The sequence below is a fragment of the Schistocerca gregaria genome, chromosome 3, assembly GCF_023897955.1.
Source record: "Schistocerca gregaria isolate iqSchGreg1 chromosome 3, iqSchGreg1.2, whole genome shotgun sequence".
Taxonomy (NCBI): Eukaryota; Metazoa; Arthropoda; class Insecta; order Orthoptera; family Acrididae; genus Schistocerca; species Schistocerca gregaria.
Window position 1 is genome coordinate 266,902,174 of NC_064922.1, and position 72,089 is coordinate 266,974,262.

Genomic DNA, 72,089 nt, shown 5'->3' on the forward strand with positions numbered 1-72,089 from the left:
TGCACTCAGCAATGCATGGAAGTGCACAGTTGATAAAGAAAGAGCGCAGAGGGAGACTTCTTACATTCCTCGCAGTTCTCCAACTGTTGCGATGGATGGAGCTGCAAGCAATGCTGGATAAAGCGCGCAAACAAAATCTATGCACATAGAGGCCGCCACCTCTGTACCCGCCGTTTTCACAGTGATGTCATCCAGCCAATAAGAAGCCGTCCACTGCTTATAAAAACGAAAGCCTCACTGGTCCACGATCCTTGAACTCATCCGCACACTATACATTGTCCACTGCATTGATCCCCCTCACCCCCTGGTATCTCCCTTCCTCTCTACCCCTAGCCCGTTTGCGCGACTTTTACCGTTGTGTCACACCCTCTCTCCACATTCAGAACCTCCGCCTCCTTTCCCAACGCAACCTCCACCATCTATCCCTCCCGGGCGATGAGCTTCGCCCTGACATCTACCCTTCCTACCAACTCTAACCCCATCTTCCTCCTGCCTCAGGGCTCCCTCTCCTCCCCCTCCCGAGTGGCTTTCCCATCCTACTCCCCCTCCCTTTCTTGTGCTCCCCTTGAGTGTCTCAACACTCCCTCCTGCCCTGTCTTCCCTCTTCATCTCCTGCCCCACCAGTCTCCTCCCTCTTGGTGTACCCACTGATGCCCCTCCTCTTTTCTTCCTGCCCCCTCCCCTACTGCACCTTGCTGTCCCTCATTTTACATCCTCTCCGGCCTCTCCCTCGACCGGTCACACCTGGCAGTTTTTCTTCATCATGTGTGCTCCAATTGGATTTAAAGTGTGCTGTTCTGGAGTGTTTTTAATACCGTGGCCGACTTTTAAACTGTGTGTGTCTTCAGTGTCTTCTTTGTGTTTTAAGAATCACCCACTGTGTTTGTTAACTTTATATCGACTTTTTTAATTGTCCCCCTTGAACGACTCCATGTTAGAGTTTTTTACCTCCATTATCTCCCCTTACTCTGTTTTATGTCCCCCTTTTTGTATTGCCTTATATGTAACATTTTATTTTTGTATTTTTTTTTCTTGTCACCTAGCTGAAGAGCGGAGGATTGTGCCACTGACAGCCCTCCACTCTTCATATGAGGCAGGGGAATGAAATCACAATAAAGGAAAAAAACTGGTCCACGACAGTCAGTTTTACCCCTTCTCTCTCTATCGCAGAAGACTTTGTAGTCACACTAAAGGATGTATGTTCGTCGTAGTCTCACATTGATTTCTGGGGTTATTTCAGGCACTAACACTTCTATGCAAACACCGTGCTTTCCATCGTTAAGTATAGTTCGTCGCCCACTGAATTGTCTGTGGTGGGAGGTAATGGCTGAAATTTGGTATTCTTGGCACACTGTGGACACTGTATATCTCGAAATACAGAATTCCCTAACGATATCCTAAAAAGAATGTCACATGCGTCTATCTCCAACTACCATTCCACGTGCAGAGTGTTAATTCCCGTCGTGCGGCCATAAACACGTCGGAAACTTTTTCACATGAATCACCTAAGTACGAATGGCAGCACCGCAAATGAACTACCCTTTTATACCTTGTTTACGCGATACTACCCATATCGTTGTCCTATGACCTTTTGTCATCCCAGTGTAAGCCACTTCGACAAACGGCCTGGCAGCGAGCGTCTCAGCTGTTCGCATCTGTGAAAAGTGGTTGAAGTGGGATAAGTAGGCCATTAGCTGTTGGACGTCCATAGCTCATCCAAAAACCTGCACAGTTCGTAAAGCAGGATAGGTGGCGATCTGTGGGAGATGTGACAACTAACAACAATGCTGGTGCACGCCAAGCGCTTCGGAGCACACTGTTCGGTGCAGACTATTAAACATTATGATCTTTAGCAGTATCCCTACACCTTCGTATATTGAACCAATGATATTCCAATTACAAGTGCAAACGTCACGAAACCATTGATATTGTGCTGTGGATCAGTGGAGAGGTGTCGTCTGGTCGAATAGACAACGTTTCTTTTTAGACCAGGTGTTCCAATCACCCGTCATCCAGGCGAACAACTACTCTAAACACCCCACCGCGCCACGGATGCAGGCCGGTGACAGCAGTATTATACTATAAGGTGCAACCGTCCAGGATGACAGGGGACCTTCTACATCTACATCTACAGCCATACTCCGCAAGCCACCTGTCGGTGTGTGGCGGAGGGTGCCCTGAGTACCTCTATCGGTTCTCCCTTCTATTCCAGTCTCGCATTGTACGTGAAAAGAAGGATTGTCGGTATGCTTCTGTGTGGGCTCTAATCTCTCTGATTTTATCCTCATGGTCTCTTCGCGAGATATACGTAGGAGGGAGCAATATACTGATTGACTCTTCGGTTAAGGTATGTTCTCGAAACTTTAACAAAAGCCCGTACCGAGCTACTGAGCGTCGCTCCTGCAGAGTCTTCCACTGGAGTTTATCTATCATATCCGTAACGCTTTCGCGATTACTAAATGATTCTGTAACGAAGCGCGCTACTCTCCGTTGGATCTTCTCTATCTCTTCTATCAACCCTATCTGGTGCGGATCCCACACTGCTGAGCAGTATTCAAGCAGTGAGCGAACAAGCGTATTGTAACCTACTTCCTTTGTTGTCGGATTGCATTTCCTTAGTATTCTTCCAATGAATCTCAGTCTGGTATCTGCTTCACCGACGATCAACTTTATATGATCATTCCATTTTAAATCACTCCTAATGCGTACTCCCAGATAATTTATGGAATTAACTGCTTACTTTGATAATAATCGAAGACACTGTGAAAGGTGCAGACCGCATGAACATTTTTGTAGGCGAACTGCATCCGTTCATGTTTGAGATCTCCCCCGACAGCGGCGGCATCTTCCAGCGGCAAAACTGTCCATGTGACAAGCCCAGAATCGGGCTACAATGGTGTGATAGAGAACTGACGTAGGCCTCTTGGCCACCAAATTTCCTGATGTGAGTTCAACGCATGTTGGACGCAGTCTGGTGCCAGTCCAGCGCCTGCAATTACCGCCTCTTAATTTACTCAAAGTGTGTGACGTGTGTAGATACCTTATGCCACATACTCCCAGAAATCTACCAAAGACTTGTCGAATACTTGCCACGCAAAGGAAGACGAACATGCTAACAAGTATGTGTTCATAACGTTTTCGCTTATCAGTGTATACTCCGTGCAATATGATGTAAGATACGTACGTTTAGAGATTATAGTGTGCTCCATTCTTATGGCAAAATGAAATATATACCAGTTTCTGTGTCCTAGCCGGATCAAGTCGTCAACAGCGGCAATTATAACATTCGAAAATAAAACCAATCGACATAAAAAAAACAGTACGTCAACCGCCCACGTAATCAAGAGATGGAACAAGAAGAGATTCTCCTACACACACAAACGTCTAAGAAGGGGAGGCCACGCCTTCAGGATGGCGGTTTTACTTCACTTTTAGTAATTCATTAGGAAAAAATAATGTGCAAGTATTAAGGCGTAATACTTAGGCGATTTCGAGAAAATCGCAAGAGAACTTTCAAGCGTGAATAATGTACCGGTGCACAGCACGAGTTGAAGGCGGTTATGCGGTCGGCGTTAAAGCTCCGTAAGCAATAGATCGTGGATCGAATGCCGCTTACTTTTAAATTTTTTTTTAAAGCTAGTCATATTTTCCTGCACATTACATTTGGCAAGTAGTATCTTGAAAAGGCAAGTATATTTGCGTGAACTGTTATTAAATTTCCGATGTTATTCGCTGTTTACTAATTTTTGTTATTACAACAAATTTTATGCTACTTTTACTTCTATAGGCAAGTTAAATACTTTATAAAGCGCCTTCAAACTTGTTCGTATTATATTAGCAACGAACGAGGAATTGCTTTTCGTAAGATGCTATTAAAATACATTGAACTGTACAGGCCAATTTTTGGCACGGATATTTACAAAACTGTTACGTTACGATTGGTGTGCATCCAAATTGTAGGAAGAAACAAAAAATTTTCAAAACGTCAGCCACCTTCGGTTTTCCTTAGAAACTCTGAACATTCCCTGTGCATACGGGAAAATTGCATTCATTAGATGTAGAAGATGCCGCTTTAATTTCTCTCTTCCGTTCCTGCATGAAAAAAAAAAATCATCCTGCATCTTGTAATATCGAAAGCACATCCGAGGACAGATCGTAAATTCCTTCGTATTCTGATATATTGTAACGCATTGTATTATTGAATAAAGTTATTTACACTTTTATTTATCGTTGTCTGTCTTGGACTTTCCAAGCCCATCTCTCGTCCTTGAAGCTTTTATCTTGTCATCCAGGTGAAAAGTAGTTATCGGTACCTTACCCGATTGCAGATGTAAGGGATTTCGGAAATGACGACAAGCACACATTTTCAGGAAAACTTTATGCGTTTGATTGTTTACTTGTCGAGAGGGATAACGTTCGTTGTGATAATAAAAACAACCAAATAACATTGGAAATTCTATAAAAGTCCATGAAAATACAAGTGTCTTTTCAACAAATTATGTTTCGGACGTAATATATAATAAATATAAATTTAAAAAGAAACATCAGCAGTACTAGATCCAGTTATCACACAGCTTGAACGCTAAGCACATGACCGCCGTCATCTCGTGTTCGGGATTGCAATGCACCGGTACATCACAGACGCGTGAAACTTCTCTTGCAATTTCCTCAAAATCACCTTAATAGTTCATCTTACTACTTGGACGTTAGTTTGTCCTAATGGATTACTAAAACTACAAAAATTTGAACTAAGTCCATGATTAGAACTTGGTGGCCTCCCCTTGTAAGTGACCGAATATCTGCACGTCAAGTTACTAAGGTAGTTAACATGCCCTGTCGTTGGCCGTCGTACCTGGCTGCCAAAATCGTTGATTTCGCGTCCTCCGTAGCCATGGCGTCATCGGCAGGAGTGAATACCAAACCATCCAACTGTATAAGTCACTGTACAACATGTTAGTCACCCATTTGCAAAAGCGTAATGGTCGCTTTGGTGCACTGTGAATGGTGAAGAAATGGCACCACTGATGTAAGTAATGACAGTGAGATAGTTCAAATGGCTCTGAGGACTGTGGGACATCTGAGGTCATCAGTCCCCTAGAACTTAGAACTACTTAAACCTAACTAACCTAAGGACATCACACACATCCGTGCCCGGGGCAGGATTCTAATCTGCGACCGTAGCGGTCGTGCGGTTCCGGACTGAAGCGCCTAGAACCCTCTCGGCCACAACGGCAGCCCCTAACAGTGAGATGGTGTGTGTGTGTGTGTGTGTGTGTGTGTGTGTGTGGTACAACTACTAGCGTGGATTCAGTGCAGTGCAGGTGAGATGTAATCGAAACAGAATACCAGAAAGGAGCTGTCGTGTCTGGACCTGAGCACAACGTGTATGAAGCTTCCAAGCTTGACGGAGTGTAAAGGAAGACTATCCGGCCTGTCTACAAGAAATGGTTAACCACTTCCAGCCATGTAACACGGCACACGAACCGTGGTCGCAAAAACATCATAAGCTACAGAGACCGGAGACAAGTGTCACACTTTGTCAATGTGAAACGGTTGCAAACCCAGCAGAAATTACTTCTATTCTCATCTTGTGTATATATTCCATCGATCATGTTTCATTTTCGTACAACGATTCACTCTATACAAATAGTTTCGGAAAGAAAGCATCCGGGGCAGTAATCAGGGGTCAGACGAGTCCGAAGTAGCTGCCGACGTAGTTATCCAGAAACTTCTGATGGTTATGCTCCATTGCACTGATAGAGCACACTTAATGGAGTTACCGTAGTGATGGTGTGTCCAACATGCCGTTCGTACTAGTGTCGCAACTACTTTAACAAATTTCCCGAATCATCGTCAGTCCCGTTCTTGTCACAGATGTGTAGAAGAAGGAGGAGCTTACGGGTGCTCAACGCCAAGGTTATCAGCGTAAAAGATAACTGCGTGGCGTTAAATCTGCAAATACCAAAATATCACCTTTTATATTGCCAGCAGTTCATTACATAATAACTGTCTCTTAATATGCTAGCCAGCCGGCGCGGCCGAGCTGTTCTAGGCGCCTCAGTCGAACCGCGCGACCGCTACGGTCCCAGGTTCGAATCCTGCCTCGGGCATGGATGTGTATAATGTTCTTAGGTTAGTTAGGTTTAAGCAGTTTTAAGTTCTAGGGGACTGATGACCTCAGATGTTCAGTCCCATAGTGCTCAGAGTCATTTGAACCATCTTAATATGCTGTGTTTCACTACAGCTGCGTGATTAATGGTTTGAAAGTGGCTAGTTATTAGTAACGTTTAGTAACAATTGTGACGTACTGCATTCCAAGTCACATATTTTCATATGGTATACCCTTCTAAGTCCATAGGGTGAATATGCTGTGTGTGTGTGTGTGTGTGTGTGTGTGTGTGTGTGTGTGTGTGTGTGTGTGTGTTTGTGTGTGTGTGTGGTGTGTGAGAGAGAGATTTTCTGTTTGTCCTTGTCTTGCATCGACTACTGTTGTGATCTTCAGTCACATCTTCGCTACTCTGCCCATGAAGCTTTCCGCCACTATAAAACAGCGGCGGACAAAATATATTACCTATAGGGACACTCAGTGGGACAATTAAACTGTGAATTCGCATTCGGTTACTGTTTTGCGGAGGCTCTAAATTGATGAACACAGTCGCCAATGACTGTCTTGTTTAAAGGACGTGATCTGGTTATTGTGAATAAATGTTTTACCTGGTACTTTTCATGGTCTTATTTGAGGACACCCAGTTTCTACTTACAAATAACCCAGTTTTTCGAGCTATTTCTTGCCAATAAAAGGTATAGCATAAAGCATTTTACTGATGACTCCTTGCAGGGTGAACAAGCTAGTTGTAGCAATGGTTATAAGAATCAAACCACCACGTTACGCTACATTTGCAACTATCAGAACTGATATTTGAAGAATTGTAATACAAAGGTGATTTTATGGTACTTCATAGTTCTCAAATAAAAGTTAGAAAATGGAATCGTTAAAGGAAATTTGATACTGCCATTAAAAATCAAAAGATAAACAATTCAATTAAAAAAATTGAATAAGAATCAGGGTTTTCAACTGTTTCTCTGGCTTAATAAAACTATAAAATAAGAAAAGAAAATATCTTTGAAAGAAAATACCCCTCTTTATTAGATATGGATGAGAGTGACATAATCTCAGTATTATTGTGTATGATCTCTGTAATTTTTCTTAATCTTCTATTATATTTATTTTGCGTATGATCGTCGTGTTTTCCAGTATACAGGTTTGCTATCTGGGACGTCATGTACTTTTATACTTACAGCGAAACAAGTACGAAGAAAAACAAAAGGTGCTGTGCGATGCATTCAACGAGCAAGATAGCGCAAATAGCCGGTCTCATGCAACACATTTAAGTTGTTGACAATGAAAATTAATTTTCAGATGCCTTGTTTGACAAAATAGAGATAAACAGTAATCTTCCAGCTTTGTGCGTGTTTGTAAGTCATAAATAGTACAGAGAGAGTGATAATGGAATAAATTACTCACGCACTTCACTATCTGAAGTAGTTTCTTTTCTTTAACAAAACATATTATTGTTTAACTACCCTAACCCTGACAAAGAATGTTGCAACGAAGAGTTTCTTCTTAAATATGCCGATATCAGTCACACATTGTAATTTGTTGAGAAATAGAGCTCATATTATCGTCAGGAGAGTGCTGTGAACATGGCTGATAAGTTCAGAGCAGATAAAAATGTAATATCGTTTAAATACAAAAATGTGTTTATCTCTTATTTAGTTCCGTTTGTGTCTTCTGCTTACGGTGTAACATCTACCTTACGCGAATACCAAAATTCACTGACGCAAGGGACCAAAAAAGAATCAAATCTCACATAGGTTTTCTTTCTCCCAGGAATTTCGCGCCTTTTTCGTACGCAGAGGACTTAGCATAATGTGCTTCTTCCAACTTACCGACTATGACTTCCGTCAGTCGTCAGTAAACAGTTACGCACGACTGTGGTCAATAAATGTAACTAAGCATAGAAATAGCATTTAGTCACCAATTTAAATTTCCGTTTGCCTTATGACATTTTTGTGTTCTTAGTGCCACATTCGAGTGCTACATCTCAGTGTTATGTTTGCATCTCCTAAGATACAAAGTGTTCAGAAGTAATACATCCTAATCTGCAAAGCTATACAAGTTGTTCAGAGTGGTCTCCATTATGAGAGTCACATAACTACTACGTTTTCTGTCCATGTACACAGGTTGCAACGTTTGTTGGTGTATTTCAGCGACATAATTTACAAATTGTGAAATTTATTTCTGCAGTGTGAAAGTGAGTACTGGAAGCAGCATCCTGAAGATTCCCCACAAGAAAATGTCGAGTAACGGCAATCAGGAGACGAAGTGGCAAGAATTCCTTCGAAAACATTTGACCATCACAATACTGATCCAAGAGAGTCATAGTATAGTTGGGTATACGAACAGTAAAACCACGTTTTTACAAACCATTGCATCATCGGTACGTAGCGTCCACTGGTGAGTGTGCAATGAAATACTATGGTGCAGATTCACCTACGCAACTTTGCGCACCAAACAGTTTTGTGGGAAGAAAGGGGACCCGTGCAGCTAATTTCGATTTTCCCGACGCCCAAATGTCTGAGTTCTATGCCGTCACATACCTATCCCTATCGAAGGTAAACGAAGTCTCGTGAAACGAAAGCCATTGATTGATCTTTTCCTCACTAGGCGTTGTAGCTGATGTGAAACGTTGAAAAGAGCTACAACTTTTCCATTGTTTTCAGGTGACAATTGACGAGAAGCAATACGGATGAATATTTGAGCTCTTGTACATTGCCGTTGGGTCACTCCCAGTGGAGAATTCATGTTAATCACATACAGGGAGACAGACTTCGTGGGGCTAAAAAGATATGCAGGTTTCAGGAGTTAATATTTTGGAAAAACCAATTTTGTCCAGTCTCCCGAATACCCTATCTTTTGAAAATTGTTGTATTTCCATTTACTGGTAGATTTGTTTAGTATATGCTTACCATAGTTCTCTGTGGAACCTTGTGTATCTCTGCGTAACTTGCGCATTTCATATGCTGGGATCATACCTGCAACAAAGACGAAATTGTTGTATCAGAATCCATCAGTTTTTAAACACGATGTATGAAATGACCTATTTGATAAAATAATTCTACATATGACGAAATGCATTTAACACATTAAACACTCAACATAGTTTTATCCAATTTAGGCTTCATGATCCTATTGTACACAGGATGGTCCAACGTACAGAGTAATGTAAACAATGACACGCTTAAACCACACATGGTCATTCAGCTGCCCCTACAGTTGGGTTTTATGCACCCCACAACGCTTTCAGACACCATGCACAAAATTTTCATATTCTCTTGCTCACTGTTCGCAAACTATTAATCCTGGAGACAAAAATGAATGGGACCTTTTCGTAGGAAATATATTGTAGTTAAAGATTGTACTGGGATACGTTTTCAATATAGGTCATAGTTTTCTAATTACACAAGAAAAGCGGGTAAAAGAGACCTTCAAACGCGTTTTTCTTGAATAACGCTAAAACCGTGGCCTCTAGCGGAAACGTGTGTGAAGGCACTGCGGATTGCGCAAAACCGATCGGTAGCGGCAGCTAAATCACTTTGCAAAACACAAACACATGTTGACAAGCTACAGCTGACTGGTCGTTCAAAGACACACACCACAGCAAAGTTCATTATATAGAAAGATTTAGCCTATCCCTTGTCTGTCGATCACAGAGACAAATGCCAGCTGAGGTGCAGCCAGCTGCAGGTGGTGGCACATGTCGGCACTAATGACGTGTGTCGCTTTGGATCTGAGGAAATTCTCTCTGTATTCCAGCGGCTATCTGATTTGGTGAAGGCTGCCGGTCTTGCTTACGAAATGAAGGCAGAGCTCACCATCTACAGCAATGTTGACAGAACCGACTGCGGCCATTTGGTGCAGAGCCGGGTGGAGGGTCTGAATCAGAGGCTCAGACGGTTTGGCGACCGTGTTGGCTGCAGATTCCTTGACTTGCGCCATAGGGTGGTGGGGTTTCGGGTTCCACTGAATAGGTCAGGAGTTCACTACACTCAGCTGGCGGCTACACGGGTATCGGAGGCTGTGTGGCGTGGACTGGGCGGTTTTTTTAGGTTAGAAGGCCTCGGGAAAGTGCGGGATGGGCTGCAATGTCAAAGGGTGCTTGGCAATTACAGGACGTGCTTGGATCAAGGAACAGTCGGAATTATAGTTGTAAATTGTTGTAGTTGCGCTGGAAAAGTCCCTGAGCTTCAAGCGCTAATAGAAAGCACAGAAGCTGATATCGTTATAGGTACAGAAAGCTGGCTAAAGCCTGAAATAAGTTCTGCAGAAATTTTTACGAAGTCTCAGACGGTGTTCAGGAAAGATAGATTAGGCAGAATTGGTGGTGGAGTGTTTGTGTCTGTCAGTAGTGGTTTATCTTGTAGTGAAGTCGAAGTAGATACTCCGTGCGAATTGATATGGGTGGAGGTTATACTTAACAGCCGAACTAAGTTAATAATTGGCTCCTTCTACCGACTCCCAGACACTGATGATATAGTTGCTGAACAGCTCAGAGAAAATTTGAGTCTCATTGCAAATAAATACCCCACTCATACGGTTATAGTTGCTGAGGACTTCAACCCTCCCTTGATATGTTGGCAAAATACTTGTTCAAAACCGGTGGTAGGCAGAAAACATCTTCTGAGATTGTCCTAAATGCTTTCTCCGAAAATTATTTCGAGCAGTTAGTCCACGAACCCACGCGAATTGTAAATGGTTGCGAAAACACACTTGACGTCTTAACCACAAACAATCCAGAGCTAATAGAGAGCATCACGACTGATACAGGGATTAGTGATCACAAGGTCGTTGTAGCTAGGCTCAATGCCGTTTCTTCCAAATCCACCAGAAACAAACGCAAAATAATTTTATTTAAAAAAGCGGATAAAGTGTCACTAGAAGCCTTCCTAAGAGACAATCTCCATTCCTTCCGAACTGACTATGCAAATGTAGACGAGATGTGGTTCAAATCCAAAGATATAGTAGCAACAGCAAGCAGATTCATACCTCATAAATTGGTAAGAGATGGAACTGATCCCCCATGGTACACAAAACAGGTCAGAACGCTGTTGCAGAGGCAACGGAAAAAGCATGCGAAGTTCAGAAGAACGCGAAATTCCGATGATTGGTTAAAATTTACAGACGCGCGAAATTTGGCACGAACTTCAATGCGAGATGCCTTTAATAGTTTCCACAACGATACATTGTACCGAAATTTGGTAGAAAATCCGAAGAAATTCTGGTCGTATGTAAAGTACACAAGCGGCAAGACGCAGTCAATACCTTCGCTGCGCAGCGCCGATGGTACTGTTACCGACGACTGTGCCGCTAAAGCGGAGTTATTGAACGCAGTTTTCCGAAATTCCTTCACCAGGGAAGACGAATGGAATATTCCAGAATTTTAAACACGAACAGCTGCTAGCACGAGTTTCTTAGAAGTAGATACCTTAGGGGTTGCGAAGCAACTCAAATCGTTTGATACGGGCAAGTCTTCAGGTCCAGATTGTATACCGATCAAGTTCGTTTCAGAATACGCTGATACAATAGCTCCCTACTTAGCACTCATATACAATCGCTCGCTCACCGATAGATCTGTACCTACAGATTGGAAAATTGCGCAGGTCGCACCAGTGTTTAAGAAGGGTAGTAGGAGTAATCCATCTAACTACAGGCCTATATCGTTGACGTCGGTTTGCAGTAGGATTTTGGAGCATATACTGTATTCAAACTTTATGAATCACCTCGAACGGAACGATCTGTTGATACGTAATCAGCATGCTTTCAGGAAACATCCTTCTTGTGCAACGCAGCTAGCTCTTTATTCGCACGAAGTGACGGCGGCTATCGACAGGGGAACTCAAGTTGATTCCGTATTTCTAGGGATATCGTCTCACTTGTGCTATTGGATTCGTGATTTCCTATCAGGAAGGTCGCAGTTCGTAGTAATAGACGGCAAATCATCGAGTAAAACTGAAGTGATATCAGGTGTTCCCCAGGGAAGCGTCCTGGTACCTCTGCTGTTCCTGATCTATATAAATGACCTGGGTGACAATCTGAGCAATTCTCTTAGGTTGTTCGTAGATGATGCTGTTATTTACCGTCTAGTAAGGTCATCCGAAGACCAGTATCAGTTGCAAAGCAATTTAGAAAAGATTGTTGTATGGTGTGGCAGGTGGCAGTTGACCATAAATAACGAAAAGTGTGAGGTGACCCATATGAGTTCCAAAAGAAATCCGTTGGAATTAGATTACTCGATAAATAGTACAATTCTCAAGGCTGTCAATTCAACTAAGAACCTGGGTGTAAAAATTACGAACAACTTCAGTTGGAAAGACCGCATAGTTAATATTGTGGGGAAGGCGAGGCAAAGGTTGCGTTTCATTGGCAGGGCACTTAGAAGATGCAACAAGTCCACTAAAGAGGCAGTTTACACTACACTCGTTTGGTCCTCTGTTAGAATATTTCTGTGCGGTGTGGGATCCTTACCAGGTGGGATTGACGGAGGACATCGAAAGGGTGCAAAAAAGGGCAGCTAGTTTTGTATTATCATGTAATAGGGGAGAGAGTGTGGCAGATATGATACGCAAATTGGGATGGAAGTCATTACTGCAAAAACGTTTTTCGTCGCGGCGAGATCTTTTTGCGAAATTTCAGTCACCAACTTTCTCTTCCGAATGCGAAAATATTTTGTTGAGCCCAAGGTAGGAATGATAATCAAAATAAAATAAGAGAAATCAGAGCTCGAACAGAAAGGTTTAGGTGTTCGTTTTTCCCGCGCGCTGTTCGGGAGTGGAGTGGAAGGGAGATAGTATGATTGTGGTTCAATGAACCCTCTGTCAAGCACTTCAATGTGAATTGCAGAGTAATCATGTAGATGTAGATGTAGATGTAGAAGGCAACTTAGTGCCACAATTGTCCCAAAACCCCTGGATTCTTTTTCTTTTTATGGCCGTACCTACAAGCAGTCTTGCAGTGCAGCTTTGCTCAATGCACACTAAAGATCCAAAACATTATGACCACCTGCTTATAAGCGTGTTGGATGTACCTCTAGAACGAAATACAGCAGAAATTCTGTGTGGCCTAATCTCGACAAGCCCTTGGTAGATTTCTGAAGGTACGTGGTACAGGTACCTAAGCCAGGTCAGTTAATGAAATTACAGGCTGGTCGTTAATGAGCCCAGTAGTGGAGCTCAATACCGTCCTAGATGCGTTCCATCTGATTCATATCACACGAATTTAATGGTCAAGACATCAGAGTGAGTTCACTATCACGCTACTCAAACCACTGTGGCACGGCTTTGATCTTTTAACGTGGACAGTTATGCAGTTGGATGATAACAATCCATATCGGGAGACATCTGAATGAGAGGATAATGGTGGCCTGAAATAATATTCACATAATTCACAACTTTCATGGTGCTTTCGATAACTACTACAAGACCTACGCGAGCCAAGGTGACTGTCCCCCATAGCGTCATTCTGCTCCCATCCGCTTGCATCTGTGCCACAGTGCATGTTTCGAGCTGTGGTTCGCCTGGGTGATGGCATACCCGGACACGACCATCGACCTGGTATTAAAAGAAATGTCGTTCATCCGACCAGCAACACATTTCCATTGATCAAAAGTCCAATCCCGATGATAACATACCCATTGCAATCGTAATAAATTATGTCGTTAGATCAACATGTGAGCAAATAGGCGTGTCTGTTGCGAGCCCAATGTGCAGCACTGTGCACTGAACGGTGTGCTCCGAAACACCTGTGTCTGCACCAGCATTGTACTCTGTTGTCAGATCTGCCATAGATCAACGCCTATCCTGCTTCATAGAGTGAGCAAGCCTCCGAGCCTCCTGTTCTGTGATGAGGCCCGGGCTTCCAACACGTTGCGTCATTTCATCGTCCTTCAATCACAATCTGCTGAAAAGTGTAGCTCGAGAGCAGCCGAACAGCTCCGTAGTTTCCGAGATGCTTTTTCCCAGACCTTGATAAAGTGATTCTCTGTTCATCTCTGCTCCACTCACACTATGTGATCAAAAGTATCCGGACACCCCCAAAAACACACGTTTTTCATATTAGGTGCACTGTGCTGATACGTACTGTCAGGTACTCCATATCAGCGACCTCAGTAGTCATTATACATCGTTAGACAGCAAAATGGGGCGGTCCGCGGAACTCGCGGACTTAGAACCTGGTCAGGTGATTTGGTTTCTCTTGTGTCATACGTCTGTAAACGAGATTTCCACACTCCTAAACATCCCTAGGACCATTGATTCCGATGTAATAGTGAAGTGGAAACGTGAAGCGACGCGTACAGCACAAAAGCGTACAGGCCGACCTCGTCTGTTGACTGACAGACACCGCCGACAATTGAAGTATAGTAATGTGTAATAGGCAGACATCTATCCAGACCATCACACAGTAATTGCCGGCCGTGGTGGTCTCGCGGTTCTAGGCGCGCAGTCCGGAACCGTGGGACTGCTACGGTCGCAGGTTCGAATCCTGCCTCGGGGATGGATGTGTGTGATGTCCTTAGGTTAGTTAGGTTTAAGTAGTTCTAAGTTCTAGAGGACTAATGCTCACAGCAGTTGAGTCCCATAGTGCTCAGAGCCATTTGAACCATTTTTGAACACCGTAATTACACACTGCACAAGGATCCACTGCAAGTACTATGACAGTCAGACGAGAGATGAGAAAACTTTGATTTCATGGTCGAGCGGCTGCTCGTAAGCCACACATCACGCCGGTAAATGCCAAACAACGCCTCGCTTGGTGTAAGGAGCGTAAACATTGGACGTTGAACAGTGGATATACGTTGTGTGGAGTGACGATTCACGGTACACAATGTGGTGAACCGATAGCAAGGTGTGGGCATGGCGAATGCCCGGTGAACGTCATCTGCCAGCGTGCGTAGTGCCAACAGTAAAATTCGGAGGCGGTGGTGTTATGGTCGTGTGGTGTTTTTCATGGAGGGGTCTTACACCCCATGTTGTTTTGCGAGGCACTATCAAAGCACTTCTTGCTTCCCGGTGTTGAAGAGCAATGCGGGGATGGCGATCGAGCACCTGTTCATAATTTACGGCCCGTGGCGAAGTTGTTACATGACAATAAAATCCCTGTCATGGACTGACCTGCACAGAGTTCTGACCTGAATCCTATACAACACCTCTGGGATGTTTTGAAACGCCGACTTCGTGCCAGGCCACACCGACGGCACCGATTCCTCTCCTCAGTGCAGCACTCCGTGAAGAATGGGCTGCCATTCCCCAGGAAACCTTCCAGGACCTGATTGAAAGTATGCCTGCGGGAGTAGTAGTTGTCATCAAGGCTAATAGTAGGCCAACATCATATTGAATTCCAGCATCACCGATGGTGGGCGCCACGAACTTTAATGTCAATTTTAGCCAAATGTCCGGATACTTTTGATCACATACTGTACATGCTTTCCTTGTCGCACCATACTTGAAACGCCACCAGGCAGTTGGTAGTCTTAAAGTAACAGAGATTAAAAAACACTATTTCGAAGTATAGTTTTGATAATTACATTGCTTGTTATTTGTTAACGCAACCTAAATCTGTATTTCACTAAAATGTTTGAGACAACTCGTTTTAAAACTTGAGATGTGGTATTTTATAATTAGCATCATTACTTCGAGAAAATTAGACTAAAGAAACCAATCTCAAATATAGTCAAATTTGAGCCAATCATAATTTTTTCCTAAGAGTTATTAAATGGCGTCTACATTTACTTCATCTTCCTTTTAACTATATTACAAGATATAAGTCATTAAATGATCTGAGTTCTTCAATTCTGCATATGCAAAGTAAAAGATATAGGTACCGCAGTTTTCATTGATTTTTCAGAGCGAAACTCAATTATTTTAGTGATGAATTTTCCAAAATATTCTGCAGCATTTTGAGGTGAGAGAGATAAACGTTTGTCAGCTTCACTTCCGGGTGAAATATTCCTAGGAAAAAAATATTTTAAGGTAGAATTTACTGAAACTGGGATGAAAAATAAAATTTTGTATGTTTCGAGTGGGCGTTCTGCTACATTTTGGCGATTTAGGCTAGAGCAGCATTAGGAAATGAACACTGACTGACCGTCTGTAAGTATTTCAAGAAGCATCATACATGTGTTGCGAATTCACTATCTGTAACACTTCTGTAAAAGTATTTAAAGCCTGTGACAACACAGTGGAGAGTGAGCATTGGCTGGAGTTACTTTCCACGTCGGTCGGTGCAATGGCGTCAGTGAACAAATGATTTCTCTCATTGCACGTTATGGATTATGTTCGTTTTCCCTGCATGTCTTTCTAGCAGACTAGTACTTTTTTTTCATTTTTACCGCCAACTTCGAACTAGGAATATTTTTGTGACGTGCTTGCTCAATAGTACAAGTTTAGAAAATTTGTGTTGCGTTTCCGAGTATGGAAGAGTCCTTGTTTGTTCTTTGTCGACTCAAAAACATGACATCGTCACAATAAAAGTGAAACTGAAGTTAGAGTTTTGAGACCGAGAAATACTACATTCCAGTTTTTATTTCGATAAACGTAAAACATTATTTTATCTAACTTAACAGGTATTAAAACTGATTTTCCTTCTGTTCTGAACTCATAATGAAGAGGTATTAATCTGTTTCAGCACATCGTAGCTATTGTAGTGGGAGCTAATGTAGTGTGTATGTTTCTTCCAACATAAAAATACATGCTTTGTTTAAGGTGTAATCGATGTTTTTCTGGGAGGGCTTGCGTAACGGTTCTGGATTTTAGTGATTTACAGAATTACCTTTGTACAGAGATATTTCGTCACCATATGACGAGGGATGGTTTCACGCAGCTCTACAGACTATTAAATCCTATGTAAGCCTCTTCATTTCTGTACCCTGCATCCAATCGAACCTCATTACTATACTCAAGTCTTGCTTTCACACACACACACACACACACACACACACACACACACACACACACACACACACACACACACATTTCCCTCCATTAGCAAATTCAGTCATTAGCGTCTCAGGATGTGGCCTATCAACTGATCCCTTCTTTTACCAAAGCTGTGCAATACATTTATTTTCTACCGAACTCATTTCGTCTTCATTAATTATTCGATCTCACCATATGATCTTAACCATTTGTCTATTGCGCATGCGCCACATTTCAAAACCCTTAATTCTTGTCTGAACTGTTTATCGTCCACATTTTACTTGTGTTCAAGGTTTCAGTCAGCGCAGATACTCTCAGAACCGACCTCCTAAAACCCGACTTAAATGTAGACTATATGTAAGCAAATTTGTCTGTTTTGAAAAAGCTAACCTTCCTGATGCCAGGAGACTTTTCATACCTTCTCTACTTCGGCCATCTTCAATTATCATTCTGCCAAAAAAGCAAAACTCTTCTACAATTTTTGTAGCACATTTCCTAATCAAGTTTCCTCGGAATCGCCTGATTTAATCCGACTACAATCCATTACCCTTATTCCACTTTCTTTGATAATGTAAACACTTTTCAAAATACTGTCCGTTCTGTTGAGTTGACCTTTCAAGTCCTTTGCCGTCTCTGAGAAACATAGAAGATTTTATTTCTCCTCTGTAAATTTTAATTCCCTTTGCGAGCTCCTCAGTGGGTTCATTTACTGCGCCGTCAATGTACAGGCGTAGGTTACAAACCTGCCTTCCCCCCCCCCCCCCCCCCCCCGCCCCCCTCAACAACTGCTTCTCTTTCATGTCTACTACTCTTATAACTGGATGCTGGTTTCTGTACAAGCTATAGATAGCCTTTCGCTCCCTTTATTTTTATCCACTACCTTCAGAATTTAGAAGACTATACTCCAGGCAACATTGTTAAAGGGTAAATACACTACATTTATTGAATATATGCACGAAACTTTTTACTTGAACAAAGAAATAAACTTTCATAAAACAGTGACTCTTGATTTTTAACGTTTCACAAAATATCTCTATATACGACTGGCATTAACTGATTTCTCGTTTGCAGAAAAACCTCAGCCACAGATACAGGTAATCCTTGCACGTTCCCAGCACTCACAAAAACACAAATATGCAGCTTTCCATTCCACGATGAATCGTCTCGTATCAGTTCAATTATCTCAATCTGCCTTTGAAAGTGAAATACAGACCACCTATCTTATCGCTTCCAGTAATGGCTATAGCTCTGACCTGATTGATAATATCCTTCGAAAAAACGCATAAAATTGCACTACTTCTGCACACTGGCCAACGGGGCCAGTTAGTACTTACAAATACTGGTGCCCCATGCCATGTTGTCAAAATTTCGGATAACCTCGCAAAAAAAGTTAAAGTCCCTTAAGAAACCTAGGTTTTACAATAACAGAATATCAAAATTTGAATTCAATAGTAAAGACAAGCTGCAACCTTGAGCATATAATAGTTTATACAGGGTGTTCGGAAATTCTCATCACAAATTTCTAGGACTCGTATAGGGGAGTGAGTACATAATATTTTGAGCAGGAACCCATGTCTGGAAACGTACCGGTTCCGTGCTATGATACTTTCAATTCAAATGTTTAACTCATCAACTTCTGTCAGAAGAATTGAATTAGATTTGTCTCAGTACTGTTAGTAGGTAACAAGTCTAAAGGAAATAAACGAAACGTGCATTTGTCACTTACGCACATTTTTTGTATTAACAATTAAGCATTACGTGTTTACATCAGCAGGCCGCTGTGTCCGAGCCGCTCTAGGCGCTTTAGTCTGGGACCGCGCTGCTGCTACGGTCGCCGGTTCGAATCCTGTCTTGGGCATGGATGTGTATGATATCCTTAGGTTAGTTAGATTTAAGTAGTTCTAAGTCTAGGGAACTGATGTCTTCAGATGTTAAGTCCCACAGTGCTTAGAGCCATTTGAATCATTTTGTTTACATGATTCCAAAACAGAAAGGGACATACTGTACGCGGAGAACGCTATTGATGCATTGCGACGACGACTCGATGTGCCGACGACCAACGTTGTCGTTAGCTGGCTGGTGTAGCCGAGCGGTTCTAGGCGCTTCAGTCTGGAACCGCGCGACCGCTACGGTCGCAGGTCCGAATCCTGCCTCTGGCATGGATGTGTGTGATGTCCTTAGGTTAGTTAGGTTTAAGTAGTTCTAGGGGACTGATGACCTCAGATGTTAAGTCCCATAGTGCTCAGAGCCATTTGAACCATTTTTGTACCATTGTTGTTGCAGATACTGTGCTTACAAAGCATGTTCTGGTACACGCTCTCCATTCCACCTGGTGTCTCCTCACTTACTAGTGCTGCAACTAGAACTTGTGCCAGAAAATCTGAGTCTGCAGAAGTCTCGTAGCAAGGCAGAAGTGATGTCAGGTGACCATCTGGCGTTGTACATGTCACGCCGTCTATCCTGTTGCATATGAGGAAGGCACTCCGAGACTTTTCTCTTTCCTTCAGCAGGCGGGGACGCGTTAAACATCTGAAACTGACATGTATTTATGTACGTATGTATGTACTGAACCAGGGCCTAGAAACTACGGAGAGGCTTCGTCTCGGCGTAACCCTCAGTGGTTCACAACCCCAGGCCACAGCATTCCACCCACCCCACGCCGCCCCAGATCGAACCCAGAGTAGTTGTGCTGTTCAGCCCCCAATGGACCTCCCCAGGAACGTGTCATACCAGACGAGTGTAGCCCCAAATGTTTGGTTGGTAGAGTAATGGTTCAAATGGCTCTGAGCACAATGGGACTTAGCATCTGAGGTCATCAGTCCCCTAGAACTTAGAACTACTTAAACCTAACTGACGTAAGGACATCACACACCCATGCCCCAGGCAGGATTCGAACCTGCGACCGTAGTGGTGGTAGAGTAATTATGGTGTACGCAAACGTTGAGACAGTGTTTGTGCAGCAATCGCCGACATAGTGTAACTGAGGCGGAAAAAGGGAAACCAGCCCGCATTCGCCAAGGCGGATGGAAAACCGCCTTAAAAAACATCCACACGCTGGCCGGCACACCGGACCTCGACAAAAATCCGCCAGGCGTCTTCGTGCCGGGGATCGGCACTCCTTCCCGCTCGGGAGACAGAGCATTAGACGGCGCGGCTAGCCGGGCGGGCTAAGCACTGTGTTAATAAAAACCATCTTCGTATCTGTGGGACATAAACATTTAATACTTTCCTTTGTATACGCTCCATTTGTCAATTTTTGTATCTTTTGTGTAAATAACATCTGTGCAAGTCGCATGTCATTTTAGTTTTGTTTACGACATTTAATTGTCACCCAATAATAGCCTTAGAACACGAAAGCAGGTTCTTAACCAAATAAATAACATTTTACAGAAAGTTAGAAAAGAGTTTATAACATATCTGGCTCTTGCTACCATGCTTACTTTATTGTCTTCTACAGCATTTCACAGGCAGTGACGGCACACAGAAGCATCGATCGGTGTCTACAACCTGAAGGAAGTTGCCACGTGTAGGTTTGCACACGATACTGCAGTTGGATTTCCTACTGTTAGCTGATGTGTAACCGGTAGAGCATGCTACGCCATGTTTGGCTTCTGAGGTACGGTTTGCGCCCCAAAACCTATAACTTCAATTCTACTTGTCAATTAAACAAAATGCCAGATAAGAATTTGCAACTGGATAAACAGTATCTCTTGAATGAACACATTAGGATGTACTTACTAAAGTAATCTAACTATAATTTTTGTAAACTAACGAAATGTGTTAACAGCTGTATCACTTCGTGCATCCTCTGATTGTGACGAACAATGCCTCAGAAAGTGATGCGCGCTGGCAATTAGTCGGGGTGCACATCTTGCCGACAGCAGTATCAGAACGTGTTGGCGCGAGACTATGAGCGATACAGCCTCATTACGTATTAGCAAAGTGCTTAACTACAGACTGTGCAGGAAAGATATTCTCGTAACATATTTGAATTATCTTGCGTGTAGATTGTAGACCAGTCGGTTAAGCACACGACTTTGTGATATATGTTTTGTTATTCTCACCAACATTGACGTCATGAATCAAATATCTGGCATCCCTTGCACAACAAAGACTACGTCACTTAATAGTCTGTCTAAGCCTGAGTATGCGAGTCATGTATCGCAGCAACTCTTTTCAGACAGCAGTATCTGGCAAAGAACTGACGTTCCGCTGATCACTGTGCTGGGACAAACTACACGCGCAACGGAATTAAAAACTTCCCCCATAATGATGCAAAAGTGTGGTTCCCTGCGATTTCACCCTCGGGCTTGGCGATGCTTCAGGCAGCAAGATATCAGCACATGTGAAAAAAGGACACAGCTCAGAAGTTCATGTGTCGTGCGTTAATAATGTCACATTGGGAATAAATTTCACCAGTTCTGCCTAACGTCACTGTGGGCATGTCACACGATGGGAAGGTCGTCCTCTTACCCACATTTTGCTCCTTCTTTTGACGCCTCTTAGGTGGAGGTCAGAACCGTGATGGCCAGAGTTGACGAGGAAATCATTCCCGGTACACCGCCGCTCAGAACCCACACGAAAACCCCTCAAGGAGGGCATAAAGGGTGTCAAAGAAACCAGCCCTTTCCCTCGGCCATTCATTCCCACGCTTTCACGGTCAAGTACGATAGTTTGCGCTGCGATGAGCGTTAGGAAGACATTCTTGACAACCTTTGACACTGCTGAAACACTCGGACATTTCGACCCTTTTCTAAGCCCGCTATGGGACTGCATCGTCATTAGACGTGGTCCCACCCCTTTGGAGTGCAGTGCAACCGCAGCTCTTGTTCTTGTGCACAGTTTGGAATCACTAGGGACCATTCACAATCATTCGACGAAATCTGAACGTGATCTGATGCAGCAAAGGGTGCTTAAGCTTTTCCAGCCCTCCTGATTCATATCCTCCTTTTGCCTGATCATGAAGTGGTGCGACATTGACATATCCGTGAATAAAACATCAAAGTATCCTTCTAAGACCCCACAGGTCGGAAAGCCCTTCTTTACCACTCGCCCACTTCTGTTGAGAATTTAAAAAATGAAAGTGTACAGAGAGAACCTGCAAAGCAGGCGCCTGTAGGCAGGCAACCCCTTGATATCTCTACGATTGCAGCTGCTTCAGGGCCAATCATCATTTTTCAAACCATGAAGATACATTGTGTAAATCATTTTGTAATTTGTGCTGATCTTCTGATGACTTTAGTAGACTGTATGACATCATTATCTGCAAACAGTCTGAAAATGGTCCTCAGATCCTCAGCTAAACCGCTTATCTAGATTAAGAATAGCAAAGAGCCTGTAATACTTCTGTGGAGAACGCCAGATGTCACTTCTGTTTAACTCAATGACTTCCTGTCAGTTACTACGAACTGTGACCTACCTGACAGGAACTCACGAATACAGTCTCACAACTGAGACGACATTCGATAGACAAACAATTTGCCCACAAGATGCTTATGAGGAACGGTGTCGAAAGCCTTTTGGAAAATTAATCCTTTCGCGGTTAATATTTATTTTGTGTATATCTGAAAAATGGAAGGTCAGAAACAGTTTTCGTTTATGATAAATAATACACTATGACTATCAAAGAAATTTTAAGCTGACCGATTTTGAAAATCGGTGAAGTGGACTCATATGTCCAACGAACCTGACTTGATCCATGTTTTCATGTGAACCTAGGATTTTTGAGATAAATTTTTAATCTTAGAATGATTTTATCAGGATGGCAATTATGCGAAAAAGTATAACAAATCAATACCAAAATACATTTATTCTTTTGACAATGAAAAACGTGAAATATCGCGCATATGTTCTCAACATAACATTTGAAGATGGTTTTGACATACCAAACATCAAGTTTTCTATATTCTATGCAGTATTCTAGACCATATTCGTCCTACTACATACAAATTATGTACAAACCAGAAGAATTACTGAGGTGAGTAGTAACACTGAAAACAATGTCTATGATGTAGAAGAAAATACAATTAGTTACTGCAGACATTCTTGGAATGGAGAAAATTTGATTTGATCTTATTTTCGTGAAACAAACCCACCGTGCCACCTATAAATACCAGCTGCCTCATTTCACATTCTGACGGCCTCCTATATCCGCCCATGGTCCGTACTACTTTTATCCAACTTCTGAAAGCATCTCGCTACAATCTTGCTGTAAACAGATATGAAATGTACACTGCTGGCCATTAAAATAGCTACACCGAGAAGAAATACAGATGATAAACGGGTATTCATTGGACAAATATATTATACTAGAACTGACGTGTGATTATATTTTCACGCAATTTGGGTGCATAAATCTTGAGAAATCAGTACCCAGAACTACCACCTCTGGCCGTATTAGTGGCGTTGATACTCCTGGGCATTGAGTCAAACAGAACTTGGATGGCATGTACAGGTACAGCTGCCCATGCAGCTTCAACACGATACCACAGTTCATCAAGAGTAGTGACTGGCGCATTGTGAAGAGCCAGTTGCTCGGCCACCATTGACTTGATGTTTTCAATTGGTGAGAGATCTGGAGAATGTGCTAGCCAGGGCAGCAATCGAACATTCTCTGTACCCAGAAAGGCCCGTACAGGACCTGCAACATGCGGTCGTGCATTCTCCTGCTGAAAATAAGGGTTTCGCAGGGATAGAATGAAGAGTAGAGCCACGGGTCGTAACACATCTGAAATGTAACGTCCACTGTTCAAAGTGCCGTCAGTGCGAACAAGAGGTAACCGAGATGTGTAACCAACGGCATCCCATACCATCACGCCAGGTGATACGCCAGTACGGCGATGACGAATACACGCTTCCAATGTGCGTTCACCGCGATGTAGCCAAACATGGATGAGACCATCATGATGCTGTAAACAGAACCTGGATTCATCCGAAAAAATAACGTTTTGCCATTCGTGCACCCAGGTTCGTCGTTAAGTACACCATCGCAGGAGCTCCTGTGTGTGATGCAGCGTCAAGGGTAACTGCAGCTATGGTCTCCGAGCTGATAGTCCATGCTGCTGCAAACGTCGTCGAACTGTTAGTGCAGATGGTTGTCGTCCCCATGTGTTGACTCAGGGATCGAGACGTGGCTGGACGATCCGTTACAGCCATGCGGATACGATGCCTGTCATCTCAGCTGCACGGCGTTTCGTATTACCCTCCTGAACCAACCGATTCCATATTCTGCTAACAGTCATTGGATCTCGACCAACGCGAGCAGCAACGTCGCGATACGATAAACCACAATCGCGATAGTCTGCAATCCGACCTTTATCAAAGTCGGATACGTGATAGTACGCATTTCTCCTCCTTACACGAGGCATCACAACAACATTTCACCAGGCAACGCCAGTCAGCTGCTGTTTGTGTTTGAGAAATCGGTTGGAAACTTTCCTCATGTCAGCACGTTGTAGGTGTCCCCAACCTTGTGTGAATGCTCTGGAAAGCTAATCATTTGCATATCACAGAATCTTTTTCCTGTCGGTTAAATTTAGCGTCTGTAGCACGCCACCTACGTGGTGTAGCAATTTTAATGGCCAGTACTGTATATACACCAATGTTTACAAATGTGTGTTACATTAGTGGAACATATGTATTCCATCAGCCACGAAAGGGTTAAAATATGGAAAATCCCCCGAAATACATTTTAAAATCGGTAGAGAAAATTGTGCCCTATTTTTATGTAAATTTTCTTGCACAAAGCGCTGATAGAGCAGTGTGGACTGTAAACAGTGCCGCTGTGCTGCGACGCCAAAACGGGCGAAAATATTTGAGTGGGCGAGGCTGAGGAGTGTCTCGCGGCCCGCGATGGAGTGCGCCGCGCTGGACGGCACCTTTTGTCTGCCGCCTGGCCGAGCCGACAATGCAGCTCCCCTGCCAGGGATTTCATTAAGCGGCGCGCCAAATGGACGCCGGGCCGGCCGCAACTCGCGCTCCTCGAACGCAATTTCTTACGGGCTGGCTGCGCTTCGAGTTCCAGTCACGTAGCCGCCCGCCACCGCCCGCCTATGAGTAACGCACGGACCGGGCGAGGCGCAATCTTCCGCTCCCTGCCTCGCTCGACTTTTCTTATGTCTTTTTAATCTCGCAGGGAACGTTCGCTGGCTCATATATACATCTGATTTCCACTGTCCTGCTGAACACAAGCTTTCCACTTCCACTTGTGATCTTATTACTCCAGACGATGGAGTATAACTGCCGAATAACAACTTTCCTTTCTACGCCTTTTCCATTCGCAGGTACAGTTACAAGTGAACATTGAAAAGAATCATGCGTATGCATCAAGTATATCAACGGGTGCGGTTCCATAAAATATTTTAAAATAAATATATTAATAGTTACAGTTTATTTATTTTATTTAGCGTATGGCTCAGGAAATCACAGTAAAAATTACAGAAACAACACAATTTAAAAAAAAGATCACATACGTATAAACAGAATAATAAATAACAGTTTGTATACAAGGATACCACCAATTGTAAATTTACACTCATAGAAGAGCAATCACAAACAAACGTCCAGCTTAGATAATACACTCCTGGAAATTGAAATAAGAACACCGTGAATTCATTGTCCCAGGAAGGGGAAACTTTATTGACACATTCCTGGGGTCAGATACATCACATGATCACACTCACAGAACCACAGGCACATAGACACAGGCAACAGAGCATGCACAATGTCGGCACTAGTACAGTGTATATCCACCTTTCGCAGCAATGCAGGCTGCTATTCTCCCATGGAGACGATCGTAGAGATGCTGGATGTAGTCCTGTGGAACGGCTTGCCATGCCATTTCCACCTGGCGCCTCAGTTGGACCAGCGTTCGTGCTGGACGAGCAGACCGCGTCAGACGACGCTTCATCCAGTCCCAAACATGCTCAATGGGGGAGAGATCCGGAGATCTTGCTGGCCAAGGTAGTTGACTTACACCTTCTAGAGCACGTTGGGTGGCACGGGATACATGCGGACGTGCGTTGTCCTGTTGGAATAGCAAGTTCCCTTGCCGGTCTAGGAATGGTAGAACGATGGGTTCGATGACGGTTTGGATGTACCGTGCACTATTCAGTGTCCCCTCGACGATCACCAGAGGTGTACGGCCAGTGTAGGAGATCGCTCCCCACACCATGATGCCGGGTGTTGGCCCTGTGTGCCACGGTCGTATGCAGTCCTGATTGTGGTGCTCACCTGCACGGTGCCAAACACGCATACGACCATCATTGGCACCAAGGCAGAAGCGATTCCCATCGCTGAAGACGACACGTCTCCATTCGTCTCTCCTTTCACGCCTGTCGCGACACCACTGGAGGCCGGCTGCACGATGTTGCGGCGTGAGCGGAAGACGGCCTAACGGTGTGCGGGACCGTAGCCCAGCTTCATGAAGACGGTTGCGAATGGTCCTCGCCGATACCCCAGGAGCAACAGTGTCCCTAATTTGCTGGGAAGTTTCGGTGCGGTCCCCTACGGCACTGCGTAGGATCCTACGGTCTTGGCGTGCATCCGTGCGTCGCTGCTGTCCGGTCCCAGGTCGACGGGCACGTGCACCTTCCGCCGACCACTGGCGACAACATCGATGTAGTGTGGAGACCTCACGCCCCACGTGTTGAGCAATTCGGCGGTACGTCCACCCGGCCTCCCGCAAGCCTACTATACGCCCTCGCTCAAAGTCCGTCAACTGCACATACGGTTCACGTCCACGCTGTCGCGGCATGCTACCAGTGTTAAAGACTGCGATGGAGCTCCGTATGCCACGGCAAACTGGCTGACACTGACGGCGGCGGTGCACAAATGCTGCGCAGCTAGCGCCATTCGACGGCCAACACCGCGGTTCCTGGTGTGTCCGCTGTGCCGTGCGTGTGATCATTGCTTGTACAGCCCTCTCGCAGTGTCCGGAGCAAGTATGATGGGTCTGACACACCGGTGTCAATGTGTTCTTTTTTCCATTTCCAGAAGTGTATATAGGGTGTTACAAAAAGGTACGGCCAAACTTTCAGGAAACATTCCTCACACACAAATAAAGAAAAGATATGTGGACATGTGTCCGGAAACGCTTGATTTCCATGTTAGAGCTCATTTTAGTTTCGTTCTTCCACCTACGCTCAATGGAGCACGTTATCATGATTTCATACTTGATACTCTTCCTGTGCTGATAGAACATGTGCCTTTACAAGTACGACACATGTGGTTCATGCACGATGGAGCTCCTGCACATTTCAGTCGAAGTGTTCGTACGTTTCTCAACAACAGATTCGGTGACCGGTGGATTGGTAGAGGCGGACCAATTCCATGGCCTCCACGTTCTCCTGACCTCAACCCTCTAAACTTTTTATTTATGGGGGCATTTGAAAGCTCTTGTCTACGCAACCCCGGTACCAAATGTAGAGACTCTTCGTGCTCATATTGTGGACGGCTATGATAGAATACGCCATTCTCCAGGGCTGCATCAGCGCATCAGGGATTCCATGCAAGGAGGGTGGATGCATGTACCCTCACTAACGGAGGACATTTTGAACAAAGTGTCTGAAGTCACGCTGGTACGTCTGTTGCTCTGTGTTTCCATTCCATGATTAATGTGATTTGAAGAGAAGCAATAAAATGAGCTGTAACATGGAAAGTAAGCGTTTCCGGACACATGTCCACATAACATACTTTCTTTCTTTGTGTGTGAGGAATGTTTCCTGAAAGTTTGGCCGTACCTTTTTGTAACACCAGTCGATTGCCTCTTGGGTCGCCATTAGGAAATCCTGTGGGTCACCCTCATACGCCCTTAGTGGGCATTCCTGCACGATGTGTTTGACCGTCTGTCTCTCAGCGTCACATTCGCAAGCGGCCGTAGGAAGTTTACCCCGTCTGTCTAAGGAGTCGGCGCATCTCCCACAGTTGGTTCTGATGCGATTAAGAGTTGACCAAACTTTGCGAGGGCAATCAAATCCTTTTGGTTTACTAAGGATGCATGGCATACTGTGACAGTTTACTGCTGTTCTGCTCTCCCATTCCTCTTTCCATCGGTCATTTATTTTAAAGTTGGTTTGGTGCAGTGCCTGTGCGGTCTTTAGTGAAGGACGCCTAGAGCGGAGTCGGCTTCCTTGGATGTCGTGAGTATCTTCATGGATTTGTAATTGAGGGTTGGTCATCATTTTTTGAAATTCTTTAACCAGAGCGTGTTATCGGCGCAGGTTAGGAGGGTCTATGTTACTGAGGAGTTGGCCTGATATAATACGCATTGTTGCATTAAGTTGGCTGTCTACCATGTGTGTGTGTTTGCTATTGAGCCTCACTGGGGCACAGTATTCTGCCACTGGATACACCAAGCCAAGTGCGGAGGTTCTTATGGTAGATGCTGAGGAGCACCAAGTGGCGCCATAGAGCTTCTGCAATATGTCAATACGTTTCTGCGTGTTTTAAGTTTCGCTGCAGTTTTCGTCAGGTGTTCTTTGAATGTTAGTGTCCTATCTAGGGTAACGCCAAGGTACTTTGGGTGTTTGTTGTGATTTGGTATTTTATCTGTCTAAATATACATGTAGTTCTCTGTTGGCCATTTTGTTGTTTAAATGGAAGGCCAGAGCCCAGTCGTCAGCATAACCAAATCTGCGCGATCTGGTTGCAGGTATGTCAGCTACTTGCATGTATGTAAAGGCTGAAAAGACGGGGCGCAAGGACAGAGCCTTGTGGGAGTTATTGCAATAATTCTTTTATATATGAGTCGCTATGGCCTACGCGTTTTCAGTTTTTCTCCTTTCTTTTCTTCCACATTTCTCGAATTTCTCTACGTTTCTCTCTTCTTCCGCCTCTCCAAGTGGCTCCCTCGTCTTGGGATTTTCATGGAAACCTTCGGAATTTCGCAAAGTCTTTCTGAATGTCAGTCATTTCTCAATGACCTGTGGAGTAATTTGGAGTTTGTCTACATCCCTTTCACGCAGGAAAGGGTGCCAACCGAAATTTAAATCCTGTACTTTTCTCCTCAAAAATCAGTTTAAAGATTAAAATTAGATTATACAAATCTATAGTGGAACCAACAACAAGTTATGAGACTGAATGTTGGGAACACTCAGAAACAAATCAAGAGAGACTTGGAGCTTCAGAACTGGGCCACTTGGGAAGAGAACGTAAGAAACGTGGAAATAAGAGAAAGAAGGAGGACCCATTATATTATTACGAACCTAATAGAAGAAAAGGGTGGCTAAGGGGTAAGATTGAACCGTTTGGCGGCAGAGATGCGGTTTGCGGTGACAGCTGTAGAACCCCCGCTAAAAGCAGAGCTACATCCCTTCCAGTTTCTTTGCACCATTTGTTATTCATTTTTCATTTTTTTATCAGTCTGCTGGGATTCAGTGTTTGAACGTGGCCCAGATGGCGAGCCTCCTTTTCTATCGATGTAAGTTTACAGTATGTGTATAAAGGAAAGCAGAAGTCTGTCTTTCAGACCCCCATAAGGGGCATACGGCACCGACCGACCGCCGTGTCATCCTCGGCAAAGAGCGTGATTTGGATGCGGTAGGGGGAGGCGTCAACACCATGACGCTGAGTGGACCCCTATAACCCCGGAAAATTCCTAGAAGTACTGGGAATTTAACCAAGGTCCTCATCGTGCCAATCAGCTGACCACACAGCTACGAAGGCGAAACACGTGTATAAAGGTCGCCATTACCACATTTTCGGTATTTTGATTGCTCTTAAACTGATCCCAGATTTATCTTTACAATTTTTCTTTCTGTGACCTTCCAGTCTTTCCATAATCACCTTTTTGTTTAGGGTTAAACGTACTGCTACATTCTCCATGTGGGCAAGTAATCACACAAGTCATTCATAATTTTTGCTATTTTTCGGAAAACTTAGTTTTCATGCTACCTTATTTTCCTAAAGTTAGCTGAGAAATTTGGAAATTCATGGTAAATTTGAGAACATAAAGGTTTTTACTAAAATAATATTTGAGAGGGGGAGGGGTTATGACCACGGCACACTCATTCCTTCCCCTTTCCAGTTTCCACCCTTCCCCCCGCCGCGCCCAACTCATTCGGTCCGCGTCTTAGCATATGCTATACATAGGTCAGAATATTGTGAACTATGGTAAACTAATGTCCACGCAAAATGTTACTAGAGAGGCATGCTGGAACCTCACGATTAACCGACATCAGCAATGAAGGAAACAGAAATAAATATGCGAATATCATCAAAGCTATTAAAAGGAAAAGGTATTGCGTTGTGGACGTTTAGAACGAAAGGATGATAGGAGAAGCCCGAAAGGGTTTGAAGATGGATCCCTGAGGGAAGAAGGAAATGAGTTGTACTGACTCTAAAATGGGTGACATGTCAAGAAAGCTTCGGACACCAGGAATGTCCAAGAGGGAGGTGTCGAAGATTGTAAACTTTGGAGGTTGTAAGGAGAGAAACGGGATTAGTTTTAAATCACTTGAAAATATACAGGGTGCTTCATAATTAACAGTGAGAAAGACACAAGTGAAACTATACAATAGTCCTAGACAGTACGAGGTAAGTAAATAAAAGGGGTGCACATAAATAGGCCGAAAGACCCCTCACATTTCTGTTACAGGACTAGCAATAAAGCATTGGGAATAACAGCAGTCATATTTGTTCGGAGTGATCGTAAGTGGAACTTCCATATGAAACTAATTGTACAAAAAGAATTTGCCATGTACAAAAAGAATTTGCCACTTGAAATGATTTGAATAGTCCCAAGGTGACGTATTTCACCTAGAAAACAAGTTCGAGAAATTCTTGGACAGCGCTACTCAAACTAGGAGCTGTCGGGTAAGATTATTAGAGGGGATACCAAAATCTAAAGAACAGCGGAGCGTTTCATCAGGTATTCATTTAGTAGCTGTGAGATCACAGCGGAGATTCTCATCAAACTCCAGGTGTCAGACGCTACGACAGAGGCGCTGCGAATTACTAAAAGGTTATTGCTAATATTTTGGCCGAGTGTGTTCGTAGAAGAGTTGGGTAATACGTTAATTGTCCCCAGTTACAACGCGAAAAATCGCCACATCGTGAAAATCGGAGAAATTATAGCTCCTACCGAAAAGCACTAGAATACGCTCTTCCCGGACAGTAACGGCGAATTGAACATGGAAGGGGGGAAAACGCGGTACACTCCGCTAGATACAGCCATGTGGACAAAGTACACGAGAACATAGTTTTCGCTCGAACATGCAGAATCATACAAGCACTTTGAGTCAGGAAATAGGATTGTTCGTAGCAAGACAAGTATCCATATAGAAAGTATCACAACGCCTGGAAACCATCGAGTATTATCACGCCGATCATCTTGCGGTTTCCGTTTACGTGGCAGCAGAGAGGCCGGCCCAAAAACAGTAATGGACGTGGGAATGACTCCAGGCCCTCTTTTCAGACGAGTCGTGTCCTACGTTCAGCATCTAGATGGATGAATCCTCGTGTATAAGCTCCGAGGAGAATGAACGTTTCTAAATGTGTTAGTCATTATCTTATGGGCCTCACATCTAGCATGATATTTCGTACGATTGAGCACAACCACCTTGCTATTACTTTTCTAACGTGTTTAGACACGTGAGTATGCCCTGTATTCGTGGTCTCCGTGACATTATGTTGCCGATGCTATCGTGACATACCTTGACACAGAGATTGTACGACTCTTGTACACTCTCCCTATCTGTCATCCTCCGGAAACATCACCGAGCGAGATGGCGCAGTAGCTAGCACACTTCACTCGCATTCGGGAAGACGACTGTTCAAACTCGCGTAAGGCCATCCTGATTTAGGGTTTCCGTGACTTCCCCAATTCGCTTCAGGCCGACTTCCTTCCCCATCCTTCCCTAATCCAATGGGACCGATGATCTCGCTTTTTGGTTCCCTCCCCCAAATCAAACAACAATTCGAAAACATCTTGTCATGGGTTGCGCAGAGACTGGCACATCACCGCTCACTGTCCATTACAATTAATTAACTCTGTTAGAGCTGTAGCAGCATGGTTTGTCCTACCCGCACGTGTGTGCCATCCAAGATTGGTTAGAACCATTGTTGCTGCCAGAAGTGAAACCTGTGTGTATTACGGGGTGCATTCCCGTTATGATAACTCTTTTTTTTTCTCGCGAGTTAGTCACACGAAAACTTTGAGGCGAATTTGGTTTGACCAGTGAGAAATCGCTGACGCAGTAGCGGTACACCTAATCGGTGTGCAACCAGGGGCAGTGTCTTTCATTGTTGTGAACAGCCAAAAGTCGCTAAGAGCGGAGTCAGTTGAGTAGGGATCAAAAGAAATCACTTCAGAGTTGTTGTCACAAGGAAACTGCACTACCTCGTTCGCCCGATGCGCTGGTATGTTCTCTTAGTGCAAGAGCACGTGAGCACCCTTTTCCCGCCTTTTTTTTCACGCAATGCTAGAAGAAGCTTGTTCTTCAAAATATTTATCTCTTATGCAACCGAACAGTCCTTTGGAATGCAGTGAGTAAGGAATACGCCATCACTGTCCCACAACTTTGTCACCATCATTTTTTCAGCGCTGATGGTTACTCGAAATTATTATGATTATTTATGAAAAGAGAGTCCCATTCATGTCTGCATCATCCGTCAACATGCCACACGCCGCGAGGAGTGACCAAGCGGTTTGACGCGCCATGTCACGGATTGCGCGGCCTCTCCCGCCGGAGGTTAGAGTCCTGCCCCGGTCATGGGTGTGTGTGTGTTGTTTTTGTCATAAGTTAATTTAAGCAGAATGTAAATCTAGGGACAGATGACCTCAGCAGTTTGGTCCCTTGGGAATTCACACACACAGCATTGTGTTCGTCCAACAGCATTTGTGGCACCCACCTAAAGGACAGTTTTCGGATTTTCTTGTCTTCTTGCAGGAGTGTGTGCACAGATTTCACAGAAACAGCAGCTTCGGAAGCGATTGGTGCCACACACATTCGACGATACTCCAAAACAACTTTTTCCACTAGCTATACTGTATAATGCCGTCAGACCGGCTGGCGCAGGGCTGACATTATCTTTGTTTGTTGTCACACGACGTTCACCATTGTTTGAAGCGTCGGGATAACCCAGCCTTCTTCAGAATAAAAGTAACTAGCGTTTGTCCGTAGTGGACATCGTCAAGCTACAACTACAACACGTAAAGAACCATTCCCGCCCTCCATGGTTAAAATTGTGTCTTTATGCTGATATATGAAAAAGAAAGGAATGATTGAATCCAAACAAGCAGCAACTCCTCATACAAATACCTGCGGGCATCCACAATAGATAAATGTTAAGCGTCTGATGGAACAGCGACTGTGTGATTTGCTGCGAATTGCTTCCGCGAGGTGTGACCATCACTGCTGACATTTATTGTCTATAATTGAGTCGTCTTGCACATACAATCCAAGAACATCGACGTGGAAAACTGTGTGAAATGATCCTACCCCACGACATCGCAAACCCTCATTCCGGTAGACTGACAAAAAAAAGTTAATTTGGAAAGTCATTCCGCACTCGCCTTATTCACATTAACCTGCGACCTCATATTTTCACCGTTTCCGCTTTCTATCGAACGACCTTGGAAGAACTTCTCAACGAGTTCTTCGTCTCAAACCCAAATGATTTCTACAGTCGTGGAACGAAAAGCTATCCCAACGGTGGCTGACTGTTGTAAATAGTGAAGGAGAACATGTCATTGACGACTAAAGTCTCTTTTATGTGTCTCTGTTGTGTTTATTAAACTTATCTAAAAATGCTACGAACATATGCACCAATCCAATAGCTATCTCATACATACAGTCTTCGCGAAATTCGTTATCTTACAAAATTAGTTTGTAGACAAAATCCGCCACGTGTATCATACATCCCTGTGTGAATATTTGAGATTAGCTTAATAGAAAACGTGCTGTATTCACTTACATTTCAGTTTACGTCCCGGATACAACACATACGTTACCAACACTTTTAGTTATCTTCCGTAGGAACTTTTCAGCACTTCACGTAACAAATTGCAAACACAGGTCTTCGTGGTATACGCAGGTAGAGAAAACGCCACAGATGCACTCCATTTCCAGATTATTGAATTGTGCATACAACAGACGACAAACAGATCTGTACTGCACAAATTGAGCATGTTAGGCCCAGTTTTAACAAACTAGGCAGTAAAGTATGAGCTTTCCACCCAATGCTATAGTTCTAAACTTCGTTGCGCTTTTGTGAGTTTGATCATCTCTGAAACAAACTATGAAACCATATTTCGTTGCATTCGTGGGTCATACCGCGTGCATGCTGATGTCTTCCAGTTGTGTAAGTGTAAAACCCATAAATTTGAAGAGAGCTATAAGAGAATTTCAATACCGACCTGTGTGCACTATCAACATGAGCTTTGAATATAACGTTGCAGTTCAATCCAATCCCTGCTTGGACCTTCCAGGATCATAATCCCGAAATATCGAGTATCCCTACCATCTATAGTCGTAAATAGGACAAATATCAGCTACAGTCCGTTATCAAAGAGTATAGGAGTGATAATAAATAAAAACCTAAACTGTACTGAGCAATTATCTGAAATATGCATAAAGGCACCAGCATCTCTCCATTCACTGTATATATATGAAAAGCAATTCTCTTTTGACCTGGAAAAGAAAGTTGCACAAACGCTTATACTTCCTATTGTTGGTTACAGTAACGCTGTACTATCTCAGGATAGAACATAGCGTCTGGAAGTGGTTAGGAATGTCAGTGTTCCATTTATCTGTGACATTTGACTCTTTGATCATATTTCACCATCACATGCACAGCTATCCTGGCTACATGAACACAAGCACAGAGATTTCCATACAGTGTGTCCTCTCTGCCGTCCCTCATATCACTCCTTGACCTTAAAGCTCTTGTCTCGACAACATGAGTGAAACATCCCATCAGACTAAAATTATTTCTATCGCGCTCCATCACTTAGCCGCTTCTTCGATGTCCTTCGCAGTAGTAGAAACACGACTCTTGAATAGGTTCCCTTATTATATTAGAGACCTGACTGTCATCTCCAGCTTCAAAAGGCAGTTAATAATGTACAAAGGTTGGATAAAAATATGGAAACACCAAAAACACGAGACATTACCATCCCTAATACGACGTAAGAAATCTGTTGTCATTCAAAACAGCTTCCAGTTGTCTCAGAATGGATAAATACAGATCCTGTATGGTTTTCAAGGGAATATTCTTCCTGCAAAATGGTGCCAAGTTCACGTTACGATGAAGGAGGTGGATGGCGAATATGCGCCCTTCTCTCGAAAGTAGACCGCAAAGGCTCAGTAATATGGAGATCTGGTGACTAGGATGACCAAGGAAGATACCAAAATTCATCCCTGGGCTCAAAACCCAGTCCTGGATGATGACAGCTGTGCGAACTGGGACCCTGTCTTCTGGAACTCAGCATCATCATCAGGGAACAAACATTGTACCATGGGATGGATGTTAACAACCAAAATGGTCACATAATCCTCGGCAGTAATGAGACCCTGCGTAGTAACAATGGAGCCCATGGAATACCACGATATGGCAGCCCGAATCGTCGAACCGTTACTTTTGGGATGTAAACCCAGCAAGAAGTTGGAAGTAGAGTGACCAGGACCCAACTATTCCCATTCTGGAATTCCAATTCACTCGGCAATTTCCAGCTTAGGGAGCAACCTTCGGTTGTTTTGGTACTGACAGGTTTCGCGAGTGCAACATTCAGGTCTGCAACGATTTTTGAAGCTGTCATCCTTTTATTTTTCCTCGCAATCCTCTTTAATGACCGTCAGTCATGATCACTCAATATGCACACACATCCGCTTTGTGACTTAGCAGATTATGTTCTTCCACTTTTCTTTATGTGGTACAAATCTTCCATATAGTGCCTTTTGAAACACCAAATACTTTGTCTCTTTAGGTTATGGATGCACCCACCATACGAGCACCAACAATTTTCCCACGTTCGACTTCACTTAGATTCGACGTAATACACTCACAACTACACAGAACACTTCTGACCACGACCGAAATTTACAAGATATTAAGGACACTGCACAGGTAGCGTCTGTGGCCAAATACGAGGGTGAGTCACATGAAAACCTTAAATACTTTTTAAATATTATTTATTGTGGAGAAGTGGTACAAAGCTGTATCACTTTTCAACATAATCTCCCCCACGCCAAATGCAAGTCCTCCAGCGCTTACGAAGTGCATAAATTCCTTTAGAAAAAAATTCTTTTGGTAGTCCGTGTAACCACTCATGCACAGCGTGGCGTACCTCTTCATCTGAACTGACCTTCTTTTCTCCTATTGCGTGTTTAAGTGGTCCAAACATATGAAAATTACTTGGGGCAAGGTCTGGTGAGTACGATAGATGAGGAAGACAGCCAAAATGCAGGTCTGTGGTTGTTGCAAATGTTGTAAGGGGAGTGTGGGGCCTCGCATTGTCATGTTGCAAAAGGACACCTGCTGACACGTCGCTCCACGTCGCTTTGATTTGATTGCAAGCCGCAAATGATTTTTTAGGAGATCTGTGTATGATGCGCTGGTGACAGTGGTCCCTCTAGGCATATCATGCTCCAAAATAACGCCTTTTTCGTCCGAAAAGAGAGTCAGCATAACCTACCCTGCTGATGGTTCTGTTCGAAACTTGGTTTTGGTGATGAGGAATGGCGCCATTCCTTGCTCGCTCTCTTCGTTTCCGGTTGGTTTAAGTGAACCCAGGTTTCGTCCCCAGTAAAGATTCTTGCAAGGAAGCCATCACCTTCTGGTTCAAAGCGTCAAAAAAGTTCTTCACAAGCATCAACACGTCTTTCTCTCATTTCAGAAGTCAGCTGCCGTGGCATTCATCTTGCAGACACTTTGTAAAACTGGAGCACATCATGCACAATGTGGTGTGCTGACCCATGACTAATCTGTAAACATGCTGCAATGTTATTCAGTGCACTCCGCGGTTTTCCTTCACTATGGCTTCAACTGCTACAATGTTCTGTGGATTCACAACTAGTTGTGCCTTACCTGGACCAGGAGCATCTTCCATAAAAGTCACGCAATTTGCGAACTTCCTTCTCCATTCGTAGACTTGCTGCTGTGACAAACATGCACATCACCGTACTGAACCTTCATTTGTCGATTAATTTCAATATGTTCACACCGCAAAAAAAAAACCAGAACCATGTTCTTCCCTGGTGCAAGTAGCAAAGCCATCTTTATATTGATACTGCGACGGTATGTGTGCATCTGCACTAAGCTGCCACCTACAGGCAATTCTGCACGCTGTTTGTAGCATGCTTACCAATTTACAGGATAACGGCGCGAAATTTCGATTTGTTATTACAAATTTAAGGTTTTTATTTGACTGACCCTCGTACAACAGCGCAACCTACAGGCTTGGATAGCATCTGCTTTTATGTTCCAGCATGTATTTCTCGCGGTATTTCCACATTTTTGTCCAATCCCTGTATCTAAACTAAAGCAACAATACGTCTACTTTTGTCCCTATACGTACTCGTTACCCCATTACATCTTTCTTTCGATCCAGATCTTCCTAATTTCATAGTGCTCTTAACTGTTGTAGTCTATCTAAATTTCGCTCCCTCAGATGTCGAAATATCAGAAACTATCGCTTTTGTACACCTGTAAATACTTGGCGTATCTGCCACTTTCACTGTTATCACTATTGTTGTTAGTGCCTGCAGCAGCGACACTTTTAGAAGTACTGCTAGTATTAATTTTGTTAATCACATTGTCTCTACACACACTCAAATCATTTCTAACTCTTGCTATACTACAAACATGAAAAAACGTTTTGCATCACCCCGGTTTCCAAAACTCCTAAAGACAGACGTCGACTGTGGATATTGTATCACAGACACAGTCACATTCACTGTCCAGAGTGAGCCGTGGTATAAGTTGCAGTTTTGAAGAGCGCGCCTCATAGCGCCCCTTAAATGCACGTGAACAGGCTACCTTTCCCCTTTCCCACCAGAGGGAGACACCGAAGCTGCGATTGCCACAGCGGCGCCACCGCCAGAAACGGAGGGCGACTGCTTCACACAATGCGCTTCAAAACAGGAATTTTTACCATGGCTCAATTATTTCTAGGTTACTACAATGTTATAAAAACACTGTGTGAAACTCTAGTTCCATGTAAGGAAGACATACATAAATACATAAACAAATAAAAATAAATTTCAGGATCTGGTGGTACATTTCATAGCATAAACCAGGTTCACAACATTACATGCAGCCAGTTAGAGTATCAGAAAGGAGTGGCAGAAAGGGGTGGCAGGCTTACAACGTTAGAGTGCCGTGCAGAGGACAGGCCTCATTTGCAACAGGCGCTGGCGCGGCCGTCCCGCGCTACAGAGCACTGCGTTGGGCGGGCAGCCGGGCGTCCCCTGCAGGACCCGGCTGTATAGGCTGGCTGCGACACGCGGGGCGTGGCTTGCTATCGGAGATAAACGCGATCCGTCCGCTGCAGGGGCGCTGGCTACGTGCGAAAGGCACCGGCCGTGCTTCACTGTCCAGCCACCTACTAGGCTCAGTCACAGGGAAACGCGCTGAAATAGGCTTCTAAGCCAACCACTCTTGAAACTGAAATTGAGTGTTCGTAAGAGAAGGTGGACATGGTATCTCCATTGAAATATACCCCCAGATACTGAATATGGCCTTCTAACAACGCAGCCTGACCACAAATAACAGTTTCGGAGCTGACGAAATCAGCTGAAAGCGCAACAAAAACGGGCAGTTGCTCGGAAGCAACACATTTGATATTTGAACTAGAACACTGACTGCAAATAAAACAGGAGAGCGTTGCACATTGGCATCTTGATACATTTTTCATACTTGCGCCTCTGACCAGCCCAGTAGCAGTAGTTCAATACATTTCCTTATTGGACTTTTAAATGATGGCATTTGCTTCTTGTGTATACTGCAGTCCTTTTCTCAAGTTACAGAAAGTACTCTGGAAAATTAACGTGTTCCAAGGTACGATATGGTAATGCACCTAGTAACAAAAATTCTACTTAAATTTAAAACAGATGTTAGCGAGTAAATCTCCTCAATGCTGAATTTATTCATCTGTATAAAAACGTTAAGGGCTACTGTTTGACGGATCCTTAGTGGTGTACTGAGGAACAAATTGAGGGCAGGAACCCATTTCTGGTAAAGTCATCTAATGACGCTACAGCGCTTCAAAGTTATTAGGGCAACGCCTGCCAATTGGATGTCACTTAGACAGAAAACGTAAGTCTGTGCAATGACAGACCAAAAGTGGAACATCTTGGAGTGCTGCTTGTACATCGTCCGGATTGTATAGTCGCGGTCTATGAAACTTTTACATTCCTAATGTTTTGTCTACAATAGAGCTGGACATCTACATCTTCAGAGGTACTCGAGGTTCTGCTGAGTCTTGTCAATTGACGTGTCAGAGGTTGGAGAGTGACATAAACAATGTGAAAAAAGGGCACATCAGAACTTGACACATGATTGGTAGAGATTATCCTTGTCAGAGATAAAAGTTAACTATCGACTATTCTATAGGTAAGTTTATCTCTGACGCGGATTATCTACGCTGATCACATGTAAACTTCTGTCACGTCTGTCTTGCACAGTACTTAGGTCGCACCTCGACGTCCAACCTGTCAATTGGAGGAACGGAAAAGTTTCATGGGCCAGACTGTACAATCATAAAGAGCTACCAGCAGGTGAGACATCCGGCTATGAAAAGCCTTCATTGTAATATATCGTAGTGTGTCTGACACTGTTCGTGGTGTTAGATGCTGTGGATCACGTACTCGCCTGTCCAACAAGAACAACGACAATTATGGTCTGTCAAGAGACAAACTTCCGTATTCTGTTTAGGGTGGCTCTTAAATAGTGCTTCTCAAAAAATTATTGTAATTTTTACTCTCCACTTTTGGTTCTATTCAATGCAAAACTGAGCTGTGCGAACTTTGGGCTCAGGAGGATAGGGGGAAAGGTTTCCCCAACACAGTCAAAAACTGAAAATCCAAAGAAAAGGACACCGACAACATTTCAGACTTCTCCATGATAAATTCATCTGTTACCTCTTGTAGGTAGCTTATTTAGTTCCTTTTCCCAAAATGAATACGACCTGTTTGGAAAGATCACCTGGGTTACACGAAATAACTGGTCAATGTTCCAATGCAGATGCAGGGAGGGCAGAGTGAAATAAGCCATTCCTTTATGCAGACCATCATGGGTAAACATAGCAGTTCTTCGGTTTGTTTGAAGGAGATAATGCATTTTCTCCGGTATCACAAATGGAAGTAAAGTTTTAACAAACCCACAATAATTAACCACTAACACAACTACAAAATATATTCAAATTTTTCTTGCACTCTTTGTAAAGTTTGTGTTTCAATTATTTCACGTAAATTATAAATTACGTACAATTGTGCTACTGTATGATAGTGTCTTAGGGACAAGTCAGAGAGACAGTGGTTCAAATGGCTCTAAGCACTATGGAACTTAACAACTGAGGTCATCAGTCCCCTAGACTTAGCACTACTTAATCCTAACTAACCTAAGGACATCGCACACATCCATGCCCAATGCAGGATTCGAACCTGCGACCGTAGAAGCAGCGCGGTTCCAGACTGAAGTGCCTAGAACAACTCGGCCATAACGGCCGGCCAAGTCAGAGAGAATGATGATGTAAACCCTAGTGTATAGTCCCACTCTGACTGACTAGTTACGTATCTTTGAATTGCAGAAGTACAGGTGCTTGCCTTTTTATCACATGATATACTGTGAACTATGGATGAAGGAGGACAGGCAAATTGCATATTTCTAGATTTATGGAAAGCATTTGACACAGTGCCACAATGCAGGCTGTTAAGAAAGGTACGACCATTTAGAATAAGTTCACAGATATGTAAGTGGCTCGAAGACTTCTTAAATAGTAGAACCCAGTATGTTGTCCTCGACGGTGAATGTTCATCAGAGAGAAGGATATCCTCAGTAATTCCCCAGGGAAGTTTGATAGGACCGCTGGTTTTCTCTACATACATGAAATTTTTGGTGGTGGTGGTGGGTAGTGTTTAACGTCCCGTCGACAACGAGGTCATTAGAGACGGAGCGCAAGCTCGGGTTAGGGAAGGATTGGAAAGGAAATCGGCCGTGCCCTTTCAAAGGAACCATCCCGGCATTTTCCTGAATCGATTTAGGGAAATCACGGAAAACCTAAATCAGGATGGCCGGAGACGGGATTGAACCGTCCCCCTCCCGAATGCGAGTCCAGTGTGCTAACCACTGCGCCACCTCGCTCGGTAATGATTTGGCAGACAGGGTGGGTGACAGTCTGCGGAATGGTAACTAGCTCTAAATTCACGTAATTGGAATAACAAAATGTAATGTTCAGTTACAGTATTACTAGTGTCCTTCTTGACACAACCGAGTCGTTTAAAAATCTGGGCATAACGGTGAAAAGCAATATTAAATGGAACGATCATGGGGGACTGTGGTAGGGAAGGTGAACGGTCGCCTCTGGTTTACTGGGAGAATTGTAGACGCTGGTGTGACTTATTCTTGATTGCTGTTCGAGTGTTTGGGATCCGCATCAGGTCGGAGTGAAGGAAGACATCGCAGTAATTCAGAGATGGGGTGCTAGATTTGTTACCTGTAGGTTCGAACAACATGTAACTCTTATGCACGCATCAGAACGTTCGAGAGACAAAGAGACGGTCTGAAGCAGCAGTGGAGTGTGGTCGATCTACACAGTCAGATCTTTGAGTATATAAGAGTCTATCTTTACTAAACTTGGCATGAAGTAAGTCTTGTTACCTGGTAAAAGACTGAGCAGAGCTCTGTGAAAATTATTTTGCGTACAACGTTAATTTGTGATAGCTACCGGATGAGTTCAGTTGTTGAAAGTACAGTGGCGTGTGCTTTCATAAGGGCATGGCTAATGTGCAATGCAAGCCACGACGAATAACAAAGCGGATGTATTGTGGAGGTTTTCTGCTCTAAATACCAGTTACCAACCTGAAATATATTATCTACATCACGTACAGTAAGCGGAACGAAAACACATTCAACGTCATTTATTTTGAAAATTTACACATGCGACTAGTATGAGAATAAAGAGAATTAACACTAAAAAAAATTCCTGGCGTATCAGCCCAATCGTCACTTCATATTGTGTAACCATAAGTGTTCAGTAATCAATGAAACCTTGAGGTTGAAAATTTTTCGTATTTGTAGCCAATGAATATCATGCAGAATCAATACTAACAATAGCAACCGTAAGCCACAGTTTACCAAGCTGTACATCAACATCAGTTAAAGCAAAATCAGCATGACTAGCACGAAAAACTAATGGACGACAATACATCAATAACTTTAGCAGCATCAACATTCATCTTGTTTTCTGTCTCCACATCTAATACAGGCTTGTAAATAGTTGGACACTAATGAAACGCACCATGCTCATGGTGGCGAGGCGCCAGGTTTGTTACTAGCAACAGGAAAACTGAATGATGTAAGTCACAGATAATAAACTTAGAATAATTTCAGCAACTGTAAGATGTGTAATCCTGGCTGGACATTGAGGGTGCTCTAACACTGCCCAGTATATATAGTACACAGAGGCTTATGTGTGGCCAACTGTGTATTGTGACAGATTACATAATCATTGAGTTCACAGAGAATCTAGAGGACAGGATGCTGAGATGAAAGGCCACTGAGGGGGGGGGGGGGGGGGGATACAATAGAAGAGAAGAAATCACTTCTCAGCTTTTGACAATATGGTGAGTTGACGATCATGTTCATGTTCAGTGTGGCCAAACGTGGCTTACTGTTGATATTGTTCCTGTTGAATGTGCATTACGTCCATTGGCTACCAGTCTGAACAGTTTTCCATCTCGAGATCTGATTTGCTTATCAAACGTGTATGGTTACAATTTCTGAACTGGCAACTAGAGCTGATAAGTCAGGTTGATAAAGTTACCTGTGTTCATATTTGATATATGGGTAATTATTAAAAGGTGACACTATCTGTTGTTTTAGGGATTGTGCAATTTCTATGAGGTTTAAATTTGGTGTTGATATGACTTTCTATGACAGGATTTAAGTGTACAAGTTAGAGATGCATCGAACTGTTAAATAAACTACACATCGATCTTGTCAAAAACTGACAAGCGGTTTCTTCTTTCCTTTTGTAGACTCCAGTCCCCTCACCCCAGCGTCACGTCCTCTGGATTTTTCTGTGGACTCAGTGATTACGTAATCTGTTTTAAAACACTTACGGCGTGTTGACATTTGCCACTGATAAGCCACTACCTGCTGTATATACTGGGCAGTGGTAGAACACCTTCACTGCCTGTTCAATATCACACAGTGGTGGCTGAAGTCATTCTACGTCTGGTATCTGTGGCTTATGTATGCAGCTTGCATGTTGTTATATATGTAATACCACTGACGCTTGCTAGTGATTTGTCAGATGCCTCACCATTTCATTTATATAAATGAAAGAACTCTCTCTGTCCCGTTTCATTTTTAGACATTAATCCTTATAAAGCGATTCACTAGACTCTCTTCATCTTGATTCTGGAAAAAGTAAGATAGTTGACTAATTTTCGTATTTAGACATGTTGAAGACAGCGAATGGATAGTCAGCAAAGTAAATAAATAAACAGTGACTTGTAGTTTTTTATAGTGATCCAAATATAATTTCGATTTAGTCTTGGTTTTATGATAATATGATGACAGCCGTATTGCGAAAAATACTGTAACAGCTACAGGTGAAAGCCAAGTGCCATCCACATAGTTACTTCGTTATGTGAAAGGTGTGAATACCATAAATTCACTTTTCTCTTGTTACGGTACATTTGTAGTCAACCGCTACCCTCAGGGTTTGTCCGTCTATAAGGTTGCAAATTACTGAAGTTACGAGAAAACTAGATACCGGAAAACTCCAAATCAGTAGCTGACGGACTTCTTATTGAAAACAACGGTCTCGTACACAATAATTATGCTGCAGGTCTATTAGGGGTAAATTAAAATCGCTTGGGCCTCATTAACGGAAGCAGTTAAAACTCTCAGAAAACGTTGGGAACTCGGGAGGGGGGGGGGGGGGGGGGGGTGGGCTTTTACAAGCCATCCGAAACGTTATACAAATTCTCTCGCCTTCCGCGCAATTACTGAAACGAAACAGAAAACTGTTCCGTAATAACATGGTCCCGTAATACACGATTTGTGCAGACACTACATGTTCAGAAACGCAGAAATCTGCGCTGGGGAAATCAGCATTTTTTTCTGAAGAGTATCAGACGGTAGTAACGTTGCATCCGTTGCAGATCGAGGCAGACAAATATCGGCGTACATGCTTCAATCTCGAGAACCGCGCTGTTCCGGAATAAAAAAAACTGGCGCTGCAGCAGACAAGCAGTATTGTTCCAATGCTTAGAATCCGAACGCCACAGACGTGCCGGAGAAACAGAAACTTTCAGAAGCGCGGGTTGTGTTCGGTCTGCAGAATCCTTCACTGGAGCTATGTCGAAGTGCTTGGTTGTTCTGAATGGAGGGGCTACATCCATCGACGTCAGACACCCCAAAGGGGACAGAAATGGGTATTGGCGTCAGAAATATCTACTGGATGGTCCACGCAATTTTAAAGGCATCAGTTAGTCGAGAGGCTGACTTGATGGCGTCCTATCTCGTGCTAATTTTTCATACCTCAACAAAATAACTTTTATTAGAGTCCATGATTCACATAAAGAAAGGCATGGTGTCACATGGAAACGTGAGTTCTTACAATTATAATAAAGAAATACATCAACAGGGTAGTACCGCATGCTTTACAAGAATAAGTGGATGACGGATAACCTGTAACGAAGGTCGAAACCAGTTGTACTAAGTTACCCCGAAGGTGTCTCTCTTATTTTTGCCTCATCAGCGTGGTGTGAAATTTAAAACTGAAACCAATTTCAGAGAAGTAAATTTCGCTTAAAGAACACAGATCGAAAGCAGATTTTGAAATACTTACACTGGGTAAACGAAATGTGAATATATGTTAATAGAACATTTGTTGACATATCTTTGTTATGCTGATGGCATTGTAGCGCTTGCCTCTTGTCTAGATAAACAACAACCAATACTATGACCTGACAGATCATGTTTAAAATTAAACCTGGAAATTAATTACAATAAGACTACAATACTCCACAATCACATATTTTGAAGACATCACTACAAAACAACATTTGCTGAACAGCTTATGGATAAGAAACATAAGCCAACAAACATTAATACTGATTTGAAAATTCTCAAATGCAGCAACACCCCCCCCCCACCCCCACCACGAAAACTAACAATTGAAGAAAATTATCAGATTCAAAAAGTCATAGTGGAAGGAAGACAAGTGATAAATGAATACACAGCTCTCTGCAAAGGAACTCTGTTCTCTGCATACCTATACAGCTCTCACCCTCCACACCACCCACATCCAGCACACACAAAAAAAATCCTCAACCCTACTGGCACACTCACTGACACACACACACACACACACACACACACACACACACACACCTCTGAAAGATTAAGAACAACGGCCAGGAACATCTGGTTTTTACACCTTCAAATATTTTATGTCCACCATGTTTGTTTTTACAGCAGGTAAACAGTGAACCAGTGACAGCGTCAGTGACAGCTCTATATATTGTGTTTGACAGTGATGAAGATGAGGAAAAAGAAACGTAAGTGAAATATAATGTAAATACACACACAGGCATAGAAATAACAATTTTCAAATCGTAATTTTGGATTAAACAATTTATCTACTTTACGGTGTAAGTGGTTGCGGATGACAAACTTTGAAACATAACAGTCACTGTAGAAACAGAATACATCAGAAAAACCACACCATGTGGTAAAAAGGTATGAATTCATAATTTTATGTGTTTTTTCAGATATCTGTAATTACGATTTAAAAACTAATAGTTACATATATACAAACAGTAAAGAACATTTTTTATCTTTAACAGCCATGAAATAAAACCCCACTGAAGATGTTGCAACTTTATTGAAACATGTTTGCGTTAAAAAACAATTGTGTTTTGCTAAAGTCGGACCCTATCCAGAACCATATGAATGGTAGACTTGCTGTTTTTTTCAGTCCAAAGACTAGTTTATCCTGGGCAAGTATCTTAATATCTTCTAAATTCCTGCTTCCTACATCTATTTGAACATGCTTACTCTATCCGAGTCTTGGTATCCCTTCACACTTCCCTCCATCATCAAATTGCAAATTCCTTGGTGTCTCGAAATATGTCGTAACAACTAATCCCTTCTTTTAATCAGATTGTGCCATAAATTTCATTTATTCTCCAATTCGGTTCAGTAGTTACCCATTAGTTATTCGAGCTACCCATCTAATTTTCAACATTCTTCCGTAGCACAATATATCAAAAGCTTCTCTTCTCTTCCCTTGTCTACTGTTTATCGTCCATGTTTCACTTCTGTTCAAGGCTACACTCCAGACAAACATCTTCAGACAAAACTTCCTAACACATTTATATTTAGCGTTAATAAATTTCCCTTTCTCTGAAATGCTTTCCTTACTATTACTAATCTGCATTTCATATCCTCTCTACTTCATCCATCTTCAGGTATTTTGCTGTACAATAGCCCATCTATTCTTCTAAGTGTCTCGTTTCCTATTGTAATTCTAACAGCATCCCCTCATTTAATACGGTTGCATTCCATTACCCTTGTTTCCTTTTGAAAACGCTATCCAGCCTGATCAACTTCTCTCCCAAGTCCTTTGCTATCTCTACAGCAAACCTCAAAGTTTTTGTTTCTTCTCTCTGAACTTTAATTTCCTTTCCAAAATTTTTCTTGGTTTCCTTTACTGCTCGCTCAATGGACAGATTGTATAACTTCAGGGATAGGCTACAATCTTATCTCATCCCTTCTCGACCACTACTTCCCTTTCATGTCCTTCGACGCTTATAACGGTATTATAATTTCTGTACAAGTTGTAGACAAGCTTTAGATCACTGAAATTCTGAATGTAGCTGGGACAAAATACAAAGAGTGGTGTACAAATAACATTGTCAATCACTTTCTCTAGACCTACAAATGCTATAAAACTTTTCTTTTCTTTCATCTATCATCTAAGTTAATTCATAGGCACGAAGTCAGTTTCTAATTGTTTTTCCATTCTTCCATTTTTCTGTTAGTATTTTGCAATTATGACAGATTAAACTGATAGTTCAGTAAAATTCACATTAGTCATCTACTGCCTTTTGTGACACTGCAATTATTAAATCCTTCAAGTCTGAATATACACTCCTGGAAATTGAAATAAGAACACCGTGAATTCATTGTCCCAGGAAGGGGAAACTTTATTGACACATTCCTGGGGTGAGACGACGCTTCATCCAGTCCCAAACATGCTCAATGGGGGACAGATCCGGAGATCTTGCTGGCCAGGGTAGTTGACTTACACCTTCTAGAGCACGTTGGGTGGCACGGGAGACATGCGGACGTGCATTGTCCTGTTAGAACAGCAAGTTCTCATGCCGGTCTAGGAATGGTAGAACGATGGGTTCGATGACGGTTTGGATGTACCGTGCACTATTCAGTGTCCCCTCGACGATCACCAGAGGTGTACGGCCAGTGTAGGAGATCGCTCCCCACACCATGATGCCGGGTGTTGGCCCTGTGTGCCTCGGTCGTATGCAGTCCTCATTGTGGCGCTCACCTGCACGGCGCCAAACACGCATACGACCATCATTGGCACCAAGGCAGAAGCGACTTTCATCGCTGAAGACGACACGTCTCCATTCGTCCCTCCATTCACGCCTGTCGCGACACCATTGGAGGCGGGCAGCACGATGTTGGGGCGTCAGCGGAAGACGGCCTAACGGTGTGCGGGACCGTAGCCCAGCTTCATGGACATGGTTGCGAATGGTCCTCGCCGATACCCCAGGAGCAACAGTGTCCCTAATTTGCTGGGAAGTGGCGGTGCGGTACCCTACGGCACTGCGTAGGATCCTACGGTCTTGGCGTGCATCCGCGCGTCGCTGCGGTCCGGTCCCAGGTCGACGGGCACGTGCACCTTCCGCCGACCACTGGCGACAACATCGATGTACTGTGGAGACCTCACGCCCCATGTGTTGAGCAATTCGGCGGTACGTCCACCCGGCCTCCCGCATGCCCACTATACGCCCTCGCTCAAAGACCATCAACTGCACATACGGTTCACGTCCACGCTGTCGCGGCATGCTACCAGTGTTAAAGACTGCGATGGAGCTCCGTATGCCACGGCAAACTGGCTGACACTGACGGCGGCGGTGCACAAATGCTGCGCAGCTAGCGCCATTCGACGGCCAACACAGCGGTTCCTGGTGTGTCCGCTGTGCCGTGCGTGTGATCATTGCTTGTACAGCCCTCTCGCAGTGTCCGGAGCAAGTATAGTGCGTCTAACACACCGGTGTCAATGTGTTCTTTTTTCCATTACCAGGAGTGTATTTCCGCTGTCTCACATATCTTGCACACAAGGTGGAATACTTTAGTCATGGATGACTGTCCCAAGTATCTCAGTAATTCTATGGGAAAGTCGTCTGCTCCATGGATCTTGTTCGACTTAGGTATTTCTGTGGTATGCCAGATTCTTTTCATAGTATTTTATCTCGCATCTCCCATCTCAACTTCATTTATTTTATTTTCAGTTGCTGTAATATTGGCTTCATCTTTCTTGGAAAGCGATTCTATATATACATTCGACCTTCCAGCTTTTTCTTCTTTGCTTGGTACTTGCTTGGCATCTGAGATCTTGAATTCGAACAGTTGCTTCTCTATTCGCCAACGGTTTCCTTAACTCTACTATAGGAGGCATTCATCGTTCCCCTAGTCATGCATACCACTATAGTCTACTAGGAGGACTAGCTACTGTGTTCAAAGTGGTTTAAAGACAATAATTAGAATTGGAAAAATGAAACGCATAGAAAGGCCTAACAAGGAGATGTCATGGCATTCGGGTCAGGGATTTACTTCTAACTTTTTAGACTTTTATTAACCCATTAGAAAAACTTTACGTGCAAATAGTAAGACATACTACATATGCGATTTCAACAAAAAGTTTTACGTGCCAATGATGGACCGGTGCGTTGTGAGACAAGGTACTAGCAGGCAGCGGACATGTGGTGAGCGTTCAAGCTCCTTAATCGTTGGTTCACTGGATCGTATACCCCTCATTTTTTAAATTCATATTTTAACACTAAATATATTATTTCGTACATATTACATTTGAAAGGAAATGGCCAGCCGTTGTGACCGAGCGGTTCTAGGCGCTTCAGTCAGGAACCGCGCTGCTGCTACGGTCGCAGGTTCGAATCCTGCCTCGGGCATGGATGTGTGTGATGCCCTTAGATTAGTTAGGTTTAAGTAGTTCTTAGTTCTAGGGGACTGATAACCTCAGATGTTGAGTCCAATAGTGCTCAGAACCATTTGCACCATTTTTTTTAAGTTAATATGGTGAAAAGACGCGAGAACTTGCGTGAACTTTTATTCAGCGTTCGATGTCATTTGTTTGTTTACTATTTTTTATATTTACGACGAATATTATGTGATTTATTTCTATAGACAAGTTAAAAATTTATTCGACGTCTTCAGCCATGTTCATATTTTATTGCAACGAAAGGCAAATTGCTTCTCATGAATATGCTATTAAAATACATTCAAGCGTAAATCGCCAGTTTTCGGCGCAAATATTTACGAAAATGTTGCGTTACTCATTGTTTGCATCCAAATTGTCAGAACAAATAGTTATTCAAAATGTCAACGAATTTTGTTTTTCCTTAGAAACTCTGAAGATTACTTATGAATGAGAGAAAATTACATTCATTCGATGTAGTAGATGACGTTTTAATTAGTGTTTTCCGTGTCTATATGAAAAATATCATTCTTCAACTCATAATGCTGAAAGCACATCAAACGATCAGTCGCACACTACTCTCATATTTTGGAATATTATACCTCGCTGTACTGTAAAATAAAGTTATTTATACCTTTATATATCGATCGCTTACTTGAGCTTTGCAAGTCTGTCCCCGTTTTTGTAACCTGCATCTTCTCTTCAAAGCGTCCAGGTGCAAAATACTTCTCGCTATCCTACTCGATTGCAGGTGTAATGGATTCTGGAAATGACGACAGGCACACATTTTCAAGAAAATGTTATACGTTTGATCGTTTACTTGTCGATAGTTACAGAAAAAGTGTTCGTTGTGATAAAAGCAACCAAGTAACATCGGATATTCTATAAAAGTTCATACAAATACACTTGTCTTTTCATCAAATTACCTTTCAACTGTACCATGTATGAAATAAAACGACTACTGTTGAAAATAATTTTTAAAAAAAGTTGAGCGGGACTCGATCCAGCTACCACTCAGTTTGGACACTAACCACATGACCGCCACCATCTCGCGCTCTGGATCATAACGCACTGACGCTTAAAACTTCTCCCGCGATTTGCTCGAAAGTGCCTAAGTAGTACGCCTTCCTACTTTTCTCCTAATGGATTACTAAAAGTGTGAAAAGTCTGAGGATCCGAACGTCGTGGCCTCCCCCAATAAATATGAAAAGTTAACGATCTGCGTGTTTACCAGCTTTTACTTGCGGCGGTGGGGCATATATTTTGTAGCAGGTAACCTTCATGACCTTTTGCCAGTACCCAATGAAGTGACATGTCTTAGGAATTACTAGTGCATACTGGAAAGGCAACAAACTGACCAATGAAAAGACTGGAGAGGAACACGTAGCTGATGCTATAATGAAAAAGGACAAAAGGACAGCGGGCCATGCAATCACACAAATAGACGTCAGGTGATCCACACAGCTTTTTGCTATACTCTAGGAGATGAGAAAATATCCAGACGACCAAAAACATACTGAAACAGTATGAGAAATGCATGGAAAGGTGTAGGGTCATATACACCCAATATTAATGACAGGCTGTGTACTCAAAGCAATAAAAACCGAAAGAAAATTGCAGTCGGTCAGTTTACACCTTATTTATTGTTCCACTAATTGTTTCACGCACAATCTGACTGAGACTATTTCTTTGTATTTAACATTGTTGAGGTAGACACCGAGCGAAGTAAAGTAATTTTTGCTAGAAACATATTACCACCTGTTCATTAGGTCGCTTTCTTCTCTGGCGCCGGCCGTTGTGTCCGAGCGGTTCTAGGAGCTTCAGTCCGGAACCGTGCTGCTGCTACAGTCACAGGTTCGAGTCTTGCTTTGAGCATGGATGTGTGACCTCTTTAGGTTAGTTAGGTTTAAGTAGTTCTAAGTCTAGAGGACTGATGACCTCAGTCCCATAGAGCTTAGAGCCATTTGAACGATTCGGTACAAATTGTTCACTTGATTTTAAAATAACTTTGCGAATAGATAGAGGCTTTAAATTTTAGACATAGATCAAAACTGGATAACAATACAATATTAACTCGCTTTCTTGTCTGGTGTTTGGCGGAGAGCACTTTGCGTACAAGTGCCGTTTCCCCCTTTTCCTATTCCAGTTGTGAATTTTCCACGGGAAGAACGATTGCTGGTAAGCTTCCGTGTGAGCTCCAGTCTCTCTAATTTTCACCTTCATGTTCTTCTCGCGAGATATGCTTAGGAGGAACAATATATAGCTTGGGTCAGGTGAAGAGAAACTGAAATAGACCGTAAATTTATCACATGTCTCTGTTGTGTTTGAAATCCATTGAAAATTTGACTGATTGCATTTGTGAATCGTTGATATTGTCGCAGAAGAAACTGAGTAGTACCGTAGTGTAGTGTTTATGACACTAAACTGTTGTATGGAGGGTCGTGAGTTCGAAACTCAGCTGGACTTTGTCATTTTAATTTCTCTATTCGGTTCGAGTACATTTTAGAAGTATTCACAAATGTCAAGAATCATTGTACTGGAATGTTCCGTAGCTATATATATACTCTGTGTGTTCTGGCCGCAGGCAGCTCGCTCCGCGCTTGTATGTGAAAGTGCTGAATAAACCTTCGTTAAGTGAAATTAGTGTTCGTCATTGATTTGCTTACACAGTCTTCTATGTTTCAATATTGTAGCCATAGGGTACTACGTTTTTTCGTTGTGTGGAATACACAGTTTTACACAGGACTTAGGAATGGTCAGTAGTCAGGGATATAACAGGAACGATTATTAAAAGCAAAACAAACTAGTAAACATGGACTTTAAAATGCATATATTAAGAACTTAGAGAACTTCATCTCTGACACTGTGTGAAACAAATGTCTTCAACTGGAAGCTCTTCATGTTCCTTTTCTTGTGCTACTATCCTTTGTAGAACCCTGAATGCAGCTGCATGATACATTTACAACATTCGTTGAGGAGTAGAGCGCGGTATAACTCCTGATATAAAGCGAGAGTTTGTTGAGTCGGCAGGTAACGCACTCTAAGACAGAAAAAAAGACCCGCAACGAAGCAGTTATCCGAATGGGACAAAAATCGGTACATGTGATGTACATGTGCAGGGAAACAGATGACAAAGTTTCATAAAACATGGATGATTTATTCAAGAGAAAGAGCTTCACAATAGCACATTAGTTCACCTCTGGCGCTTACGCAAGCACTTATTCGGCTCAGCACTGACTGATAGATGCCCTCCTGAGGAATATCGTGCCCAATTCTGTCAAATAGATCGTCAAAATCCCGAGCTGGTTGAAGAGCCCTTCAGTTGTCACCCACTGCGTAACGGTACGTCGTCGATATTCTACGCCCCATTTTCTTGCCCTTCATGAAAAACCATCCTGGACTTGCATTTCAGCAAGACAATGCCCGCCCGCACAACACGGCACTTTCTAGTGCTTGTCTTCGTGTTTGACAAACCGTGCCTTTGCCAGCAAGGTCGTCGAATCTCTCCCCACTTGAGAACGCTTGGAGCATTATGGGCAAGGCCATCCATTCAGATCGTGATTTTGACTATCTGAGGCGTCAGTTACAATTTGTTGCCTTACACTGAAATAAATCTTTTTGAAACACTGCAGTTCATGTACAACAAAAATTACGTAAAAGCCACTTGTACAACCCGTACTTCATTACCCGTCAACTGTATGGAACCTTGTAACAGCTAACAGGAGACTTTGGGCATATACAAACAGCAGCGATGAGAATGGTTAGTGACTCGTGGGTGACAGCAGTCTCGACCAAATTTCTGAGATGACGGGATTCCACGCGTTATTCAATTGGTAATCACTGTCACGGTTCATCGAGTTTCCCGCGATGCGTATTTCAACGGATTCTTTGATAATGGAGTGCCAAAAAGTTATTGTTGTGGCCAAGACAGCTCGAGACGAAGACGCCAGAAGACTTCGATAGCTGCGGCCAGCGACAATACCGACGGCAGCTGAGTACTGCAGTTCCACCAGCGAGGGCGCTATCGCTGGGCGGTGTGGTCCTATCTCCGCGACTGCAACGCATGTGCAGCAGTACCATCAGTGCACTATGTAAGACGGAGCTGAGAACGTCTTCGTCAGTCCTCGTTCGGTTGGATGCCATCTCAGAAGAACTGCAGCACATCTTTCTCTTATATCATGGGAATGGGTGGATGGAGTGACTTCAGCCAAGTTCGATTGGGTATATAAGGCTGCTAGTTCCCGGCAGATGTCGAAATTTGATAGCTTAGTACCACAAAAGCCGACGCCACATGAAATAACTGCACGACGTTCCGTTGTAAATTTCACGGAGAAGATTTTAGACGATGCGACGCCGTCAGTTTTGAGCAAACGTCTTAATTTTGCACCTACACCAAGTGCAGTACCTCTTATGAGTTTCGTAAGTGGTGTTGAACAAGCTGTACGTCGCCTTCCTATGGCCGCTGCTGAAGAAATAAGAAGGGAAACTGCTCGGGTTCTTCTGAAAGCTCCTCCACAACGCAGTAATACACTCCTGGAAATGGAAAAAAGAACACATTGACACCGGTGTGTCAGACCCACCATACTTGCTCCGGACACTGCGAGAGGGCTGTACAACCAATGATCACACGCACGGCACAGCGGACACACCAGGAACCGCGGTGTTGGCCGTCGAATGGCGCTAGCCGCGCAGCATTTGTGCACCGCCGCCGTCAGTGTCAGCCAGTTTGCCGTGGCATACGGAGCTCCATCGCAGTCTTTAACACTAGTAGCACGCCGCGACAGCGTGGACGTGAACCGTATGTGCAGTTGACGGACTTTGAGCGAGGGCGTATAGTGGGCATGCGGGAGGCCGGGTGGACGTACCGCCGAATTTGCTCAACACGTGGGGCGTGAGGTCTCCATAGTACATCGATGTTGTCGCCAGTGGTCGGCGGAAGGTGCACGTACCCGTCGACCTGGGACCGGACCGCAGCGACGCACGGATGCACGCCAAGACTGTAGGATCCTACGCAGTGCCGTAGGGGACCGCACCGCCACTTCCCAGCAAATTAGGGACACTGTTGCTCCTGGGGTATCGGCGAGGACCATTCGCAACCATGTCCATGAAGCTGGGCTACGGTCCCGCACACCGTTAGGCCGTCTTCCGCTCACGCCCCAACATCGTGCTGCCCGCCTCCAATGGTGTCGCGACAGGCGTGAATGGAGGGACGAATGGAGACGTGTCGTCTTCAGCGATGAAAGTCGCTTCTGCCTTGGTGCCAATGATGGTCGTATGCGTGTTTGGCGCCGTGCAGGTGAGCGCCACAATGAGGACTGCATACGACCGAGGCACACAGGGCCAACACCCGGCATCATGGTGTGGGGAGCGATCTCCTACACTGGCCGTACACCTCTGGTGATCGTCGAGGGGACACTGAATAGTGCACGGTACATCCAAACCGTCATCGAACGCATCGTTCTACCATTCCTAGACCGGCAAGGGAACTTGCTGTTCCAACAGGACAATGCACGTCCGCATGTATCCCGTGCCACCCAACGTGCTCTAGAAGGTGTAAGTCAACTACCCTGGCCAGCAAGATCTCCGGATCTGTCCCCCATTGAGCATGTTTGGGACTGGATGAAGCGTCGTCTCACGCGGTCTGCACGTCCAGCACGAACGCTGGTCCAACTGAGGCGCCAGGTGGAAATGGCATGGTAAGCCATTCCACAGGACTACATCCAGCATCTCTACGATCGTCTCCATGGGAGAATAGCAGCCTGCATTGCTGCGAAAGGTGGATAAACACTGTACTAGTGCCGACATTGTGCATGCTCTGTTTCCTGTGTCTATGTGCCTGTGGTTCTGTCAGTGTGATCATGTGATGTATCTGACTCCAGGAATGTGTCAATAAAGTTTCCCCTTCCTGGGACAATGAATTCACGGTGTTCTTATTTCAATTTCCAGGAGTGTATAATCACTGAAGAAAGGGCTGCACTGCTGAACCTTCGAGAAGATCCGGAAATAGTGGTGCTGAAGGCTGATAAAGGTAATTCTACCGTTTTGTTACCTCGTGGCTTGTATTTGGAGAGATGTTAAGTCTATTTAGTGATACTATATATAGGAGTATTGATCAAGACCTAACAGCGCGTGTGCAACGGAAGATGTGTGCACTTCTGAACTCTTCCTCGTCAGCTCCAGAGACCATCAAGCGGTTAAGACCACATGGCAGCGTACCACCGAGACTGTATGGTCTTCCTGAAGTACATCAAGAAGGTCTGCCTTTACGGTCTGTAGTGAGTAATATTGACGCACCCACATATGATTTAGCCGAACATCTAGCTTCTTATCTCTGACCACTTGTTGGCAAATTTTCACATCAGATACGGAACACTGCAGATTTTATCAACAGACTGTGGGCTCTCCACAGTAGTTCGGATCTTCTACTGAGTTTTGATGTAGTTTTCCTTTTTACAAAAGTACCTCCAGCGGATCCTTTACGCTAACTGGTCTACAGTTTGAATCGGACATCACTACTTTGTTTCGACATGCTCTTTCCTCAACTTATTTTATGTTTAACCAGGAATATTTTGAACAGTCTGACGGTGTCGCCATGGGCAGCTCTCTGTCTCCTCTGGGGGCTAACCTTTTTATGGAGGATTTTGAGGAGAGAGCTCTTGAAAGAGAGCACTTGAATTAGTGGTTTCTAAACCACTTTTTTTTTTTGAGATACGTCGATGATACTTTCATAATGTGGCCCCACGGAGAAGAAAACTTGATGGAGTTTTTTCATCATCTTAACTCCATCCACGAGAATATTCGATTTACTATGGAACTAGAGAAAGATGGTTGCCTTCCATTCCTGGATGTTTTGCTTAAACGGAAGAGTAATGTCTCGGTGGGACATTCTGTTTACCGTAAGCCCATTCTGATTTGTACTTGCCTTCTTCAAGTTGCCATCACCCATCCCAAACCACGAGTGTACCGGATGATCAAAAAGTCAGTATCAATTTGAAAACTTCATAAACTACGGATTAATGTAGATGGAGAGGTAAAAATTGACACACATGTTTGGAATGACATGGGGTTTTATTAGTACCAAAAAAACACCCCATATCGCTAGACGCGTGAAAGATCTCTTGCGCGCGTCGTTTGGTGCTGATCGTGTGCTGAGCCGCCACTTTCGTCATGCTTGGCTTCCCGCGCCCCCAGACCTCAGTCCGTGCGATTATTGGCTTTGCGGTTACCTGAAGTCGCAAGTGTATCGTGATCGACCGACACCTCTAGGGATGCTGAAAGACAACATCCGACGGCAATGCCTCACCATAACTCCGGACATACTTTACAATGCTGTTCACAACATTATTCCTCGACTACAGCTATTGTTGAGGAATGATGTTGGACATATTGACATATAGGGTGTTTTTTTTGTTCTAATAAAAACCCCTGTCATTCCAAGCATGTGTGTCAATTTGTGCCTCTCTATCTACATAATTCCGTGATTTATTCAGTTTTCAAATTTATACTGACTTTTTGATCACCCGGTACTTAAACCCCTTGTGCACAGGGCACATACGGTGTCGGATGCAGAGAAATTGCGGAAGGAACTTGCACATTTAAGTACGGTGTTCCGAGACAATGGATAGTCGACCCGGCAAATTAACAGGGCCTTCTGGACTAGAGCCAGGATCCAGGAAGTGGATAAAGAGGAGAACGCGCCGGCCAAGTCCCTAGTTTTTCTTCCCTTCGTTGGAAATATCTCTTTCAAAATAACAAGGATCCTTAATAATTTTCCTGTGAAAGTGGTTTTTCGTCCATCTTCTAAGATTTCGTATTTGCTGGGATCGGTGAAGGATGATTAGTTACTGCGAAAGACGGGAATTTACAAATACCGTGGCAATGTGGTATGGCCTATATGGGACACACAAAGACGAGTAGTGGAAGAGCGTTGCACTCGTCTACTGCATCCCAGTTGCAGAACAATGTATTTCCAACGGACATTCAATTGAGTACGACAAAACTTCGATTTTGGCAACAGCAACAAGTTTTTGTGACTCCATTATCAAAGAATCCGTTGAAATACGCATCGCGGGAAATCTGATGAACCGTGACGGTGGTTACCAACTGAATAACGCGTGGAATCAGTCATCTCCGAAATTTGCTCGAGGCGAAGACGCCAGAAGACTTCGATAGCTGCGGCAGCGACAATACCGACGGCAGCTGAGTCTTGCAGCTCCACCAGCGAGGGCGCTGTCGCTCGGCGGTGTGGTCCTTCTGTCTCCGCAACTGCAACGCATGCGCGGAGGTACCATCTTGCACTATACAGGGTGTTACAAAACTTTCAGGAAACATTCCTCACACACAAACAAAGAAAAGATGCTATATGGATATGTGTACGGAAACGCTTAATTTCCATGTTGGAGCTCATGTTAGTTTCGTCCACCTACGCTCAATGGAGCACGTTATCATGATTTCATACGGGATACTCTACATGTGCTGCTAGAACATGTGCCTCTACAAGTACGACACAACATGTGGTTCGTGCGCGATGGAGCTCCTGCACAACTCAGTCGAAGTGGCCTCCACGCTCTCCTGACCTCAACCCTCTTGACTTTCATTTATGGGGGCATTTGAAAGCTCTTGTCTGCTCGTATTGTGGACGGCTGTGATACAATACGCCATTCTCCAGGGCTGCATCTGCGCATCAGGGATTCCATGCGACGGAGGGTGGATGCATGTATCCTCGCTAACGGAGGACATTTTGAACATTTCCTGTAACAAAGTGTTTGAAGTCACGCTGGTACGTTCTGTTGCTGTGTGTTTCATTCCATGATTAATGTGATTTGAAGAGAAGTAATAAAATGAGCTCTAACATGGAAAGTGCGTTTCCGGACACATGTCCACATAACATACTTTCTTTCTTTGTGTTTGAGGAATGTTTCCTGAAAGTTTGGCCGTACAATTCGTCAATCCTCGTTCGGCTCACCTCAGGATGGCTGGCAGTTGTCCGGCCAACATATCGTGCAACGAAGTTTACGACGACCGGCTGCAAGCCCGAAATCTTTTTGAACAAGAGAAAGTCGTTTTTCGTTGCTATAGGACATTCCCATCACATTTAAATAAGCAACTCTCTCCTCAGAATGTGTGAATATATTGTTGCCGCCTACCTGCACAGGGGGGAATAATCAACGTAATAAAATAACAGAAATCAGAGCTCGCATGGAAAGATTTAACTGTTAATTTTTCTCGTGCGCTCTTCGAGAGTGGGGCGGTAGAGAAGTAGCTTGAAGGTGGTTCGAAGAACCCTCTGCCAGCCACTTAACTGTGCATTACAGAGTAATCATGTAGATGTAGATGTTACACACGGTCGTCTCATTTATATTATGTTGGTGGGTCACAAGCCTAGCGATGAGACCGGGGTCGCTGTCAAAGATCTTTTATCTTCACCTTCAAGTGGGTGTACCTCATTTGGAACGCATTTGAGGACGTACGTCAATGTGACCTTTTTGTTCCGTTTACTCACCGCAACCGTTTTTTTTCCTGTAGTTTGCCTCCATTTAGCAAACTCGCCCTGCACACACATCAAAAAAAAGTTTTACATCACTCCTGTTCCAAGAATTCCTGAAGATAGACGTTGACTGTGGATATTCTACCACAGACACAGTCCCTTTGACTGTTACTAGATGCCACTAAACCCGCCCAAAGATGTAAACAACCATGCACGAGCAACGCCTGTTAGGCGGAGGGAGACCGACAGTCTTTCAGTTCCAGTCATTCCACCAGGAAGGAGGTTCACGGCTCGTGTTGCCTGTAGTTCAACCATGCCTAGACGATCAATACCGCTGTCCGATAGCGTCCCCGTTGTTACTTTGTGCCAGGAAGTGCTCTCAATAAGGGAAGTGTCCAGGCGCCTTGCAATGAACCAAAACGATGTTGTTTGGACATGGAGGTGATACAGAGAGCCAGGCTGCCCAAAGGCTACTACTGAAGTGTATGACCGCTACCTACGGATTATGACTCGGAGGAACCCTGACAGCAACGCCACCATATTGAACAACACATTTCTTGCAGCCACAGGACGTCGTGTTACGACTCAAACTGTGCGCAATAGGATGCATGATGCGCAGCTTCGCTCCCGACGTCCATGGCGAGGTCCATCTTTGCAACCATGGCACCATGCAGCGCGGAACAGATGGGACCAACAACATGCCGAATGGACCGCTCAGGATTGGCATCGTGTTGTCTTCACCGATGAGTGTCGTATATGTCTTCAACCAGACAATCGTCGGAGACGTGTTTGGAGAGAACTCAGTAGGGCTGAACGCCTTAGACTCACTGTCCAGTGAGTGCAGCAAGGAGAAGTTTCCCTGAAGTTTTGGGGTGACAGTATGTGGAGCTGACGTACGCCGCTGGTGGTCATGGAAAGCGCCGTAACGGCTGTACGATACGTGAATGCCATCCTGCGACCGATAGTGCAACCATACCAGCAGCATATTAGTGAGGCTTTAGTTTTCATGGACGACAAGTCGCGTCCCCACCGTGCACATCTTGTGAATGACTTCCTTAAAGATAACGACATCGCTCAATTAGAGTCGCCAACATGTTCTCCAGACATGAACGCTATTGAACATGCCTGGGGTAGATTGAAAAGGGCTGTTTATGGACGACGTGACCCACCAACCACTCTGAGGGATTTACTCTGAATCACTGTTGAGGAGTGGGGCAATCTGGACCAACAGTGCCTTAATGAACTTGTGGATACTATGTCATGACGAATAAAGGCATGCGTCTATGCAAGAGGACGTGCTACTGGGTATTAGAGGAACGAGTGTGTACAGCTATCTGGACCACCACCTCTGAAGGTCTCGCTGTATGGTGGCACACCATGCAATGTGTAGTTTTCATGAGCAATAAAAGTGGTGGAAATGATATGTATGTTGATTTCTATTCCAATTTTCTGTACAAATTCCAGAACTCTCGGAACCGAGGTGATACAATACAGTTTTTTTACGTGTGTAATAAAAAAAAGACCCACTAAGTCGAACAAAACCGGTGATTCGCAACATGTATAGGCAGGTGTAGCTAATATATGAAGTGTAGTGGAGTGACGACTTCAGTTATTCAGTTTCAGTGTATTACTTTGTGTTATTCACAGTTCCATGATTAACCAGAATGTATTCATACACGCAAGCATTCGGCGTACCCGCTCCTTATCACAGCGATAGAAATTTTGGAAATTATGCAGGATCAGGAATTAACTAACCTTTTGAGATGCATTAGCATGGGGTATTCTAAATAAATCCAAATGGTTTGCACATTGGGACTGTCGTCTAGTCACACGAGTATTACTGTTCAAGTCTCGGGCACGAGCGCCAAGTGGTTCGATAGTGAACCCGCACGTGAAAGGTCAATAAGACGCGAGTCGGTGCACAGCTGCAATAACAGCTGCCGGCTGCAGCATCTCGGAACCTCTCCACCAAACATGTATCTCACGGGATATTGAAAAACACGACTAAAACGTGACAGCACGTTCTCAATATGTACGTCTGCATACGTATGTACCCCCAGGCCGTGTATAGGACAATCTTAGCTGCTAGTAGGTCTCTTTACGCGTCCTGATCTCTCTCTTCTCGGTCTCATGATCCCTACTGAATATATACGTTTGATAGCAGCGTAACTGTTATTCATTCTTCCCCAAATATGGGTTATCTAAATTTACCTAACTGCATTTAGCGAGATCTATGTTAGTTTTCATCTAAATATAAAGATTTCTAAACTGTTCTGTTACGCTTTAGTACGGCCAGACCTGTTACTCTACCAACGGTGTGTTTCCGTATTTCATCGTCAGCTGTCAGGCTTGCGTGATAAGTATGTCTTCTAGGATACGGTTTTCCATACAGATGCACTGTATTTTCCCAGAAACTCCGATCAAAAATACGACGTTCTTAAAGCTGCCCTGGTACTCATTTCAGGTCTTTGTTTCATTTCATACCTGTTCGTAGGGCTGCTCTTAATTGTGTAGGTTGCTCACGGACTGACTGTGAGCTGTTTAGCGCGACTCACCTGCTGTCCGTTTTCCAGCGTGTAGAATTGAGTGCTTAGGCTCAGTGGCGAAGACACTGATGCGTGCTCATAATGTGTTTACACGGTCGTAACCAGGAAGGCTCACAGTTCAAGCGTAGCTATCCGCTTTAGTTCTTTTATCTCCTGCCATGTATGTCCGGTTTCAAAATAGAATTTTGAATATGAACATCTCTTATTATAATCAAGATTGTTTGAAACGTATTTCTGGATAATATTTGAAGTTTTTTTGTAGTTTCATTACTCGTTTGTTTTCATATCCATCACGAAATGCCGCTGTTATGGGCCATGATGTGACTGAATGCTGAAACTGCACATTTTCTTGAGGAACATGGAGCAAAATTGTTTTTACGTCATCCATTTTGTTATTACTTATAGGAGTACATATACAGGGCTAATCGCTAACTATTACCACCAAGAATAACTCCGAAAGTATGATAGGAGCTGAAAAGTTTGTGGGACTAAAAATGCATGGGACAACGGGGGCCATAAGATGGCGTTGGTTTTTTTGTTGCTGGGTGGGGTCGCTTAAGATATATGAATGTGTGGTACTTACTTTCTGATAGAGGCTACGGAGACGAATCCAATCATGAATTGAGTGGTATTCCTTGTCACATCGGCACTTATCGGATCACGTGCTATGACAGTTCTCTCTCGCATATCATTAGGGTGTAGGTGGAACGTCTTTATAAACAATGCCTTTTACGAACCCCCACAAGAAAAAATCCAGAGGCGTCAAGTCTGGCGAACGAGCCGGCCACGACACATCTCCTTCGCGTCCAATCCAACGATTTGGGAATTGTGTCTGCAACACATTTCTAGCCACCAACGAAAAATGTGGCGGAAACCCATCGTGTTGGTACCATATTCTGTTCCTTGTTCCTATAGGTATTTCTTCCAATAACAGACCTAATGTTTCTTGCGGGAATGTGGTGTACTTCATACCATTAAGATTTCCTTTGAGGAAATAAGGGACTATAATTCTGTTCTTCAAAATCCCAAACCATATAGTCACCGACCACGGTTTTTGGTGTGCAACTCGCCGCAGCCAACATGGATTTTCACTTACTGAGTAATGTATGTTATGCAAATTAACATTTCCATGGTTCGTGAATGTACCCTCGCCAGTAAATAAAATCAAATTAATAAATTTGTCATCCTTCTGAATCTGAAGTTGACCCTATGGCAGAATTCAATGCGACGCATGCAATCCGTACCAGTTAATTCTTGGTGGAGACTGGCATGGTAAGGATGATGTTTATGGTCATGCAGAACACAAACAACACTACTCTGGCTCATGCCAGATTCCCTTGCAATTTGATGCGAACTAAGACAAGGATCTCGAACCACAGTGGCAAGCGTACCAATTTCAGTTCCGTCGTTAGTAACTTTCCTTTGCCGGATATGTTTCCGATGCGTTAAAGTTCCAGTTGCTCTCAATTTATCATACACATATTTAAATTTACGACGTGTAGAGTGAGTACTTTGAGGATATCTGTCAGCGTATGTCTCTAGCTGACACTGAATTTCATTGGCATGAGAAGCATATTGTCGCAGTAGAAGCTGAGTAGCACCGTGGTATAGTGGTTATGATACTAAACTGTTGCATGGAGGGTCGTGACTTCAATCTTCACCTGGACTTTACAGTTTTAATTTCTATATTCGGGTCGAGTACATTCTAGAAACATCCACAAGTGTCAAGAATCATTGTATTGGAATGTTCTCTAGCTGTATAATATATACTGTATGCGTTCTGGCCGGAGGCAGTTTGCTCTGCGCTCTTGTGTGTGCAAGTGCTCAATAAACCTTCGTTGAGTGAAGTTAGTGTTCGTCATTCATCTACTTGCAGCTTCTTCTACGTGACATTATTCTGTTGGAGGCGCTGGTTATTGGAACTTGTGATAGCGCACATTATCGACGAAATAGTGGTTTCCATCAGGCCACGGAAGAGCCGCCGTTTACGTGGCGAGAAACCCGAGTTCGAGCCATATTCATCAGACTTCAATCTATCGGAGACCGCATCTATGTGCCACCACATGAGGCTTCCTATCGGGTTCTCTGGTGACGATGGCCAAGGTCCAAACAAGTGGCTGATGGTATATGAGCGTCCAGCCAAATTATATCGAATATATAGAATATCGACGCGATATTTTGCTTATACTCATTCAAAACCGTCAAATGTAATTACATTGTAGAGTAATTCATATTAAAAAAAGAATTTTTATTGCACAAAATCATGTTATAATACATTCCCACTCGCAGTTTTTAGAGAACTCTTTATAAAGTTAACATTTTAAATACAGCAGCATAGTGCATATTGTCCCCCATGAAATAATCCAGAGGAGCTAAAACTGAATAATGAAGACCATAATTACAATATCAGAAAAAAATAGTCCTCATTATTCTTCGTTAAAATCGACTGTAGCTTATAAAAGAGCATACGCGCTGCTACCCATACCACTGATCCTTATCATTTCATTTCTGGAAACCCAGAATCTACTTTGTAGGAATCATTTTTCCAGCCACATAGGATCCATGATTCAGTTTAATACAAGGTGTGTCTAAACTATTCTGTGAAAAGACAGATAGATTGAAAATTCTTTTATTTACATGTTTTTTTGGTTAGTTACATATTTTATGCGTCACACGCACGATGTATTGTAACCACGCGGGACGAGTTAATTCTCTGGTTATTAAGTTAATTCGCATGTGAATACGGCTTCATACTGACCGTTTACAGACGAATTCTCACAGTAAATAATAAGGTTTAACAGAAGTAAACACTATGAAGCTACAACTCACTCAATAACAGTTCTCCAATGGGACACGAAGATCTACCTAGAAGGAAATTTTTTAGTTGAGTTTCCGAGTTTAACTGTTTTATTTGTCAGACATTTAAAATAATTAGAGCTACATCTACATTTATACTCCGCAAGCCACCCAACGGTGTGTGAAACAGGGCACTTTACGTGCCACCGTCATTACCTCCCTTTTCCGTTCCAGCAGCTTATGGTTCGCGGGAAGAACGACTACCGGAGAGCCCCCGTGCGCGTCCGAGTCTCTCTAATTTTACATTCGTGATCTCCTCGGGAGGTAAAAGTAGGGGGAAGCAAAATATTCGATACCTCATCCAGAAACGCACCCTTTCGAAACCTGGACAGCAAGCTACACCGCGTTGCAGAGCACCTCTCTTGCAGAGTCTGCCACTTGAATTTGCTAAACATCTCCGTAACGGTATCACGCTTACCAAATAACCCTGTGACGAAACGCGCCGCTGTTCTTTGGATCTTCTCTATCTCCTGCGTCAACCCGACGTGGTACGGATCCCACGCTGATGAGCAATACTCAATTATAGGTCGAACGAATGTTTTGTAAGCCACCTCCTTTGTTGATCGACTACATTTTGTAAGGACCCTCCCAATGAATCTCAACCTGGTGCCCGCCTCACCAACAATTAATTTTATCTGATCATTCCACTTGAAATCGCTCGGTACGCATACTCCCAGATATTTTACAGAAGTAACTGCTACCAGTGTTTGTTCCGCTATCATATAATCATACAATAAAGGATCCTTCTTTCTATGTATTCGCAATACATTACATTTGTCTATGTTAAGGGTCAGTTGCCACTTCCTGCAACAAGTACGTATCCGCTTCAGATCTTCGTGCATTTCGCTGCAACGTCTCTGTATACTGCAGCATCATCCGCGAAAAGCCGCACGGAACTTCCGACACTATCTACTAGGTCATTTATATATATTGTCAAAAGCAATGGTCCCGTAACACTCCCCTGTGACACGCCAGAGGTTACTTTAACGTCTGTAGACGTCTCTCCATTCAGAACAACATGCTTCCGACCCAGACGTTGATACCAAAGTGAACTTGATATTCCCAGTCGCGGATGACGTGCGGGTTAACCTCACACCAGTGGTGGGCATTGTGCATATTGAAGACACCCTCAGGAGTGAACGCTGCTTCATCCGACCATATTATAGTGTTCACGAAGTCAAAGTTGGCTTCCTGTCGTTGGAACCATTCACAGAATTGCATCCCCTGATATCGATCTGCAGACTGCAGGTGTTGCGTGAAAGCATAATGATAGGGGTGCAGCCCAGGCTCGTGCAGCACGTTAACAACCGTGCGTTGCGAGACACGCAGCTGCTTTGCTTGGCTACGTGTACTTTGCTGAGGTTCTTCGTGTATGACCTACAGAGTAGCTTCGTCAGTAGCTGGAGTACGGTGAATCTGTGGATGACCTCTGTCACGCGACGGTGGAAAGAGAGAACCTGACTCCCGAAGGTGCAGCTCCAGACAACGAAACACATTTTTATCTGGATGGCGTCGACGAAGATATGCTTATTCACGAGCAGCAACACCAGCCCATTATCAAATGCATCAAGTACCAGAAGCATATCCACATATTTATTGTTTGTGTATGCCTTCTGCCTGCCACACTGGTTTAGAGGTTTACATCGAGAAAATTCGATACGTGCATACATGTCCACTGGAGTCTGTCACGGGCACGTTCCTCCGCTTGCAACTAGTCCCTGTCTGGTGGACGGCACATACAGTATAAACACGCCATCAGTCCTGCGCGCTGTTCCATCTAAGACGCATTACCACTCTGACAGATATGGTTCTGCATGATTCATCCTTACTCCACTAATTGTGAAATTGAAAGGTATGTGCTAAGGTCTGATCAGGGTAGATCCAGAAAATAAAGTCGGTAGTTTCAAACCACAAGGTGGAATGAGTATAATATCTTTGAGTAGAAGGGTCTTTGATGGTTAAGAGAGCCAGGCGCGCGCATTAAAAAATTCTTGAGTCGCAGCTAGGTGCCCGGTGGAAGCAGACGTGTGGTGACAGCTTTAAGGTAGGACTCGCGCAATTACACTGAGCAAACGTTAGCACGTAAAAGGGGAGAAGCTATTTAATGATTTCAAAAATCGTTTTTGGTAGATAATGTTCAGAGTTAGGATTCGTATGTCCAAGGTTTGATGCAGTAAGCGTTTTGTAAAATTTTTTTGTAAGAGTGATTCGGGCTAAAAAAAATGTTGGAAAAGGTAGTTTTTGTGTATGACAAAATTTTAACAATATACATATTGAGATCAACATTGTGTTTAAATCTAACAGCCTGAATCGTAATCCACATCCTTTGCTTGTATTGAAAATGAAAATGAATAGTAAAGTTACCCACCAATGAAATAACGTAACGAAAATGAGCCCTCTATGCAAATATATAAATGCAGTTAATCGTTTGAAATCGATTTTGGTATAATTAAAGTTATCAGAGCAAAGTTATTTCAAATAACAAATTTATGCCATTGCACAACTGGCATTATTCAAGGCAAGATATAATTTCATTAAGTAGACATCAGGGCCACAAGTTAAATTTTCAGTACCATCTCTTAAATTTGATTTCTGAATCAAATACATGTTTCATTACAGGCAAAATGGAGGAGTTCAAGAAACAAGTTCGCAGATGCAGTCAGTTGCAGGTTTGTTGAACAATTAATTTTGAAGAATTTTACATTTGATGCTTTCACTAATTAAAAAGGAAACAATTTTGGTTAGATACTTTCAAAATGTTCGATTTCGAATTACACAGTAATAGACGTGATGTTTCCACAATCCCATCTATAGAATAATAATAATAATAATAATAATAAAATAATAATAATAATAATAATAATAATGCACTGAGATATGTAATAATCAGCATGCCGTTAACAGAATCAATGTTTAAAGGCATAATTAGTGAGACCATGGTGATAACACATACTAACAGTAACCCAGTTTGGACATTATTTGCAAAGCACATTGCTAGTTCTACTGGCAGCGAAAGGCCCTGACGAAATGTACTGGACCTGAACGAGACAAGAATAATAGTTGGTACTGATCTATGGAACATTTGGAGGAGGGTACAAAGAAAACAGGTTTCGCATCTAGCAGATAAAGTAGTGCGAATAAATTCACGCACAAAATGTGGAAAGGGCTTCTTTCAAAGCTGACCAATCTTCCATTGCTACGATTCCAGTATGTAAGTGCAAATGTTTTCTAGAGGACCCACTCAATCGCTGTTGGCGATTAAGATGCCAGAAACAGTACCACGTGGACTACAATTACCATATAAAAAACATATACCAGGATCGAACCATCAGTCTCCTGCAGGCTAACCCAAAACTCTATTCTCTGCACCCACTCTACAGCACTACCAGTATGTGCAGACAGAGGCAGTTACCACAGATGTGGTTACAGTGCTGCCAGATTGCCACTCTTTAACGTCCTTTTTCTGCCGGATGTATTCACCGGGCGAAATTTCTGAAAGACATTTTTTTTTTTATCGCTGGCATGTGAGGAGTCGTGCTGCGAAGCACGAGTGCGCGAATTTCGCTTCGCCCTGTGTACTGTACTCCTACTACCCTACGAACGCAAATGTGATATGTTGTAAACATAGAAGTCACAGAATTGTTATCCTCACCGTAACAAAACAAAAGCTGTTGCTGTTTTGTGTTTCTTTCATTTTATTCCTTCATTCTTGTTTACGGATTTTGTTTAGTAAAGACAACGTAGGTCATTTATTGATACCGGCTGGAGTGGTCGAACGGTTCTAGGCGGTACAGTCTGGAACAGCGCAACCGAAACGGTCGCAGGTTCGAATCCTGCCTCGGGCATGGATGTGTGTGATGTCCTTAGGTTAGTTAGGTCTAAGTAGTTCTAAGTTCTAGGAGACTGATGACCTCAGAAGTTAAATCCCATAGTGCTCAGAGCCATTTGAATCATTTACTGATAGCGACGTAATTCGGCGGCTTATACTCATTTACTGACACAATACGCTAGGTTTTCGTCATATTGTACTTTGCAATAAACCAGTGGAGACCGTAAACAAAATAGTATATCTTACCTTTACGTAAACACATAATTCTCTAAAGACTGCAAAAAAAATACTGCCTTCCACTCGCAAGACTCGAACCATGAACCCCACACGCTTAAGTCACGCACCTAGGCTCAAGGCAACACCGACGAGAATAGTTGACTTGGGCTGGGATGCTAATGGGGGATAGACCGACAGGCCCAACCGTAGCACGTGCGGCGAGCTACGTCATCTGATGACGTCACATGTTCAACATCTGCCACCCACTTTTGGACTATTTCCCAACATCTGCAACTCCGTGTTTCTCATATTAAACTACATTTCTTTGCATCATATATGTTGCTTTGGTGGTTTCTAACCGTTAACAAGAATCTCCCTCTAGAAAAGAAAATGTCTAATTACTTAAAAAGAAACAGTCGCAATCGTAAATTGTCATTTTTTTACTTTAAATATTTATTTAAATAAATTATATTTAGCGATCGTGACTGTTTCTCCAGAAGTAATTATCACAAATAAGACCGATAATCCCAACCATATTGGTTAAAATCGAAAATGTCTAATTTAATGATGATATTATGCATCGTACAGCGGCTGAAGTTCGTACCAAGAGATACCAGCAATCACGATAGCATCACCGAACTGTCCTGCCAATTGTCTGTAAATTCAATTCTTGAATTTACATTAACTGATCCTGAGAAATTTGTAAAAAGGAGTACGTAGAATATACTAGTGTTGAGGATCTTCACCTAGTGTTCATGAATTTAAGTGCTTAGTTACGATACGTGGATTATCCTGTGAATATGAGAAACTTAAAACAGACAGAATGTCCCATAAGCTTGTTCCCTAACAGTCACCTTTAATTGCAATAAAATATATTTACATTTCAGTAGAATACTACGATCCCTTCAAGGTGACGTCCACCATTTCTTTAAAATTACACCACGTTCTGTTGAAGAGACACGGTCTTATACATACATGAGAGACAAACATTATCGATCAAAGCTCCAATAAAAGACAAATACGCTGTCAACAAGAGCAGCAGAACGCATTCCAACACGAATACTAAAGCATCTGCTACAAAACAAACAGTATAAAACAACACAAATCACTGACACAATCGGAAAAATACGGCACGACAAATAAAAAGAAGAGGAATATGGACTGCAATATCAATACGGGTACAGTAGGACAAATAAAATAACTATGTACACGGACAGCGAAATTCACAGGTTGCTCAAACACTAACAAAAACGCATGAAGACACCGGAAGGACGTGCAAACAAAGAGGCCTTTGTTTACCATATATATTTCGTTTCGTTTCTTTTAGTTTCTGAAGCATCCTCAGTGGCTTCCAGCACCTAATTTGGTTTTTAATCTACACATTATTTTGAATATTTTTATAACAAAAGTCTTAGTTTTATTCCTTACTTTTTAGTTACGAAAAAATCATTGTTACATACGTTATTTGAATATTTAAACTTTATTTGTAGTTACCAGCATCAAGATTAAAAATTCGAGAAACATTAGAACCAAAAGTTTTTATATTTTCGAAAAACGCTGGCTAACACAAAAATTTCACTAACAAAACCGGAAAAGTACGTAACTTAAAAGTGAGTCATTTATTGCAGGTCACTGTATACAATTGAAAAAGGCCTGCACAGCCATGGCAACCATTTAAAGGCATTCTCAATAGTCATAGAGAAAGTGTCCACATTAAAAAAAATTACAATTTTAGGGACTATGAAACCTTATGACGTTCCTTTTCTTAATTATTTTTGTCCTGCGCATTTGTGGAGGGGCAATACTCAGACATAAAAATCCATCAGTATGAATGAGTTATGTACGTCTGATTCTACGAGCACTAGACTCCAGAGATGACACAAATACAGAATGGGCGCATTAACAAGAATCAGATATTTTTTGACTTACAATGTCTTAGAGAATGATTCCTCGAACTGTGTCGTAAGGGACGTAGAAATTTTGTTACTGGCAGCAGTTTCAGTCTTCGCAACCGAAACTTAATTTCCTTATTTTATAGGTGATCTGATGAACTTCCTAGGTCAGCGTATGAATAATTTTCTGTAATTTTAAATAGTCTAAAATGTTCCGACTTCTGGCTATGTGCAATTCACAGAACCATGGTTACTATTAATTTTAGTGATAACTATATTTTGAAACAAATTTTCACAACTGTAGTGTTTGATGTAAATGTCAGCGTCGCCGTTAACTGAAGTATTTTTTTATTACTATTAATCTAATGAAGAGAATTTGGGTAGGAAACTGGATATCTGAGCGCAATGTGCTGTGTATTTTGTAAATTTGCCTAGGGTAGAGAATTTATGCAAATCGTGCCGCGATTAACTTATACGACGTAAGTACATTTATTTTTTATACCTTCCATTCCAAATCTAGTAGGAAGGCAGCGAAAATCCTAGATGGGAATATTTGGGACGGGATTTACAAAAAGCACCAATTAAGTTTTACAACTGCAATTCTTTACTTTTAATACCTTCCATTTCCAATCTAGTAGGATAGCAGGAAAAGTCCTACGTGGGAATATTTTGAAGGGAATTTACAATTCTGGTGATACTTATGACTAAGTACTCATCTTCATTGTTGAATACCTGCGAGGGAGGTGGCGCAAAGTAGAATAGATATTTTGTCAAAAATAAAAAGTAGTACGAGAGAGTGTTGTTCATAGAAAATAATGTACCAAGGAACACACTGTATTTTTCAGTCAATATTTCAGTCCAGTGACTGATTTTAAAGTTCAATGAAGGAATGAGCACTAGAGTTTTTGTTGTTGTACATTATGTTGCGTTTTGCGCAGCATTTCGCGTTCTGTACATTTAAGTAGTGCGTAATACATTAAAGCTACTTGGAATATATTGTTAATTCTTCAGGTATATAATTTTATGCTGAGTAAAGTGCTACATATTTTAGAATTATTTATAAAGCATGTGGACAGTTAGGCTACATTTCGTCGATCGCGCGCCATGGGGTACCTTGAAACAGGGGAATGTTCAAATTGGCTCAAATGTCTCTGAGCACTATGGAACGTTACTTCTGAGGTCATCAGTCCGCCAGAACTTAGAACTATTTAAACCTACATAACCTTAGGACATCACACACACCCATGCCCGAGGCAGGATTCTAACCTGCAACCGTAGCGGTCGCGCGGTTCCACACTGTAGCGCCACCGGCCAGAGGAATGTCTTTTTCCCTGTTAGATGTGATCTTGCAAATGAATTGGATATATTTTGTATTATAACAAATTTACTTGTCTTGAGAACAGAAATGTCTGCTTGTTTCCAATAGCTTCAGTTTCAAAACGTATTTAGCTTGTAATTAGGTTTTGATAACTCTTTTGCTTAGTTTGATTTTACTTACTGATTACTGGGTGTAGCAATATAATAATGTAACACATAGACTACTAAATGCGGTTTTTTTCTAAATTCATAACCATGTTCTTCCTTGGAACATGTTTTTACATTTGGGAAAACCGTAATTTTCCGAGTAATTTTTGCAATTTCAGGAAAAGATTGTAGCACAGAAAATGTGAATGCCATCTTTGAGAAAATGGAAGAAGAAAATACATTAAACTTCTGTTACAGGACTGTCTAGAGGCGAAAATCTAGAGAGTGCACCAAGACACAACACTCTCACCTACTTTTCTGCTTTTCTTGTTTTCTACTTTTTACACTGAGCAAA